Source organism: Peromyscus californicus, unplaced genomic scaffold (assembly GCF_007827085.1).
Source record: "Peromyscus californicus insignis strain IS unplaced genomic scaffold, ASM782708v3 Scaffold_11__1_contigs__length_118956290, whole genome shotgun sequence".
Lineage (NCBI taxonomy): Eukaryota > Metazoa > Chordata > Mammalia > Rodentia > Cricetidae > Peromyscus > Peromyscus californicus.
In genome coordinates this window covers 4,484,903-4,555,691 of record NW_026294402.1, presented here as the reverse complement: position 1 = coordinate 4,555,691, position 70,789 = coordinate 4,484,903, and the positions used below count along the sequence as shown (strand labels likewise).

The window sequence follows — 70,789 nt, the reverse complement described above, 5'->3', positions numbered from 1 at the left end:
ACTGGGAAAACTAAGGCTGACAGAACTTGTCCTCTCCTGGGGCAGAGCCACAGTGAAAGTGCACATCAGTGAGTCTGTCCCACAGTGGAGGCTACAGATGACAAGCAGTGCTAAGATTGCCCCTTTCTACCTTCTAGCAAGATGTCCATCTTTGCTGTGGTCTTGGCCTTCGCTTATCCCAATACTGTGCGATGGAACCCTGTGCTGATCACTCCATCAGTCTGTCAAAGGAGCAAGTGTGGGGCAATTCTCCTTGGCCTTAGAGCTAGAACCCAAGAAATAGCACAATACCTCCGGTTTCAAAAGATATCATGATATCTGCTTCCCCAGAGTTTATTCTGATGAAGTTCAGAGGGACTGCGGTACTCCAGGCACGCAGGGCCATCTCTATGGACTTGTCCACCTCAGCAGGACTCATGGAAGGTGTGTACTTAGAGACTCTGGAAAAGGAAAAGATGTGTGGGCTTTAGTGGCAGGGGAGGGAATACCCAGGCTGCTCACAGAACGCAGGCCCGGTCTTCATGGTAGTTCTTGCTCTGCTTTGGAACATCTCAAATTGTCTCATGTCAAACAGGACACTATGGAGAGACCCAGAAAGCAGAGACAACCTGGGCTTCTGAAAGTTTAGTTTTCGTTGTTATTTGTTTGAGGGTTTTCTACCTCAATTCTTTATCAAAGGCCAACGAGACTTCCCCAGAGTTGGGGGGAGTGGCTTATGAGTGTCAATGTGTGTGTGTGTGTGTGTGTGTGTGTGTGTGTGTGTGTGTGTGTGTGTGTGTGTCTATCTGTCTGTGTGCATGTGTGAGAGAGAGACAGAGGTAAAGAGAGAGAGGCAGAGGGATGCAGTTTCTTTTGAAAATTTTAAAATTTACTTTGAAAAATGCTTATTTTTATTTTATGTGTATTGGTGTTTGGCTTACACAAATTGTCTGTGCACAATGTATGCAGGGCTCATGAAAGCCAGAAGAGGACATCGATCCCTCTGGAACTGGAGTTACAGATGATTGTGAGCTGCCTTGTGGGTACTGAGAATTGAACCTGGATCTTCTGCAAAAGCAGTCAGGTTTTTAACCCGTGTGTGCTTTCCTTGGAGAGGATGTGCTAGCCTAGAACAGAATGCACACTGGGTGAGACAAGGGCTGAGCACTTCAGGAAGCCCCCGAGTGACAACACAGGAGAGCATGGTGGGTTTGGACACAGGTGTGTGGAAACAGAGCTGCCGGATCCCGGGGTTCCTTCTGCCCTGAAGCACATAGGTTGGGGTTCTGCCAGCAGGAAAAGAAGGTCTGGGAGAGAATTTCAGCGGGGACTCTGACTGGGCTGGAATAATGGCTACAGAAGCAGAAGGTAGATGTTCAGACTTTGGCGGCAGATCGAAAGCCTCTCCCTTTTCTAGCTTTGGTTCCAGCATCTTACACAGATTAGGTGCTCGGCAAGTGGAGGGACCAAGGCTAGATGTTTAAGGATGCTCTGGGACTCTCAAACTTTAGGATCCACAACAACTGTTTAGCAAGCTTGTTAAATGTACTGGTTTAGTCCTGAAACCTGTATTTTAGCAAGTATCTTAGGTTATTCTCATGCAGGTGATATGATTTGAACCAGCATGCAAGACCAAAATCCTAGGGTACTCAAAAGAAGGACCAAAAGAAAGGATGGAAGTTGCTCAGTTCTGGACTATTTAATGATTTCAAAATATGGCACACCCCTTTGTCATACAAACCTATGATTTAGGACCAGTTAGACTGCACCTCATCATTCCCTCTTGTTACGGGCAGAGCAATTGTATCCTTGAGCTGATGACAGACATTGAGACAGTCAAGATAAAGATGGAGAAAAGAAGAGAAGAGGAGGTGGAGAAAACCCTGACCCGGGGTCTACGGATTGAAAAAAACATGAACTGATGGTAATCCTAGGCAATGTTCTTTGAAGACATGCTCTGCACTAGACAGGGCTCTAAGCACTTTTTAAGGTGGTGTGTTGTCTAGGCCTCACAGTCCCGAAGCAGTCGTAATGATGGTGATCAAGGCCTGCACTGTGTGGTTAGTAGGAGCCTGGTCCTGCTCTGTCTGCCTTCAAAGCCTGTGCACAGGAGTGCTCTGCTGTGCTGTCCATTGTAATCATCTGGTGTTGTTACAAGATGTGATTCGGACACCCGGGAGCTGTAAAGCATCAAGACAGCCTCTAGGGTCTTGGAGAGGAGTGCTGGTGCCAGTGAGCTTGTCTGGAAGCAGGGATGCCTGGGTGTTGGGAGTTGTGTGGAGGAGTTTCAGGGCTGCATTATTTATCACAGAGTATTACACATCGCCAAGTGTCAGGCTATCTTGATTCATGTCACTGCTGTTAACTGTGCATAGTCACAGCCTAAAATTATAGGACACAGTTGAAGAAAATTATGAAAAGATGCCATGAATTTACTTTTTTTTTAAGGTCTTAAGTTGTTTCTCAGACTGTGGTTAGTCCCTCCAGATGGCCGTGTTGTTTAGATTTCTTTGTTTTAAGCGCCATCTTGTGGACGGAGAGTCCAGTAGCAGTTAACAAAAGTCTCCGCCAAGTTCTCCTTTCCTGTGTCCGTTCAGTTTGTCAGAATGGGTTAACAACCTACTTCCGCAGGGAACAACGCGTGGCCTGCATGGCTTGCTGGTTTCTGTATTGTAAATAGTGACCGACTGTCAGGGATGCCACATTGGCCACAGTCAAGAGGCCAGTTGTGGAGTGTGGAAACTAATCGGGTCAAACGGACGTGGATAAGCTTGTGAATCCAGATGATGGCAAAATGCAAAAGTAGGAAGTAGCGCGTTTTGGTTATCTTTGTTTTAAAATACAATTTAATTGTAAAGTTACATCATTTCTTAGCAACAAGGACATGAAGTTCTTGGAAACGTAAGAACAGACCCCAGAATCCCTGCCGTTGGAGCTGGTTCCTCCTATGGTAAGGAAGGTGCTCTGCTCCGACCTGGTGAAGTTTGCAGCAGCCCAGCCCTTCCTCATCTCCAAATTTCATCCAGGTGGGCTGGTTCTGGGAGTGTAAGCTGATCCAGATCCTGGCCTTCCCGATAGCTAGTTCTTACTGCTCAGACTGCGCCCCCCTCTCCCGCGCCTCCCCCCCCCCCACGCTCCCCCGCCCCAGCCTCGGTTCCCACCACTCCGTGCTGCACACTCTCTTGGGCATTGGGACTGAACTGTCACTCAGCCCATCTCACTCAGCTTGGTTGGTGGGTTTTCTGCTTGGAAATGGCCTAAGTTCTACAGAAATCTGTTGTTGAACCACCCAAAGCTACACCCCTGGGGCCTGTGTGAGGCCCAAGCGTGACAGCGTCACCTGCTTCCTTCAAGCCCACTGAGGCTGGGCACCTTGGGTGATGTACTTTGGTCTAACCTGTGAATGAGGTCTAACCTGGATTGGCTCAGGAAGCTGGAGTGGGGTATCTGCTCTCCATACCCAGAGCCAAAGGGGGAGGGACAAGCGCCTTGGGGCGGGTCTCAGTCTAAAGAGGAAGATGTGGAATGGGGCTTGGAGTTGCAACTACCTTCAGCTCAGGGTCAGGTGTCACTTCTGTATGACAGGCCAACTGCCCCCACTGCTGCCCCAGAGCCCACTGAGGCCTATGAGGACACCTCTTTCTCCCTGTTCATGTCTATCTCCCCTAAGACTAGAAAGGAGAAAGATGAGTAGTTCACCTTTACACTCCATAAACTGAGTGTCTACAGTAGCCAAAGTCATCAGGAAATAATCTGTGGAATCAAGGAATGAATTGTATTAACGAGTCGTTTGCAGTGTGTGTGTGTGGGGGGGCAGAGGCCAACCTTCAATGTTGTTTCTCAGGAGACATCCACCTTGTTCTTCTGAGGTGGTCTCTCATTTGACTAGTTCAGATTAAAAGGTTATCAATCCTACCATGGGTTACTTAACTCGAAACTAAGAGTTGTTCCCAGCTGACCAGGTCTGTAATGGGGGAGGTGGACAGTTATCCTGAGATTAGAATTTTCAAACAAACAGCTGTTGTGGATTCTGCCTTTCATACAGATCAAAAGGAAGAGAGCTTGGAAAGAGAAGAAGAGGGTGAAGTGTGTCTTTCTCTTTGAATTGGGAAAGACTCAATCTCATTACCTGTATGTCAAAATATTTTTTTTCCATTTGGGTTCACCTGGGAAGAGGCGGTAGTTAGCCACATCAGGAACTCCACAGCGAGGCCTCTTGATCACGTTCACTGTATTCTGGTCCAACTTCCCAGTGACTTGGAGGCCGAAGAAAGATTGTAGCTCCTTAATCTTCCTGACCATGGGCTTGCCTCCTCTTACCACCATCTCAGCAGCCTGAGGGCCTCCTCTCTGTGTGTAATACTTGTCAAGATATTCCTGAAATGGAGAGGCAGGCTGACACATCCATGGTGTGGTTGGAGAACACTCCTACTCAGCTAAGATAGGGGCAATATTCTGATGTAAAAGTAGGGTGTATTTAAAAAACTTAGACATATTTGCATAGATTAAACAGGTATATCCAAAGTTATTAATGATTACCTTTAAATACTAAGGCTTGTAGGCTGTTATCCCCAAACCCCTACAGCTTTTGGGTGTGTTTGTGGTATACATATGTGTGTGTGTGTGGGTTCACTTGCTTGTGTGGGCTCATGTGGAGACCACAGGTTGATGTTGGCACGTCATTCCTAATCACATGGTGTAGAACACATAACACATAATGTGAAATGAGTGTCTTTCCCCAAGAGGACTTACGCTTCAGCCTCTCATTAGACACAAAGAGGACAACTAGTTCTCGTGGGTTGTGGGTGACCTTTGTTTTCATAGGGTTGGTTTCCTGATCAGGTTCGCTATCCATTGAGGCAAAGAAAAGAAGCCATAAGGTACTAGGCTTCTTGCATATGAGGCTCAGGGAACATTCTGGAACAGGGGGTGGAAAGACTGGAAGAGACAGGGTCCTTTGGACACAACAGGACCACTACCTGGTACAGTTGTGACTACCCAAAATCGGTCCAGTCAATATTCCAGCATGGATACAGGAGCAGCACACGAGTCCTTCCCTAGCTTAGGTATAGACCAGTGACGGCTACCGAGGGAAGGAGGGCCGTTTTCTTTAGGGGTATGACTCCCTGTAGGTTGACCACCTTCCAGTGGGTGGCCCTGTGCCTCTGTGCATGTGAGTAGTGCCAATTAGATCCAGAGGGTTAAAAAAAAAAGGAGAGAGAAAAGAGGACATGAAGTTGGGAGTGAGACTTGGCAAGAATCCAGGAGGGGTCAGAGGGGAGCAGTGGGGGATGAATATGGTCAAAATATACTGCATACGTGTATGAAATCCTCAAAGAATTAAGAAAAAATATTAATCCCCTCCCTAAATGATCAAGTTTCACCCACACATACAGACTTCAAACCCGTTAGGATACCTTGTTCGCCCTGTTGTGGACGTTAGATTGGGATTAGGGTGCCCTGAACTGCACAGGGCTGTACATATGCAAGGTTGAGGCCCATGTTTGGTCCAGGAATTTCCCCTGTCCAATGCAGCTAGAGATTTAGAATCTTATATTTAGTTTAGTTGATTATTGATTGTATGTGTTGTATTATATTATAAAAAATTTATGAATAAATAAAATATTTATTTCCATCCTAACCATAGATTCAATTATCCATAAAAGCAAACTTCATGCTTTACAACAGGGGTGTACTTCTTTTAGTGCTGGGGAGTGAACCCAGAGACTTTGGCTTGCTGTGCAAGTGCTCTGCTGCTGTGTTGCGTCCCACCTACAACGTGTGACTTGTTAGGAAGATTATTATATATTTATGTGACACAAAACTAGGTCCATATTAAGATCATGTTTTTAGAAGGTAAATATTTAATGGCATAGAGAATGCTCTCAATGGAGCAGCGCACACAGAGTGAAACAGAAGAGCAATCTCAGAAGTAAAGTGCATGCCATGAACAGTGAAGGGAGGCGGGGATGTCTGAGTGCCAGTGTTGACTGACTGTGGGCGGGGCAGTTGCAGACTAGTACTTTCCCTTTCGTGCTCTCTATACCCACAGTTTTCTGTGGTGAAGTTGGCTGTTGATATGTTCATGCTCTATTTCCACATTCCCGTCCTGCCGGTAAGAGGAGGTGACTTTGCTGGTGATCCCCCATGAGGAAGTTTAGCTAAGGAGCTAGAGGGATGGTTCAACCGTTAAGAGTGCTTGATGTTCTTCCAGAGACCTGAGTTTGGTTCCCAGCACCCAGGTCAGTGGTTCACAGCCACCTGTAACTCCAGCTCCAGGAGATCTGACTCTGTCTTTGGGACTTTGTGAGCACACACATATGTGGCACACACTCATACAAACACATACACATAAATAAAAATAAATCTGAAACGAATTTTTTTTTAGTTTAGACCTTTCTATGGATGAGGAGCTCTGACACATGGGGTGATTCTGGTTCCACCCCATCTGTGGCAGGAGTTTTATGGGTTTTTTGTTGTTGTTGTTGCTATTGTTTGTTTTTTCTTTCTTTTTGAGGATGAAGCCACGTGGAGGCCTTCTGGTTGTGCGCAAACTGATGCTGTGGCAGCTTGAGTGATGTCTCAGTTACACTCCTTGGAGAACGGAGAACTGCATCTAAGACCAGATGCTCTATTTCTGAAAGGGTTTCAGTTTTGAGTATCCCCCCCCCCCATGTTTGAGAATGTGCTGTACTCGACATTCTGATGTCTGCTTTATGAGATGTGACCATAGAAGAGGAATATTTATGATAAATTAGGCAAAACCCACACTTACTGCTATTATTAAAGTGCCATAGTCACCAACAAGGACACAGGGAAGCCAGTGGGAAGTTTCCAAAGACTCAACAATCAAAAGAAATAACACATTTGTACAAACAAAAAACACATTTGTACACTGGGCACCCCCCTAAAATCAACGCAAAAAGCCCTAAAAAACCCTCAAAATTTTGAGTACTAGCAGGATCATATTGGGGAGGAGTAAATGACGACTGGAGACTCCCACCCCTGGCATGGGGGTTCAGTGTTCTTACGGGTGCGGTGCCTGGCAGGTTGGTCTTGCTTCTCGGGATGGCCCCACACCTGTGATGCATGGGGGGCACTGAGTGACTCAGAGGGCCATTTTAAAAAGACAAAGTGTGAGGTTGGGGTGAGGAATGTTGGCAGGATCTGGGAGAAGCTAGAGGGTGGTGTGAATATGGTTGAAATATATTGCTTGCATGTATAAAATTCTCAAAGAATAAATAGAAAGTTAAAAAAAACCCAAACCTCAAAACCAAAACCAAGTCCTTGCTTGCCTTGTCAAAGCCGTGCCCTGAGTAACGGGGAGTTATCTGAAAGCCACAGTGCTACATGCTGATTCTAGATCTTTGGCATTTCTCTTTCGATTATAGTTTTTATGTTTTCTGAAGTTATCTGAAAGCCACGGTGCTACATGCTGATTCTAGATCTTTGGCATTTCTCTTTCGATTATAGTTTTTATGTTTTCTCCTATGAATCTACACAATGTTTATAACATTTTCTTTTCCTTTAAAATATGCACAGGTTGCCAAACCTGTAGTGTCAAAAGTTTAAGGCTGAACTTAGTAGATGGAAGTAGATCAGCCAGTTTTAATGAAATAAACTCAAAGGTTATTCCTGCTTAACAAAAAGACAAAACTTTGTCACTGAAATGGCACCAAGGAGAAGGTGGTTTAGTGATTTCCTCGGCTATAGTATGAAACGCCGCTTCTGGGGACTGCCATATGTTCTAAGTCAGGGAGAGCCTAGCACTCTGGGGACTTTCTTGCCAGAGTTGTTGACAAGGCGTTGGCGTCCATTCTGGAGTCAAGATTTGGCAGAGGTACACTTAGAACTGTTCTGTTTTATAGGCCTCCACTTTCACGCTGTGACGTTGACAACTCCCACCCTCTGCCCCTCCCTGCAGTTAAAGTCACTAAGTCTTAGCATTCGCTTCAAGCAGTCCTCTACCCACGTCTTTTCTAGTGCTTGACAATGACAGAGGCCGGGAGGGCTTGCTTCTGCTGGCCAGTGGTCCGGGCTCCCTGAAGCATCTTAGGACATTTAGAAATATTCCTCCTGAGTGTCACCGGTCTGAGGAATGACCAGGGTGTGCTTTCTCCAACATTCCCTCTATCTCTTGGAGTCACCGAAAGAGATTCGTAAGGACTTTGGTGTTGTCTGAGTGCAGGCTATACACAAAGAGCCCAGGGGAATTCTTTGAATTTCTCTACTTTAGCTTTATTTTGCCAGCTCCAGCCTTCCCAACTGTCTTACCTACTGATCACACCAGTGTGAGGGTAACAATGTGTTTCTTTAACAAAAGAAATGGGTAAGGAAATGATAACGTACCTGTATTCAGAAATGATTGTGATTTTTTTGATAATTAAAGTATTTTAAATATATATATTTTTATTTTATGTGTATGTGTGTGTTCCTGAGTGAATGTATGTGCCATGTGCATGAGGGGCCTGTAGAGTCCAGAAGAGGGTATCAGATGTCCTCAAATTGGAGCTGCAAGGTAATTGTGAGTGGCCATGTGGATGTTGAGAACTGAACTCTGAGGCAACTCGTTAGCACCTATTTGTAACTCTTTAAAAATAAAGTTATGGAAATAGTTTAAAAGTCAAAATGTTTTTATGGTATAATATTCAGTGAGATAAGTAGAAGTCAAAATTTAAAGATAATAACAATTAAAAAATTCTTTATTACAGAAAAGGAAGTGGTATTAATGGTTACAGAATCTAGGAGTCTCTTTTGGATGGCTTAACTTTTCATAATCATGTGTAAATGAGAATTTATACTACTTTTAGAGACACTTTAGCAGCTTGTTTTCAATGTTATGTCAACACCACTAGGAAGTCCCCATGTTCCAATAGGGAGAGTTCATGAGTTTCGACTTCATGACCCTGTGAAAGTGATGCCTCCTCAGCACAAGCCACTCTTCAAAACTTCCCTCATAGTCTTCCTCGGCTGGCAGTGCGTGGGGAGCCTCTGCCTCTGGTTCCTGAGCCTCAGCCACGACCACAGCTCCCAGCCACACAGTGGCAAGCTGGACACCAGCTAGCTGTGTTGTCCAACAGCGGCTTTGATAAGCTGTTGGACTCGTGTATTGGGAAGGTTATGAAGATTCAACCCCACCATAAACCCGGAAACATCTGCACTATTTAAAAAAACAAACCTTAAAATAAATCCTCAATTGTAGGAAGAGGCAGGCATTTGGTCATTATTCCATTTCATAGTTTCTTCTTCTCTCTCTCTCTGAGTGTGTGTGTGTGTGTGTGTGTGTGTGTGTGTGTGTGTGTGGGTGTGTGGGTGTGTGGGTGTGTGGGTGTGTGTGTACTGCCGAGGACTGAATGAAGGACCTCGGGCATGTCAGGCAAGTGCACCACTATTGAGCTACATCCCCAGCTCAGTTCATAGTATATCTACAGTCCCGTTCTGTCATTTCAAAGCCCAAATGCAGATTAACAAACCAGAATTTAAGGATACAACTAGACATTAAATAAATTAAACAAGAGCTATTTAAGCTCTCAAATGCAGATGTTTATGTCTGTGGGTTTGGGGACCCAGGGGTCTGGAGTTATTTCTTAGCTAGCAATTTAGAAAGAAAAGAACAGTGTGGAAGATGCTTTCTAGTTGCCCATGATCTAGTGACCTCTCCCAAAGTCTCTTAGCTCTAGTCACACAGTGATTGCATCCCACACTCCTCTATGCTGGACTCCTGCACTTGAGGATGCTTTTGCCAGCCTGCTCTGTCTCCAGGATTTTCTAGCTCGTTCTGCAGTTGAGGTTCATCCCAGATGTGGCTCTCCCTGAGAGGCTTCCCCGGACAGCCCCAGTCAGTCAGCCTCTTTCCAGTATCGCTTCCCACTCTCTGAAACAAGCTCGTGCACCTGAGTGACGTGTTTGCCTTCTCTCCTCAGCCTCGCTCCTGTCGGTCAGTGCCGTGAGAGCAGAGACGGGCTCCTTCTTCTCACCCACGCTTTGCCGAGAGATGATCGGTAACAATATAAACTCCTTGTTTACATCTGTGATTCTATAAGCTCACAAGGCTGGTGGGTGTTTCTGTAAGCTACAAGATGGTACATAAGTTGTTTCTAGTTTAACATGAGAGATCTGTCTTCATCTTTGTGGCCGCCTAAAGAAAGTGCTCTTTCCAAAGCGGATGCCTGGGCTAGCTGCAACAGGAACCTCTGTGTGCCCGGTGACAAGGGATGGACAAGTTTCATGATCCCAAGGGCGTTACAGAGACTTGCTTAGAGAGAAGAATTAAGGATGTCTAGCAGCCCCAGCCTCAGTCGCACTGTTCCTTTGAAATGTGCCCCCATACCCCCAACCTGGTCAGACCAGCAAAGATGGCTTCACCAGAACTTTTTGACCTTAGTCCTGTTTACAGTGGGACCATCTATTCCTTCGGTAAAGGGCTGATTTTTGGTTCTGCAGACTGTAGTCAGCCATTATAGCACAACAGCCTGTAATCTAATGGTCTGGCCAAGATTGGCGGGTAGGATGACATTCACCCAAATCCTGGACTAGTGTTAGAACCTCCCACTGGCTCAGATCTGTTCTGGCTGAGCACCACCTGCTGCGTGTGCCAGGAAGTGGGTATCACAAAGCTTTATGGTTTCTGAACTAGAGCATTAATCTGGAGGGGGAACGACATTTGGAGGGAGAGGACCCACAGAGAGTGCCAGCACAACACAATTGACAGTTTGAGTACCTGGAGCTACTTTGAATTGAATTCATCTATACATGGGCATCTAGTGTTGATGTTGGCATCCACTGTTGAGCTGAACTTGCTTATTTAAATGCAGGCCTGTTTTTGCAAATGCTCCCTGAATTCTCTCATGTTGTAAGAGAAACTGATCGACTGGAATGGGCGAGAGGCAAAACAGCTGGTAGGAACAGTCCAGGGAGCCCAGGTGACAGATCTCCAGCCTCAGCTGACAGGACAGCAGCCCCAGGCGGAGATGGAATCACAGGCATGCTGCAGTTTCATGAGACTCCCACGAGAGGCCCGGGGGCACATCTACAACACCTTTCACTATAGCTAGCAATCTGTCATAGAAATTCGTTCCTACAGGTCAAGAATCACTATTCTCCTTTAACAGACTTTCCTGCATTTGGGATGATTTTCAGCCATGAAATATTTACAAAATTCTGATGTATAATTGATTGTTTCAGACCCCTCACACCACAGTAGGTTCCTTCATATCACAGTCAGGTGCAAGAGAGCACAGGGGGGAAGGGAAGTTGGGGTAAGGGTTGTGGAGAAACACAGCTTAGGGAGGAAAGACCCTCTGATGAGAAGGAAGCTTGGCCTACCTTAAATTCTGACCAAGGTTACCTTGAGCACAAAAGTCATGTTTCAGAGTGTGAACCTAAGACCCCCTTCCCTTGTGACTGCTGAGCACTGAGCATAAAATTCCCAGTCTTTTTATTTCCGATCTTATTTTTCCTTAAATACTTGCTTTTGAATTTTGTATGTTTTATAACCCCACTCCAGTTCTGCATTATGTGATACACCTACACAGACAATTATCCAATCATTAATGCATCCACGGAACACATGCACCCGATAAGCACCAGACATGAATCTTAGATGGTGTGGTTCATCAGGCTTCTGTGGAGATTAAAATGACTTTCAAAAAGAATAGATTTTTGTTGACTTTCTCGTTGTGCCCTGTTGGATGTTCTGGGTTAGGAGAAGGATGAGGGGATGGGGCAGAGGGTCACAAACCTGTGCGAGGTGGTAGCTGCTCCTGAAGGTCCTGGGGGTGGCTGCAAGTAGGGTGGGGGTTGCAGTGGCAAACTTTAGTGCTGTGACAAGGACAGCGAGGCCAGAGGCGGGTAAAACCTTCATCTCTCGGTCGCTTAGCAATCCTATCGGCCCTGGGGTTGGCAGGCATGCACATTTGCACCTGGACCGGAGTTCGTTTTATAGACTCACGCAGGTCTGGGCCCCGCAAGTGATGATTCATGTCTCAGATGGTAATTACACAGCTCGTTTCTCTCCCTGATGATGGGGTAACAGCCGTGCACAGGGATCAGGGAAAGCTTCATTCTTTGTGACTGACCAAGTCATAAAGGAGAGAAATGGTCACTTTTAATGGTGCTTGTTAACTATGCACACAAATTGGGTGATTTGAATCCCACCCAGCTGAAACATTTGGTTAGTCCTACTTTTGGACCCCTTTTGATTCTGATTATAGAAAAAGTAGGGGCCAGTGACTCTAGGCCTGATGACCTGGGTCCCCAGGACCCACCTGGTGGGAGGAGAGAAATGATTCTCCCAAGCTGTCCTCTTAGATCTCCATGTATGCTGTGGTAACTTCTGCGTGTACTCCATGAATACATAAGTAAATAAATGCAATTTTAAAAATGAGAAAAGTTAAATGGTTAAACCATAGTTGGATTATAATACGGTTGAGCTGTCTACACATTCATGCCAACCTCCAGCATCCCGTATCTGTATCTCCCACGATGTTTCTCAGGAAAGACTGTGGCGGCCACTGCTGCTGTTGGTGGTTCTGAGACACGCAAGGTCTTGAGTCATCAAGGTGACTTTCCATGATACCATGCCTAAAAGGGTGGAGAGTGAACCCACAAATACCAGAAGGCTTTTCAGTGAGATAACACCAGAGTTTTGTCTGTTAACCATAACACAAGACAAAACCTCCCATTTTCAATGCTTCCTGGTTAGTTAGGAGTCGTATGTGTGTGTGTATGTTCATGTGTGCAGGTTCAGATGTGTGTATGTTCATGTGTGCAGGTTCAGAAGTGTGTGTGCGTTCATGGGTACAGGTTTGGATGCCTGTGTATGAGGAGCCCAGAAGACGATGGTTTTTTTGAAACAAGGTTTCTCATTGTCATGGAGCTTATAAAAGAGCCAGGAGCTTATAAAAGATCCACCCTCAGCTCTGGGTTTACCAGTGCATGCCACCTTGCTTGGTTTTGCTGTTTGTTTGTTTAAGGAGGTTCGAAACCCTTCCTTCAGAGCCTGGCTCAGGGTTGCAGAGGCCCATGTGGTCTTTGAGGCCTCCCTGTTGCTAACCAGGCCTGGATTTTTCACATGGGTTCTGGGAGTGGAACTCAGGCTCTTGTGCTTCAGGCAAGTGCATCACTTAAGCATCGCTGGAGCCCCTGGGGTCATATTCTTTAATCTGACTCTGATTTTGAACTAAAGGTGGCATGGATAAAGGTTGGCAGGCCATAAAAGACTGGGATTAAATTGTAAGATGTTTCCTAGCAACGTGGGTTTGGACTAATGATTTAATCTCTGGGAGCATTAGTTGTGTGTTTTATATCTGCAAAGACCCACAACACTCTTCGAATGTGTAAAACTCTTCAGTGTTACAGGGCATCACTGGCTATAGAACGGTATCAGTTAGTGCCACCTGGATTCCAGTGCCCCAGATCTGAGAAATGGATGAAGTCACTCTTGTCGGATTCAGAGACAGTGAAAAGCCAGGAAAATATGAGGGGGAAAACTCACATTTTACTTGTGATCAGAACAGACTTGGGACAGTGGCCAACTCAAACATACAGGAGACAAACATGAACCTCACCAGCATGTCCTCCCCACTCTCCCTGAACTGACTCCTCCCCAGCATGTGCTCCACACTCTCCCTGAACTGACTCCTCCCCAGCATGTCCTCCACACTCTCCCTGAACTGACTCCTCCCCAGCATGTGCTCCACACTCTCCCTGAACTGACTCCTCCCAGCATGTCCTCCACACTCTCCCTGAACTGACTCCTCCCCAGCATGTCCTCCACACTCTCCCTGAACTGACTCCTCCCCAGCATGTCCTCCACACTCTACCTGAACTGACTCCTCCCTAGCATGTCCTCCACACTCTCCCTGAACTGACTCCTCCCCAGCATGTCCTCCACACTCTCCCTGAACTGACTCCTCCCCAGCATGTGCTCCACACTCTCCCTGAACTGACTCCTCCCCAGCATGTCCTCCACACTCTCCCTGAACTGACTCCTCCTCAGCATGTGCTCCACACTCTGCACTGATTTCCTTACTTTTAGCATGATTTTAAGTGTCAGCCATTCAGAAAAGAAGCTTTTCCTGAGTGATCCACCTCGGGGCTGACAGCTCTGGCCTCAGATCTCCCACACCAATGCATTTTGCAGCCAAGCAGCTCATGCATATTTCTCCTTTGGTTTTTTTTTTCCAACAAAAACTTCTTATCCCTCCCTCTGTGTGCAGCCCACTGCTATGGCTTGCCCTGGCGTGTACCCTGGACTGTAACTCTTTCCTCAACCTTGCATAAATTCTATTTCCTTGTAAGTACTTTTCACTCAGGGCTATTATTTATTCATTTTAAATTTTTTATCTATATTTTTTATTTTTTTAAGCTTTGCCAGTTCAGATCATAATTCTGACTCATATGCACATGATCTGTCAGATTGATTCATTGCTTTTGGTTGTGATATTTTCATATTTAAAATAGGAGAAAGATGCCAACTTAAAACGAATGGGGCAAATCATGTCTTTGTAGAGATTTTAGCACAGTGTGGGGAAAGTGTTCATGCATATGAAGTCGGTTCTGCTACTTTTCCTTTGTTGCCTGGAGCCTGGTTGGCTTTTAATAAATGTGTTGGTGAAGGAACACGAGCCTCTGCTTCTCACAGTGTGGTTCCAGCATCACCCTCACCCGAGAACTGTTCAACTTTTAACATACATTTTCTGATAACTTTACACATGAACACTATGTACTCAGATTAAATCCACCCTTTCCCAAATCAGCTCCTCTCAGATCACCACCACCCTCTCCCTCCCGATTTCATGTCCTCTACAGTCTTTTGTTTTATAATGCACTGAGCACAATAGGTGCTGTCTATTTTTTTTTATTTTTTAAAAATTACTGAAAAGTTTTTTGCACCCCAATAAGCCTCTCTACCAATGTAGCAATCCAAATTAGACCAAATCAGACTGAATTAGAAAATGTCCCCATTTAAAGGGTAAAGCGTTCCCAGGTGATTCTCCAGTCCCCCAGAGAGGAGACAGGGACAAGAGACCAAAAAACCACCTGTCTGTTTCTGGGGGGCAGTTTAAATACCCTGTGGGAGTGGTCTTGAGCATCTCTGGGGGAGGAGCTGTGTTTGGCGGGACTTTCTGAGGGGCAGGGTCTGGGCAGAGAGGTGGGGCTTCCACCAGAACAGTTAGATTTTAAGTCTATTATTTATTTATTTATTTTTTTGTATATGTGTGTGTGTCTGTGTCTGTGTGTCTATGTGTGTGTGTGTGCGCGTGTGTGTGTGCGCGTGTGTGTGTGCGCGTGTGTGTGTGCGCGTGTGTGTGTGTGTGTGTGTGTGCTATGTGTGTGTGTGTGTGTGTCTGTGTCTGTGTGTCTATGTGTGTGTGTGTGTATGTGTGTGTCTGTGTGTCTATGTGTGTGTGTGTGCGCATGTGTGTGTGTGTGTGTCTATGTGTGTGTGTGTGTGTGTCTGTGTCTGTGTGTCTGTGTATGTCTGTGTGTGTGTCTATGTGTGTGTGTGTCTGTGTGTGTGTGTCTGTGTGTGTGTGTGTGTGTGTGTCTGTGTGTCTATGTGTGTGTCTATGTGTGTGTGTGTGTATGTGTGTGTCTGTGTGTCTATGTGTGTGTGTGTGTGTGTGCGCGTGTGTGTGTGTGTGTGTCTATGTGTGTGTGTGTGTGTCTGTGTCTGTGTGTCTATGTGTGTGTGTGTGTATGTGTGTGTCTGTGTGTCTATGTGTGTGTGTGTGTGTGTGCGCATGTGTGTGTGTGTGTCTATGTGTGTGTGTGTGTCTGTGTCTGTGTGTCTGTGTGTGTCTGTGTGTGTGTCTATGTGTGTGTGTGTGTCTGTGTGTGTGTGTCTGTGTGTGTGTGTGTGTGTGTCTGTGTGTCTATGTGTGTGTCTATGTATGTGTATGTGTGCGCGCGTGTGTGTGTGTGTGTCTGTGTGTGTGTGTGTGTGTCTGTGTGTGTGTGTGTGTGTGTGTGTGTGTGTGTGTGTGTAGAGGTCATGGGTCACGTGCTTGTGTGATGGTCAGAGAACAGCGTGTAGGAATCAGTGTTCTCTCCTTCCATCATGTGGGTCCTAGGGATCAAACGCAGGTCGTCAGGTTTAGCTTAGCAACAAGCTCCCTTACCCACTGAACCATCTAGCCAACCTCACTGTAAGTCTTTACAAGCGCTTCAGGCAATTCTGATGCATGGTGACATTGGAGAACCATTGGATTGGCTGAGTGAGCAGAACCATGGTATCTGAGGTAAAATAAAAAGGTCACGAGCACGTCAGTCACAAGAAGCATTCAGTGCTGCCTTTGCGTCTGCAGCCATGCATTTTATTGTGACGTCTATCGTTTGAAAGTCATCTGTGAAATCTTCTGTAAACAGCTCATCACCAGTACCTCTTGGACCATGGGAGTGTGCAAAAGGCTTCCTTTCACGTTAGATGAATTCAAGGTTACACTCTCAGTGTCTTCCTCTCCTTGTTCACTCTGCTGTACTCTCCTGAATGGAAGAGGGAGCTGGAGCTACACCAGGCCATAGGCCTCAGGAACAACCGATTTGTTAGGTACTGACATTGTATTGATTGCATATCCTGGGTGAACAAGACACATCTCAAGAGAAAAAAGGGAGAAAACGTTGACTAGCCTCATTCAGCTGACGGAATCATAAGCGTCTTGATTGTTTCATAGTGAAAGCAATCCACTTATGTTTGTTTAATGAACGGATGAATGAACATACAGACTAATTATCACCTTTTGGTTTCAGGAAGGAAAAGCACACTACAACAATCATTTAAATTTGCAAGCCCATGTGCCTTCCACAGCCCTCCTGATGTGCCTTCACAGTAGCTGAAGCACAAGTCGAACAAGCAGACAGTCTTGACGCTTCCTCACTTCCTTCCTCAACCACACTCTAATAATTCATCCTGACGACCCCAACAGAGGGCACCAGAGGGAGGCCGGATGACTCAGTTTGTTTTTTGTTGCCATAAAAACTGCAGACCACAATCAGTTTAGGGGAGGGAAGGATTTGTTTGCCATACAGCTTACAGTCTGTCATCATCGCTAGGGCCAGAGCTCAGGCTGGAGCTCAGGCTGGGACTCAGGCAGGACAGGAGGCAGACCACAGAGTTGCGCTAAAGCGCTTGCTCTTCATGGCTTCTCAGTTTGCTTTCTAATATAGGCCCCAGGCCTACAGGCTCGACAGTCACCATTCACAGTGGCCCGACACATCAGTCGTTAATCAAGAAGAAAATTCTCCACAGACATGCCCGTAGGCCAGTATGACGGAGCACTGCTCAGAGGAGATCCTGTCGTCTCAGGTGACTCTAGCATTGTCAAGATGACAATAGTCAACCAGTATACCAGGGTTGCTGTGGAGGGGTGATGCTCTGAACTTCCAAGGACAAGAAATATTCTCATCTCTATCATGTGAAAAAGTGTGGTAAACTCTACTTTGGAAGGAAAAGTGGAGTAAATAAGTGATATAGATACTATTAGAAGGCTCTGATATCCACTGTTCTACCTCTTGGTATGTGTGATTCGTGTGTGTGTGTGTGTGTGTGTGTGTGTGTGTGTGTGTGTGTGTGTGTGTGTGTGTGGTATGTATCCTTCAACATTCAGGTGTCTGGGCATGCCTCTGCAGTGTGTGTGTTGGGTCCATGGAAAGGCATGGAGGTTATGGTTGCCTTCCTTAAGTGAAGGGCACAGGTTTGTTACTTAGATAAACCTAGAACTCAACAATGATCAACCACTGTCCAGATTTGATAACAGTGAGTGTTCTTAAACATCATGCTGTGTAAACCACATTTGGCTCATGTAAGAGAATCTGTGTTTTTGGGTGGATCAGAGAATTGCCAAAGAGTTGGAGCCCCAGTCTGGGAGAACCAGCAAGAATAAGGACAGTGGGGACCAGAGCTGAAGTGTGACTGGTGGGATCCTCATCTTTTATGGTGGACAGTGTTCCAGATGTACAGTGTGATCTGGTGGGATCCTCATCATTTACAGGTGGACAGTCCCAGATGTACAGTGTGATCAAATAGGGTGTTAGACATGTTGCATCCTTGAGAAACTGATCCCAACAGAGAGTGCTTTTGTTTACACTGTAATGGAGAGGACGCCAGGAGTTAAACCTCAGGGACAGCTCAGCTGGCTACTCCCCCGACTCTGAGCTTCCCTGTCTGCTCTGATGTGGGCTAGTAACCACAGCTGGACGCTGTGACCTCTGATTTCACGATGTCTTGTTATCTGCCTATTGTGTCTGTAGCTACTTGTTCTCTCTTTTACTTTTGCTTGCTACATGCTTAACAGACGCACCCATTCCAAACCCAAGTCCAGCTCTCCCAGGTCATGCCGACACCTCCCGCAGGCCGTGCATTCTCGATCAATGTCCTTGTTTCACCGCGGCAGTAAAACTCTCTAAACTCAGACTCGATACACTCTGTCCACAACAGCAGCTCTCTCCAGCCCACAAGTGGCCTCAAACCTCTTCCAGATCCTTTGGTTAATAACAACTACTGAATACCAGACTTAAGGAATGCTTAGGGGACGGGTGAGGTGGCTCAATGGATAACGCTCTTGACATGGAGCCCGATGAGCTGAGTTCCATTCCTGGAGACCACACAGCAGGAGAAAACCGGCATGTGCACATGCGTGAACACATGCACACAAGCTAAATAAATAAGTGTAAAATTCTGGGAAAAGAGGAGTGTTTAGATTTTTTGTTAAGAACATAGAGAAGATGGGTTAGTGGGTAAGAGTACTTGTTAAGCAAGCTAGAGACCTGAGTTCGAATTCCCAGCACCTACAGAAAACTGAGACAGCGGCGTTCCAGGAGCTCCCTCGCCAGCCAGGCTAACTGACCTGAGAATGCTTCTCCAGGGTTAGCGAGAGTCTTTCTGAAGAAAGGTGGAAAATGAGGTGCAGAGCGATACAGGAAGACACTCAGTGTCCTCCTCTGGCATCCACATGTAATGTACAGGGTATACATTCACCATACACATATGCATGCATACAACACACACAAGTGAGAGAGAGAGAGAGAGAGAGAGAGGGCTGGGCATGTAGCATGTAACAGAGTGCTTGCCTAACATTCATGAAATGCTGGCTTTGATCAGAACTGAACAAACCAGGTATGGTGGCACATATTTATAATGCCAGTTCTTTGGAGGTGGAGGCAGGAGGATCTGAAGTTCAAGGTCATCCTCAAAGCTACCTAGTGAGTTCAAAGCCAGTGTAGGATACATGACACCCTATCTTTAAAAATGCAGCCGGGCGGTGGTGGCACACGCCTTTAATCCCAGCACTTGGGAAGCAGAGTCAGGCAGATCTCTGTGAGTTCAAGGCCAGCCTGGTCTACAGAGTGAGTTCCAGGACAGCCAGGACTGTTTCACAGAGAAACCCTGTCTTGAAAAACAAGAACAAAAACAAAACAAAAAAAAGCAGAATAATGTCACCCAATAACCCAAATTCCTAGGTAAATACATGTTGTAGAATTAGAGGGATTAGAAATAAAAGTTTTAAACTGTATTGGAGACCCAAGACTAACATCAAAATCATACACGGAAAGTCAACAAATGACCTTACTTGCCCTGTGAGGATGAGACGCTCAGAGGTGGCTTGGCAAGGAATCTAGAAGCCAGTTCCTTTATCATGACTAGGAAGAGAAAGAGGAGGGGAGGCCGGAGAGCAGAAGGAATGCTCGGCACAGCAGGTGATGTTGTGTAGCCTTCTGACCCAGCTGTCGTAGCGCTGGAAGAAACTACTGGAGCAGGTGTGTTCAGGTGTCTCAGGCTGGGGACAGCTTAGTAGTAATGCACTTGCCTAGCGTGTGCGGGGCTGTGCCTAGCGTGTGCGGGCCAGGGTCTCGGAAGGAGGGAAAATGGGACAGAAAGCGGAGGGCAGAAAAGACTGGGCCAGGTGGGTTCTGCTATCAGCTGTCAGCACACCACCCAGCTCCCTTTCTGCCTGTCTGTCAGGCGTGGACTGTGTGAACAGACTCATATGGATTCCAAACTTTATTCATATGTATAATTGATAATTGATTTTTATAATTTATGTTATTTATTCATAATAATTATAATTTATATATTTTATTTACAATTTTGCCATGGGAAGCCACTGAGGTTTTCTTCTCTAGGAATGGCATGATAATAAAAATGCTTTTTTTTTTTTTTTTTTTTTTTTTTGAGAAAGAGGATCTCATTATGTAGCTCTGGTTGGCCTGGAACTCACAGAGATCCAACTGCCTCTGCCTCTTGAGTGCTGGAATTAGAGATGTGACCACCATACCTGGGAAAATATTTCTTCTTATTCACATATTCCAAGTATTTATTGAATGCCAATTATTTTTAGACATAACTATGAGATCTGTTTTTGTATCCCAGGAACTCAGTGTTTAGAACAACAGGAGATACAAGGCATGGAGAAAACCTTAGCTAAAAATGGAATTTTTGTGACAAAGCAGTACATTTGCATCCTTCCAATCAACCATGCTAAGAACTGTAGAGAAACTATATTTGGGCACTACATTCCACTCAAGAATTTTTGCTAAGACAACCTGGTAATGACCACAGGGGAGTGGACTCAGTGACCACAACTTTATGATGATGAACAGTCTGTCTTATAGTAAAAAAAGTGATTTTTAACCGAAAGGCAGAAGAGTATATAAGATGATTCTAGATCAGCTGAAAAGTGCAGGCAGAGAGTGTTTGAAAGGAACGGAACCATGTCAACTCCGGCTCGGGGTGCCAGGCTCTCATACCTAACACTTCTGCATTTTCCTTCAGCATAATCTACATATTTTAAAAAGACAGTAAGTGAGTTTTCACAAGATTGTGAGAGCGAATGCTCCACACTTGTATCTGAAAAAAAAAAAGAATAAATTTAAAGCGGACTCAGTGGCATAATCTAGCCATTGGTTGTTTGTTCATGCCTGACCGTTTACACTGTCTGAGACTCTCTTGTATTCTATCTGCCGGCACCAGGTGCTGTGTTGGGGACATAAGGTAAAGGTAATTGAATCTCCAGTGATCATAGATTGTCCAGGGAGAGGCAATGGGACATGAACTCGAGGTAGACTACAGTGTGGTTAGTGCAGCGTCATTTGAAGGGCTAAACGAAGGCAGAGGAGGGGAAGCCCATCTCTACCCAGGCAGCAGATGGCGGGGATGGGAAGGAGAAAAGAGGAGTCAGGGTGGGCCGTCCAAAAGATGGACAGGACAATGGGAGGTGGTGACAGGAAGTGAGGACGGAGGGGATTGTGGAGTGAGGCAATGTCCAAAATCATCTGTTCTGCAGGAACTGAAGTTATTTCTACACGCATGATTATGAGGGTGGAGCAGCAGCTGGAGACGAGGTTGGGAAGGAAGGCAGAGACCTGTTGGGGGCATTCGCTCACCCACAAATCCAGCGGCTGCAACTGTCAGGAAGAGCCCAGGAGTTATCTGCTGGGTGAGCTCTGACAAAGGCGAAAGCCAGGAGAGGAAGCCCTAGTCCTGGCTGCAGATCCTACGAGGCTCCACGGCACAGGGCTGGGATAGAGTTGGCAGGCAAAGAAGGCAGCATGTGGGCAACATAGTAGGGAGCAAGCCTGAGGCAGCCATGGCAGCAGTAAAGGTTCATCCAAAGGAATTGTGGGGAGAGGGTGGTGGTGGACTGAGCCTCGCGGCAGCTTTGTGTTCCTAGAAACTAAAGGCGTGTGATGAGAATCTGCTGGGAGTTCTGGGAATGATTTGATGGATGGAGTCTGTATTTACAGAAAGAATGCTGAAAGGAGCCTGCACCTGGATTGGGAGAGAGTCTGATGAAGGCCAGGGGCAACTGAGTGGCGGGACGATGGAAGGGAGGACCGGGGACGATGGGAGGGAGGACCGGTCAGATGGTGGAGGGACCCAAGCGGTTCGGTGTAATTAGCATTTTGTTTGTCCTGGTGGAAGCCTTGGACTGTGATGTAGCAGTACCTATATGAGTGCTTGATGTTGGGAAGGATACGTGCTGATAGCTGCCTGTGCAGAGCGTGGCATGTCAGAAGTCTGATTAGAGTGCACTCCCCGGTGCCCAAACATTTAGTGAGTCAGTTCAAATTATAGACCTATTTCGGTATGAGAATCAGCAATTTCTGGAAGTTGGTGGTTTGCTCTTCAGCTTCTTTGGAAAGTGTCCCCCGGCCCTGATCTAACCATTGTGAAGCACCTGATGTGTGTCCCTCCATAATTCCCATGTTCCAGGGTGACACTGTTAGGACATAGGAACTTTGGGAATTGATTTGGTCATGAGGGCAGAACCTTCGTGAGTGGCATTGGAGATCTTATAGAAGGCCCCAGAGAGAAGCTGTTCCTCCTCTACCATGTGAGGATATATTGGAAAGCTGCAGTCTAGGAATCAAGAAAGGCCTTTTGATCTTAGACGTACTGGGTCCAGGCTGTGAGAACTGGCTTTGTGCTGTTGATAAGCCCCCCAGATTATGGTATTTTGTTAGAGCATCCTGAATACACAGACCAACCCAAAAGATCTCATGATGCAAGGTAGGAAGGGGAGAGCTTAGAGAATGATGCAGGTATGTCTAAGGGATTCACACCAGCTCATCAGACCTCCCCCTGGCCCAATCTGGGACACTTTGGGCACCAACATATATGATAATACAGGGTTGCAGTTACTGAATAAAATATTAACTTAGGAATGTGCAGTTACGGACAGTCAAACAGCGGTGGAGAGAGGTAGCCTTGAAGACAGCAGAAAGCCAGTGAGTGAATATTGGCAGAAAATGGTTTTAGAAAATAAGAATTAAGACACCATCTTAGTAACAGTGGAGTTAGAGAAATGTTAAAACCAACAGGTAAAAATGGGAGATCTTTGACCCACTTGGACTTGAGTTTTGTGCATGGCGACAGATATGGATCTATTTGCAATCTTCTGCATGTTGACATCCAATTATGCCAGCACCATTTGCTGAAGATGCTTTCTTTTTCCCATGGGTAAAAATGGGAGAAAAGGGATTTACATAGTTATAAAGTATAATTCCACAGACACATGAATTACTAAGTGGATGTTACCTTAAGGAATAAATAGACGTGTGTGGCACCCAATGTGCTGGAAAGAGAAAGAAACAATTTTTTTTGTCATTTTTCTGTACAAAAGCACAAAGGCCATCCTTAATCCTGAGATTATGGCACACAAATCCAAATCAAGGAACATTCTACAGAGTGACTGGGCTATGGTTTTAAAATCATCAAGGCCAAGAATGGAGAATGGAGAGTTGTATGAGCTTGCAAATTCTCAGGAAAAATTACAATGGTCAGAAGCATAGTATTACTGTAGATGTCATCCAGGTCTAGGATGTTAAATAATGGATATGCTACTATGTTGATTATTGAATATCTACAAAATGTTAGCATTAGATAATAAAAACAAACAAGGGATCAGTATGTTTAAAAATTCAGTGTGTGGGTGCATGTTTGTCTGCAGACATGTATGTGTGTGTGTGTGTGTGTGTGTGTGTGTGTGTGTGTGTGTGTGTGTGTGTGTGTGTGTTGGGATAAATCCTCTAGTGTGAGGTAGCAGCACCTAGACATTATCCCGTAGTGTTGACTCCACCTACAAAGTCTATGATCTAGGTGCCTGGGACTCTATTAACACCGGATAAGAGTGAAGATTCGTTTCTCAAGACTCCTCCAGGCTCCTAAAGGTTGAAGGAAACACACAGGAAGGCAGGGACACGCATTCAACCTTCCACTGAGCTCCAGAGAAGCACAACAGTAATGGCAAAATCCTTCCCTGAGCAGCTAGCTGGGCAGAGCTCTCTTCTTCACCTTGAGGGCACCCTGAAGGCAGAGTACCAGGAACTACCCATGGACTTAAAATAAAATCCAGTTGGGCACGAACACTGGGACAGAAGGGAGCTGGGTCAAAAGATGGTATGTGTGAGGGACAACAGAACTCCAGGAAGTACACACTGTGAACAGAGCAAATTAAAGCACAAGGGGCTGAGAAGTAGTCTTGTTGGTGAAGTCCTTGGGTAGCATCCATGAAAGCACACGTTCCATCCCTAGCACTGAATAACCCAGGCATGGTGGAGCACTTGCTCTCTCAGCACTTATCAAGTGGAGATAGGAGGAACAGAAGCTCAAGTTCACTCTCCCAGCAAGGCTACCCCGGGCTCCACAAGCCTCTATCTCAACCAGCCAGCCAGCCAACCAAACAACCAACCAACTAACCAACCCACCAACCCACCAACCAACCAACCAACCAACCAACCAAACAAACAAACAACCAGCCAACCAACCAACCAACCAACCAAACAACCAAACAACTAACAAACAAAAATAAGAATTCCTGAGATAATTTGAGACTCACTTTTTAGTTTCATTAATTGTTCATTAATGCCCATGATTGCATTTTCTGTTTGTGCTCAGAAAAGTAAAAAACAGATTTTCAAAATTGAATTCTGGGAAAGCAATATTTCAAAATCTTAGAATTCAGATACTGGATTTCAATAAAAATGAGGAAGTCAACCAAGTATGGTGGCATATACTTTTAATTCCTGACCTTGGGAGATGGAGGCCAGAGGATCAAGACTTCAAAGCCAATGAGTTCAAGGACGTTCTGGACTACATGAGGCCCCATCTCAAAAAACCAGAAAGTCAGGCAACATAAACATTTGTATTTCTACATAAGTGTATTCTGATGATGAATGAAGTACAATGTGGGTAGTAATGGTTTAAGAGAAGTGTATTTAACCAAAACCTAGTTGTCCCAAACCATGTAGTCAGAGCCATTCATGAACACATGGTGAATTAACAACGGAAATTCCTATGCAGTGTTCCAAGCCAAAAAAAAAAATATGCTTGCCGTTTATCAAGCTTCTCACACAATTTTAATTTTTATGAGGGTAGAACCATATATCTTCCTAGTCTATAATCAGAAAGTAATCATGTCAATAAATCTCAAGATTCAAACAATGGGTAGCTAAAACTTCAGTCTTGCATTGTAACCTATTTTTTCTAATAATTTAGAACAAATTTAAAGAAATAAATTCACTAGAATCTAAACTACAGTAATATTCCATTTGGGATAGAAATTATCAGCGTGTCCTTAGGTGTGAGTGATGTTTTTGGTCTCAGCAAGCCCTTTCTAGAGTGTGTGTATCATGACTGAAGTAGCCCGAGTTACCAATCTTTTGGATTACTTATGTCTGCAAGAGAAAGAGACACCATAGCTGTGCAATCTCGGATAAGCTGTTTGGCCTTTCTAAACTTTAGTTTCCTTCTTTATGAAACAAGGATGCTAAAATCTACTCTACTGAGTCACGTGGATTGCACGAGAATGTACGTTGAATGCTTAGCATACAGTCTGGAACATAGAAAGTAATGGAGAGATTATTGTGATCATTGCATGAAATTAAGTTCATATAACATAAAATTATAGTTTAACACCATATTAATTATTACAACCACAAAGTGTGCGTCATCTACGAAGCTTTTCAATGCCTCTCCATCTTGACCTGAATTGCACCAACTAGGCTGAGATCCAGCAGAAGTGTGTAGAGTTCCTGGGTGCTTCTAACAGTGTACTCTGCCTTTTCCCTCAGACTCGTTCCTGATCTTTATGATTCTAAACTTATCTCCTCTCCCCAGCACCCAATTGTTCTCATTCCCAGGGCTTCCTGGGGTCTCCTTCCTTCCTCCTTCTGTTCCTTCCTTCTGTCTGTCTTTCCTTCTTCCTTTCTTCTTGGGTTACTTACATCCACAAGAGAAACAGACACCGTGCCCATGCAATCTCACATTCCACTCATTTCAGACTCCTCACACCCACAAGACTTAAACCGCAGAGAGCAATCGACAGATATTCATTCTGGCAAAGAAATGATCGTAGTAGTAGAAATATTGACCTGGAAGCAAAATCGTATTTTGCAATCATAAGTATTTGCTGCCCCACCCCCACCCCACCAAGAAACCCTAGGATTTTTTGGAAAATGCTAGTTTGCAGTTTCAAGCTGTTTAGATGAAAAATACAAGCAACATCAGCAAAAGAGACGAAGCAGGCACTTTTAGAGATGATAATTACACGTGAGGCTGCTTTATTATAGCTCTGCAGGTCTAATCATGCTCTCGATTTCACAAATGTCATAGAATCAGGACTGAAAAGGGCTCAGATGCCTTTCAGTCACGGTATCTAAGGAGGCAAGAATTGAAGCTTTTGCAAACACGGGCTTACCCTGTAGTTTTCTTTTAAAATACCCAAGAAAGGAAGTGTGTATGTGTCTGTTATTGTGTGAGTGTGTAGTGTGCGTGTGTGTAAGTATGTTTTTGTGCATGCACATGTGTGGGCATGGGCACATTTGCGTGGAGGTTACAACTTCAGGAATTATTCCCCAGGAACCATTCGCCTTGACTTTTTTTGTTTAAGAAAACAGTTTATTAAGTATATTGCAGCAGACTAAGAAGTCATTAGAGTAGTGTTTGCAGAACACCTTACTTTTTTTTGAGACAGGTACACACTGTGCAGTTTTAGCTGGCCTGGAACTTGCTGTGTAGACCAGGCTAGTCTCAAGCTCACAGTCAGTCACCTGCCTCTGTTTTTAGGGTGCTGAGATTAAAGGAGTGTGCCACCACATTCTGCTGGTCCACCTTGATATTCCTTTTTTTTTTTTTTTTTTTTTTGAAACATGACCTTTCTGGGGCACGCAGTTGGACTAGGCTGTCTGTCTACTGACCCCAGGAATCCTCCTGTCCTCGGCTCTCTCCATGTGGGATTACATGTTTATGCCATCACACCTAGCTTTTACATGGATGCTGGCATTCGAACCCACGGACTCATGCTGCTTATCTCTTCATTTGAGCATGCACTTGTAGGATGTGGGCGAGTCTCATTCTTGACTAGAATATTAACAAGTGTAATGCTTTTGTCTCTAGGCAGCTTGTCAGAGAGTGAGCTTTCTCATCATTACATTTTCATACACTCTTTCACTGTAGTATTTTCCAGACACACATCCCAAACTTGGTTTCTTTCTCTCTAGTCCTCTGTTCATCAGCACCTATCATTTAAAGTTAGACCCAGAACTGATTATAGGGTTCTAAAAAAGTAAGGCCAGTCCAAATTGTAGCATTCATGGGTTGTTGGTGGTGCTGGTGACTCAGTTTCTCAAGCTGCCAGGTGCCAGTTCGCTGTGCTCTGTCTTTGGCGTGAGCATTACCACCAGCATTGTGTTGAAATCCTTGTCTTCCCTTCATACTTTTAGATTCCTACCTCAGCCATTTTGTTCTGCTTCTGGCTCTTCTTTTGTGCTTGACTCTTTAGGGCTGAAGGATTCTGGGGCTCAGAATAGTGTATGTGGTGGCTGTCTCGCTGATTCTCATTGGTCAGGTCAAGATATATGAGTTTTGCTAATTCTGATAGTTTGACAGGGGCGGGGGGGGGGGGGGGGGGCGGGGCGGTTTCCACCTTTTGTCACCATAAGGATTTTTGATAATTGTGGCAGAAGAACCCTGTGAGGCTCAGGGAACAGTATGGGAGGGATCGTTAGATGACTCAGACAGGGCAGGAGATGAGGATGACAAGGGAGAGACTGGTTTCCAGAATAAAGTATACTGTGTGCGAAGACCTGGAGGTGGGGAGAAGGTGGCCATGTTCGGCTAAGCAAGGACTGGGTGAATGGAGGAGGAGGAAGCAGGGTGGAGATTGTGTATGTTACTTATTTTTCGCCCCTGTGTTGTAACGAAGTACCTGAAAAAGCAACTTAAGGGAAAGAAGGTTTGTTTGACTCTGGGTTTGCGGACACAGTCCGTGGGGCCTGGAAGGACTGGCAGCAGGACCTCGAGGTAGCTGGCCACACCCATCCAGTCAAGCAGCAGAAAGAATCACAGTCCACAGGGTGGTGCTGCACACAGAGTGGCCTTCCTTTCTGTTACACCTCTCTTGAAGCTCCTGCCCAGCCATGCCAGAGGCGCATCTTCTAGGTGTCTCCAAGTCCAGTCCAGTTGGCAGTGAAGAGTGACCATCACAGCCCCTAATCCTAAAAAAAATGCTTTGTTTTACTTTTTTTAAAAACTTAATTTATTCTTTGACAATTTCATACTTGTATATAATATATTCTGGTTCCACTCAACACCTGGTTCTCTCTTCCTCTCACTGACAAATGTCTTTTTAAGAAGTCTGATAATGAGGAGTTTTAGGAAAGTGTTTCACACTATTATTAATATTTTAGGAGAATTTGCTTTTGCCTGGTGTGAAAATTGGAGGACCTGGGATTCCAGGGCCTGGCTGTAGAGATAAGCCAGTAGAGATGCTGGTGCCCTGAACTAAAGAAGGGGAGAATGGGCGAATCTGAACAATATGGGCAAGGAGGACTGGATACATGAGGTGGGATAGCCTCTGCTCACTGTCAAGTGGAGCAAGGGGGACTGGATACATGAGGTAGGATGGCCTCTGCTCACTGTCAAGTGGAGCAAGGGGGACTGGATACATGAGGTGGGGTAGCCTCTGCTCACTGTCAAGTGGAACAAGGGGGACTGGATACATGAGGTGGGGTAGCCTCTACTCACTGTCAAGTGGAGCACGTGAGGGAAGCACTGAGGTGCAGGGCCCTCGGCTTTCTGACTCACGGTTTGCTTCAGAATAAGTTTCATCTAGAAGTGGAGATAACGGCCTTCCAGGTTTTGATAATCCTGTGCTGTGTGATATTTTGTTTGTGTCCTGACAAATAAAGCTTGCCTGGAGATCAGAGGGCAGAGCTAGCCACTAGTTAACCATAGAGGCCAAGCAGTGTTGGCACACACCTTTAATCCCAGTGTTTAGGAGGAGGAAGTAGGATGATCAGAGGTTCAAGGCCACCCTGGGCTAAATGAGACTGAACCAGTCTAAAAGAGAACCAGAGCCAGGCGGTGGTGGTGCACGCCTTTGATCCCAGCACTAGGCAGGTGGAGACAGGATCTCAGCCCTGCCCCCATTTGACCTGAGGATTTGTAGAGGTAAGAAGTTTCTAGTGGCTGCTGCTCTGTCTCTCTAATATTTCGGCTTTCACCCCAATATCTGACTCCAGGTTTTTATTGTTAAGACTAATAAGGACCACACTTCAGTCCTGCCTTCTGTGTTCTGGAATCCACCAGCTTTCCTGTCGATCAGGTGATTCCTCAGTCTCAGCGCAGACCAGACACACCCCCACATGACCCGCACTGACCTGCATGTGACCAGTGTGCGATCACTGTGTGCTTTGAATGGGTCATAACCTGTGTCTGTAGGAAGAAGAGGCGGAGTCTGAGCACTCAGTGTGAGACCAGCCTGGATTACATAGTGAGACCCATCCAAAACCCGACAAACAAAAAACCTAACATGCAACAAAACTGAGACCAAAGTGAAGCAACCAACAAACCATCTTGCAGCCAAGCAGTCAATCAAACAAAACAACACAAAACAATAAAGAGAGACACTGAAAATACATTACACAATGCTAATTCGGGGGGGAGACTGTTCAGGGCGAAAGGACTCGAGTTGGAGCTCACAACAGGTCCCTTGGTTGGTATCTGCAGGGACAGGTGTTGCTAGAGGCAGGGATCAGCAGCTGAGCTGCAAAAGCAAGGCACAGATCACCTCCACTCTGGACAAGTACACTTTGCAATGTACTTTCACAATCTTATTTTAGCAGCATAGCAAAAACTCTGACTAATCATTTCTTAAGTATGCCAGGCACTCAAAAAATGCATACCTTAACCTTTCAAGCTGAACATCACTCTCCATTTTACTGGTTGGCTTGGAGAAGTGATATGGCCTGCAGACCTCAGCTGCTGAGTGGCGGGACTTGAACTGGATTTGGGATTTCTTGGAGGTCAAGCTCTCAGTTCATTGCTGTTGTTCAAATACTGTGGTTTGGCTGGAATTTCTTTTTTATTTTCATTTTTGTGTATTTACTTCTCTTTTCTTAAACATAGATTCTTTTTCATACAATATAATTTGAATACAGTCTCCTCTTCTCCTCCTCCACTCCAGTTTTTTCCTACCTTGCCCACCATCTGGATCCACTCCCATTCTGTCTCTCATTAGAAAAGAACAGACTTATAGGAGATAACAACCAAACATTACAAAACAAAATACAAGGAAAAACAAAAACCAGCATATGGAAGTTGGACAAGCCATGCCAACAGAAAAAATAAACAAGCCCCAAGAGAAGGCACTAGAATCAGAGACCTACTCGTTCACACACTCAGGAGTCCTGTAAAAGTACTAAACTAAAAGCTGTAGTATACACGCAGAGGACCTGGTGGAGACCCCTGCAGGCCCTGCTCATGCTGCTTCAGTCTCTGGGAGTTCATAAGAGCTTTGCTCAGTTGTTTTAGAGGGCCTTGTTCTCCTGGTGTCCTCCATCCCTTCTGGCTCTTATATCCTCTTTCTGCCTCCTCTTCTGCGGTGTTCCTTGAGCTCCGAGGGGTGGGGTCTGATGGAGACATCCAATTTAGAGCTGTGTGTTTCAAGGTCTCTCCCCCTGTGTCATAATGTCTGGTTGTGGGTCTCTGTTTGTTCCCATCTGCCGGAGAGGAATCTTCTCTGATAATGGCTGAATAAGGCACTGATCTATGAGTATAGCAGAATGTCATTAGGAGTCATTTTGTTGTTACTTTTAACTGTTAGGACCAGCAGTATTTGGTTTCACCCTAGGTCCCTGGGCTGTCTAGCCTCTGGTTTGTGGTCATCCAAGCAGTGTCAGGTACAGGTTCCATCTCATGGAGTTGCCTTAAGTCAAATCAGACACAGGCTGGTTATCCCACAAGGTTTCTGTCACTCCTGTCCTAGCATATCATGCAGGCACAACATCACTGCAGATCAAAGGTTTTGTGCTTTTGTTGGTGTTTATGTTTTTTTTTGGTAGCCTTCATCAGGAATTTCTAGTCTCCACAGTTCTAACTCTCTTCATGGTGTGTGTATGTGTGTGTGTGTGTGTGTGTGTGTGTGTGTGTGTGTGTGTGTGTGTATGTTCATGTGTGTGTAGTATCTGTTTTTCTTCGTGTTTGTGTCTCTCTGTGTATGTGCATATGTGTATGTCTCTCTGTGTGTTTCTCTGTGTGTCTGTGTGTACATGTGTGTGTCTGGGTGTATATGTGTATGTGTGTGTTTATGTCTCTCTAGTGTGTGCAATATACACTTCTTTTTAGTTCATGATATCCATCTAAATCTTTTTTGGTAGAGTTTAGTAGTGATGGAAGCACAATTATTTTTCTTATGGACTGCTCTGTATTCTTAGAAAAACCTGTGTGTATGTGTAACTGGAACATAAATTCCCAGCACCTATTTTGCTGATACCCTTGGAATATAAGTAAAGGGTATATAGATTCCTAACCTTCTATTAACCAGGATTCAAGGTGAACAAACACGCAGACACCCTTTCTTCAGCCTCTGGACGGCATCTTTGCCGTGTTATCTCTACAGTACTTGAATCCTTGCTTGTAAGGTATATTTTAAAATGGAAACGTGGTTATTACATCTCATTTTCTGTCTCTCTCACTTCAGGCCCTCTAGCTAAAGTTAGGGTTCAGGTTCTTACTTCTATTGACACTGTAAATTCCAATTCTTTCCCCCCTTTCTTATTTTTCTGTAAATAGAATCTATTAAAGTATACTACAGTTGTCTTATTTTTTCTCAAAGTACCTGAATTATTAGAAGCAGCTATCTTTGAATGGGGTGCAGGGGTCCTTCATGAGCACTATAATTTTTCTTTGTGTTTTTCCATATTTTGTAATTATAATGATCCCTCTGAAGCCAGGCTTTTTGAGATGGAGATGGATGAAATGGAGCATGTGCGGAGTTATATGTCAATCTTTACTATTACATTGTACAAACAGATGTCTGACAAAATAGAAAACGGAAGCAAGTGTGTTCAGGGCTAGTGAGATGGCTCAGCATAAAAGTGTTTGCTGCAAAGCCTAATGAACTGATTTCCACCCCAGGGACCATATAGTGGTATGCACATGTATATCACACACATATAGATAAATGTGAGGTAATTTAAGAGATTAGAACACCATGGCTTTGAGAACAGCTAGATGGTGAGTCACTTCCAGCAGGAGTTACTACTCTTCTTCCCATGATTTAAAATCGTTTGCAGTGGCAATAAGAAGCTCAGTCAGAAATCCAATGGTTTCTACTTCCCGGCCGGTTTCTGCGGGTGTTTGAGTGTCTATCTGCCTCTTGTTCCTTTACTGAAGTCTCACCTGGAGGACACTCTGCTCTGCATCAACTCTCAGTTGGGATCTGCAGCTGGCTTCTGGGGTTGCCTGCCGGGTCCTGATTTGACGCTATTACTTTTTGTTTGCTCTCTCACTGGGGGCACTCCGGTCAGCTCTGCTGGCTTGACGCTCTGCTGTCTGCCGCTCACTGTTTATTCTTTCACCTGGTGCTTTTCTGTACTTAATAAACTCATTCACTCAGAACTGAAAACAGCTATTGTTGCAGCAAGGTGAAGGCACACAGGGCCAGCCCTCTGGAAGCAAGATCCAGGTATCCAGAGTTCCTGTCCTGCTGTGGTCACACAAGATGTCCGTCAAGCAGCCATGGGTTGAAATGACATGTATGAACTGATATCTAGGATTTGTTTTTTCCTTTTTGCTCAAGTCTGGTGAGATGCTCTGTGTGCCTGCCTCTGCCTGGCATGCACCCCCAGGGTTCCAGAAAGAGAGCAGGAGTTCCGAGTGAGCTGGTTGTTTACACAAACTGTTGGGGAACTGTGAGTCATTCTTAGCAGCTGGTGGTGGGAACCATCGAGTTCTGAGTTTTCTGGAGGTCAGCTAAAGTCCCATTTCATAAGCAGGGATTTCTTTATTTCAAAGAAGATTGGTTTTTATTTTAAATTTCGTGTGTGTGTTTGAGGAGGTGTATGTGCACACGTGAGTACAGATGCCCACAGAGTCCACAAGAGGAACTGGAATTACAGGTGGTTGTTAGCTTCCCAGCATGGGTCCTGAGAACTGAACCAGTCCTCTGCACACTCTTAGCCCTGAGCCATCTCTGCAGACTCTGTGAGCAGGCCCTTCTAAGGTGGCCCTTCCTGTCTGCTTGTCACTCCATCCCTGCGTGTGGTCCTTCAGACGTTTGTTGTAAAGGGGCATCCAGCATCTAGCCCATGCAGGAGGCCCCTGGTGCCCGTGGAGGAGGCCCCTGGTGCCCGTGAAGGAGGCCCCTGGTGCCCGTGAAGGAGGCCCCTGGTGCCCGTGGAGGAGGCCCCTGGTGCTCCTTTTGCTGCTTTTGGAGAGAGCCTGGCTGTCCTAGAAACCCAATTCCTTCTAACCCTGGAAGGACAAGAAGAGCCACAGAGGAAGAATCCATAGTTATAATAAATTAGAAGCAATTCTTCAAATGGGCCAAATGAGAATCTTGTCCACAGAGGCACCACAACTTGACCCAAGTAAACATGCATAAAAGATCCTTTGCCACAACCCTCCATCTGCCTCGACTGCATGTTGGAACAGGAAAATATTCTTGTGCAGGGCCTGGGTACACACTTAGAAGATCCTGCAGCTGCCGACCTGCCCAAGTGCTGACCTCAGGTTTAAGGCATAGTTATCACTCAAACAGTGTGTACTTGCCAGAATCTTAGTGTGTCTGGCTCCTTTTCCCGCTGTTTCCCGCCTCCTCACCCAGATGCCCTGTCCAGCGCACGGTCTGCCTGCTTTTGAGCTGTCCTGCTGATTGCTCTAACTTTAAGTGTGGGATCTCCAGAAAACCCTGCGAAAGCTAAACCAGCCTCTTTCTCCAGTAAGGAAAGTAAGACACAGAAAAGAAGGTAATTACGTAGGTATGAGGGAGATTGGGCGCAGGCATCTAGAACCTTCGATGCTTACACTGTCCTAATTTTTAAAGTCCAACCCGCAACTTTTACGAACTTGCGTAATGGGCAGGTGTGGTGCAGTTCCTGAGGTAGGCATGCAGGGTGAGTAGGAAATGTTGACCCAGCTTTCCCGAGGCTTACATCCTGAGGCAGGTAGCTAAATGCATAAAGGACTGAGCTGTGCGTCACTCAGAGGAAAAAGGTCCTGGAAGATGTGATCATGTCAAGTACAAAGGTTTAATGACAGCTGCAAACTTGGTTAAGTGAGCAACAGCCTTTGTGGAAGAAGTCATCGCTGATCTTCTGAACAATCGCGTACCCTCATGCCCTTGGACTGAATAAGCCCCGCCCCCCGAATTCCTGAGTTACTAAGTAACCAACCTTTCCAGGGCCCCCCAATGCTTGGGGAGCTCTGCCTTTAGCTCAAATGTCAGGGTGTGAATGCCATCTAGTGGCGGAGTGAGGGAACACACTTGAGAAACTGGAGGCCGGTGCTCACTGCTCCACCTTCCATTCCTCAGAGTATCTCACAGCATTCTCTCTGGCCTGTGGGGTTTTGGCTACAGTAAGAGAAACTGAGACACCTCTATGTATTGTTTGTGCTTTTAATGGCTTGATAATCTTATATCCAATCACTGAGAGCTTGATTATGAATGTCTTTGGATAGATTTTGTTAAATTAAATTTGTCTGGTGAACTTTGATCCTCTCCACGTAAACATCTGTAACTTTCCTGATGCTTGGGATGTTTTCTGCTATTGGAATTATCTTTCAACCTTTTTGACTTCCTCACCTTGGACCCTAATAATATAAATATTTGTTCTTTTTAAGAATTTGCTTTATTTTTAATTATGTGTACATGTGTGTCTGTGTGTTGGTCTGTGCACACGGGTGCCGGTTCTTGTGGGGGCCAGAAGAAGGCATCATATCTCCCTAGAGCTGTAGTGACAGGCAGCTTGAGACACTCCATGTGGGTGCTGGGAACTTAACTCAGGTCCTGTGCCAGAGTGTTACATGTTCTTAACTCTGAACGTCTCTCTGGCTCTGAACATTTGTTCTTTTCACACTGCTCCAAAGTTGCTGAAATCCTGTCCCTCCAGGTGGCCAGTGCTGGCCGGGGTTACAGGCTATAGGTTACGGGTGCCACCATGCCTGGCTCTGAATTCGCCAATGCTTTCTTCTGTTTAGCCTATCCCATTGTTGATATTCTCCATCAAGTTTTAAATTTAACTGAATATATTTTTCTTCCTTAATAATTTCTATTTTTATTATTTGATGACTTCATACATTTCTTCTAGTATTTAAGTCCCTGTGTTTAAAAAAAAACCATGCAAACCACTACTCCATGGTGTTTGTATTCTCCGCAGTTTCATTCTGTCTCCTATACCTGTGCATATATGCTATTTCCCTCAAGAAGAGACAGAGCCAAGGGGCTAAAAGGAATGGTATCCTAACTACTATCCCACAATAACACATACGGAGAGATTTCCACTCCCTTTCTCTCCCTCCCCTCTCTTCGCCCTTTCTCCTCTCCCTCTCTTCCTCTCCCTTTGCCTGGCCAGCAGTGGAACTGCCCCTTAATGGGAAGACAGAAAGGAGTCTATCTCAGGAGTTGACTTAGCACTCCTATCACAGCAGAGTCCAGGGGCCACTCGGCTGGTGCATTGGCTATCGGTCTGCTCAGAATTTTCTCATAATTAGATCTTCCCACAGCGGGACAGGATGCTTTAGTCAGGAGACACACATCTGCATGAGGAGGGGATGGAAGGACAGAGCTGTCCCAGGCCATGTCTTGTAAATATTTGCGTTTTGATGCTTACCCAATTATTCTTTCTCATTTTCTCCCCCTTCCCTCCATTATACAGTGCACCTTACCTTCCTGGACTTTAGGCAGGTCTGCCCTCTACCACAGAGTGAGTCTGTCTGCTTTACGATGTCTCTGCCACATGTTTCGTCACAAATTTGTTGAGCTAGTAACATGTTGAAATTATTTTATATTTTATGAGTTTTCAGTAGAAGGATAATGCAAATATCAGCCCACTGTTACCATAATCTACTTTTTCTGCACAAGGAGATAAAAATCTAAACAAGAGAAGGGCAGTTGCAATAACTGGCATCTATTGAGCATTAATTATCAGTGACATAAACTCTAGGTTGTCCCATTTGGTGACTTTGTTCACGTCCTTTTCTCTCTGCCGTTATTAGTTCTGACCTCTTTAATCTTTAGAAATGTCCTGTGCTCTAGGTTCCCCCAGCCTGTCCCCCAGGAACCACTTTGTCCCTTTTAGTCTGTCCCTTAATAATGTGGGTTAACAATGGCTGTCAACGGGGTGTCTGCTGAGCCAGGAGGCACATCTGTGAGAGGGAGTTTCTAGATTGGTCTAATTGAAGTGAGAGGACCCAGCCTCCACGTGTGCAGCACCCAACCTCCACGTGTGCAGCACCCTTGTGTGGGCTGGGGTCCCAGGCTGAACACAGCAGAGCAGGGAAAGCTCCTCATGTAGATCACCAGCACGCATCTAGTTCTGCCCGCTGGCTGCAGCTGTAATGTGATCAGCTGCCTCAAGCTCCTGTTCCCATTACAGGCAGAATCCTTGAACCGTGATCCTAAACAGACCTCCTTCCCTTCAGTTGTTCTGTCGTGCAGTGTGTGGGACCACCACAAAGCCTCAGCCTTGATTTTCCCTCCCCCATCCTCCTCTTCCTCCCGCCTGGGCACACTCTCCCTAACACCCCTCCTCACAGTGTGTCTTCTTGTCTGCTCTCTGGGTGCCTGCTTGCTGAACCTCCATGACAGACTCAAAGGGACATGGTTTTCTCTTTCTCTCCTCCCCCTCCCTCCTCCAGGAAGCTGTGAAATCTACAGCTTGTCTCCCCTGTGGGTTTTCTTTTAAACTCCAGCACAATTGTCCTCAATCTTTAAATGAAAGTTGTTATCACAGCTGATGAGAAGGCCAAGCTGGTAAAGCTGTAAGCCTGATGATTATCTACGGCAGCCAATTTGTGTGTATATGTTCAAGTATATCCTTAGTATAAATCTCCAGAACTGATATGAAGTGAATTAAAAGGCGTGTTTCTTTTAACTGTTTATCAGCTGCATTACCACACTTTGTGTCTGTGTCAGCAGGGCAGGGGCGTCTTTAATCTTTCTTATATTCTTATCTCCATTAAACTAAAGAGTTATTGAGGTATAGTTGTAGAGTGTACACTGCATATACTCAATGCCTTGTGTTCAATTTCCCATCACTAAAAACCAAAATTCAAAACCTCTAAACCCATCCAACTTTCATGTGAGATTAAAAAGTCAAGAAGCTTAGGGCTTTATATCATGTTTCTGGAACTCTGAATGAGGCTTAACCCTGTTATGTGACCTTGGATTTTATTGACTTGATGGCCATTTTCTTGTTGATATTAAAAGATATTTCAACATTAACAAAGGAAAAAAATCCCTTCACATAAGAAATTTCTTTAATATTTTGGTCTTTGGTGTATATATATTGCCTTGTAAAAAATTCAGTTTTATTTGGTCAGCTTCTTCTGCTTTTCCATGATAGTTTATGGGTTTGTGAATCAGGCAGAAAAGAAAAAATCAACAGTTTAAGAATCCCTCTGATGTTTTCTTTTGTCATTTTAACATTGTAACCTCTAGTCCCAGTTCAGATCTTTTTACTCCGTGTGGTCTGGAGGGTCTAAGTGTGAGCATAACTGTAGAGCCCTGGTCTCGCCTTAACCCTGGAGAAAGCCCGTCCTTGTGTCCTGCTTCTTGTCAGGGGTTGGGTCACAGCAACAAGAAACCAGCAATGTCTTCCTTTGCGAGAACTCAAACCTGAAACAGAGAAAGTGATCAATGGCAGCCCCTCTTGTGTAAGAAGCATAAACTGGAAATTGTCTCACCAAGTGGCACATCCTGTTTGCCTCCTGGCTAGCCAACCCCAGGCATCATGGTGGAAGGATGCTGCCTGCCCTTGTACTGTGGTAATAAACTCTCTTTCCAAGTTGTTTGTCAAAGTAATTTAACGAGGGTCCACAAACTTCAACCAGATCCAGAGCTCTTGGGGTGCAGGTAGGCACTGGCCCTTTCTGGAAAAGATGTTTCACAACTGGCTGCAATCACTCATGCTTGTAGAGTCTTGACACCAGCCAAGACCCCACCCCTAACAACTGGCCACTGTCTGTAGGGACTGCATGGCTGTTTGTGAAGGAGCCAAGGTGAATGCGAGGCTGGCTTCAACTTTACAAACATGTGGCATTTAAGCAGGACATTTGGATGGGAGACTGCTTGGGTGGAAGCTTGCAGCCTTCATCTAGAGCCTGAAGTGATATTGATGGTGAACCCCCAAAAGAATCAAAGGTCTGGGGGCACCACACTCAGAGTCGGCCCCAAGAACAGTCAGACATCTCCCCACCTGTTTCCTTGCTCCTCATCTTCTCAGAGCTTTACTACTGTGGCCACCATGGAGCTAGAGGGCTGAAAGGGGACAGTACTGATGGGCTGGAATGGCACCAACCATAGTGTCCACAAAGTCTGATCTCCAAAGGCGTGTTCCCAGTGATGAGGGTGGCTTCTGCTCGAAGCCATCTCTTAAAGGAGATATATACATATGTGTATCTGTATAGAGAGTTAAAGAAGCTTTGTACTGGTCTTACAGATACATCTGGCGTTGGGAGCAAGCCTTTACTTCCTGAGAGCTTTGTGGGAAATTCAGAATTCAAATAATCCTATTTGGAAACCTGTTAAAGATGCAGATTCTGGAATTCACTCAAGACTGACTGAATCAGAAAATCTAGCCACGGGGGATCAGTCGTGCTTGTCTTAAACGAGCCCTCTAGGTAATTTCGACGCACTAATATTTACAAATGGCCATTTCAGAAGTGAGTGCCACTGAAAGAAAGCGAGAGGAGAAAAAGCACTTTTGAGAACTTGCTAGAAACTTCTCGCCCTCCTCCCCCCAGATTCTGACTCATAACTGATCCTTCCTTTCTGTTGAGTCTCACTGCATCAGGGATTAAGAACCTCCGCTTTAAAAGAGTTAAATGCAAAGAGAAAGATGCACCCTGTTCACAGAGTACAGGCACGAAGGGTTTTCCTTTGTAGAGTCGCGGCGGTTTAGCTGGAATAGCTTGGCCAACACACTCTTGCGTAGAGGGGGTGGTCACTGTCAGCAGCTGAAGAAGACCAGGGGAAATCAAGCCAGATGTTGTAAGTGCAGCATTAAGTAAGCATACTTTCAGCTTCGCTCATACAGAGACATGAAGCAAAGCGTCAAGGTCACTGTCCTGAGGAGGAAGCCAGGAACAGCTGAGCTGTGGATTAAGAAAGGGCCCTGCAGCCCAGGCCAACTCCTGCACAGACTAGGGTCAACAGCTTCAGCCTAGGGGAGGCTGTGCTTGCCTCAGCTTGAAGGTGTTGGCCCAGGGCTGGGCTCCGCTGGAGGCGCGGGGACCAGCTCAGGTCAGGGCGCGAGAGTCTTGGTTCTGATCACGACCACTGGGTGGCAGCACTGGGCTCCAGCTTCTACCGCAAACTTCAGAAGCCTGTACATACGGCCAGCCTCTGCTGTCTAGTGCCAGCTCTGGGCTTTCAGTTTTCAAAATCCTTGGAAGGCCTTGCAAGGTAGTTATGCCTTTTGGTTTTAAAATTTACGTGTATGCAGTGTCTTCTTTTTGGACTACATAAGGCAGTCATTTGTTATTTTAAAATTTCCAATCACCATTGATACTGTGTAGGCGTTCGCCTACATGAAGACACAAGCAGGGCCGTGGAATTACCCATTTCACCCCAACATGTGCTCCTCTTATTCACACTCCTGAGGCCGTCTTGGTCTTGGCCAGTATCATGGTTTCATTTCTGTTGCTATGATGAAAGTTCTGACCAGAAGCTACTTGGGGAGAAGAGGGGTTATTTGTCTTACACTTACGGGTAAGTCATTGTCATTGAGGGAGTCCAGGAGAAAAATTCAAGCAGGAGATTGAACACTGTGTGCTGGCTTCCTCTCTGGCTGGCACACTCTCATGCTTAGCTAACTTTCTTCTCTACGGCCATCTAAGGATGGTGCCACCTACTGTGGCTGGGTCCTCCTGCATTAATTAATAATCAAGGCAATGCCTCCCAGACATGCCCACAGGCTAACTTGATCGACACACTTCTCAGCGGAGGCCTTCCTCTCTGCTGACTCCAGGCTGTGTCAAGCTGACATCGACAGCTAACTAGGACAGGCACTGTACTGAATATACAGAAGCCAAAGGCACACCCCTACATTCAAGCCTGGTGGGGGGTGTCACAGAGGCTGAAATAAACAATCCACAACAACAACAAAAGTACAAACTGGAAGGCAGACACTGCTTTATGGTCAAGAACTGAAGAAGAAGAAGAAGATGGCCGGCAGCCAAGGTGTGCAGACACAGATCTCATCTTTGCTGTTGGTGAAGCTAGTTTTCTCCTCTGCCACTGGGTGGAGGGACCACCCGCTGTGTTTTCTTCATTTCTCTGAAGGGTTGAGAACCAAACAAGATCATGGACATACAAAAAAAATTAGTAAAATGCAAACTTTAAATAACTTCTTGAATATCCCTACAATCCAGTTCTACACAAAACTTCCGCAAAACAGTGTTTTCAGACACTTGTACTGTGAGTAGAGGGTCGAGGTTCAGCAATGTTGTTACTTCTTCTGAGATGTGAACAAATGTCTGTCCACTGCAGATGGGGCCAATGACCAGAGCAGTGGTCCTCAACCTTCCTAATGCTGCGACCTTTTAATACAGTGCCTCATATTGTGGTGACCCCCAGCCATAAAATATTCTGTTTCTACTTCATAACTGTAATTTTGCTAGTTATGAATCATGATGTAAATATCTGACATGTAGGACATCTGATATGCAACCCCCAAAAGGGTTGTGACCCACAGGTGGAGCACTGCTGAATTAAAGAAACAATTCTTCTATTCATGTCCAGCATAGCGAGTCACTTGGTAAGACTTACCTACAAGAGCGTGGGTGAGGGGTTCCCTACAGGAGCAGGGGTGAGGGGTTCCCTACAGGAACAGGGGTGAGAGGTTCCCTACAGGAGTAAGGGTGAAGGGTTCCCTACAGGAACAGGGGTGAGAGGTTCCCTACAGGAGCAGGGGTGAAGGGTTCCCTACAGGAGCAGGGGTGAGAGGTTCCCTACAGGAGCAGGGGTGAGGGGTTCCATGCAGGAGCAGGGGTGAAGGGTTCCCTACAGGAACAGGAGTGAGGCGTTCCCTACAGAGCAGGGATGAGGTTACTTATAGGAATACGGACGACCCCAAACAGGGGCCTCACTGACAAGTTCTACCAGAGCCGATGGAGATCTCTTGAATGGTGTGTTAGTGGAGCCTGCCCCTGCCCACTTAGTTTTCCAGGACCTCCGGGAACCACATGCATCTAGGGCCAGATGGTATGCAGCTGCTGAAGGGGCTGGCATGGGAGGGACTGAGCAGCTGGGGTATCAGGTAAGGGTTGAGTGACCCTCCCCACCTATTTCTACAGGGCATGCTAATTCTGGGCTGGATCTTGTGAGGCTGTGGGTATGGGCAGACAGCTACACAGACTGCAAGGTAACAACGGCTTTGTCATGGCTGGAGAGCTGAGTTCTGCTTGAGTTCTCCAAAGCCGCTTTGGTGATTGCGTTCTGCAGGAACATCTTCACGAATGGACCTTGGAGTTGAGGTCTACCCTCAGTTGTCCTTTACAGTGTTGCAGGGTTGCTTAATGGGAAATGTAGTGTGCTTTTTTTTTTCTTTACACGTGTTGAGAAAAGAAACCACGGCAGTAATGCAATCAGGACACTGGTGAAATACATTGCAAAAGAACCAGGAAACTCATCGCAATGGAGCCTGCTGGGTTCTGCTGCAAGTTCAAGGGTGAACGGGAAAGTCAGCTTCTCATAGGAAGCAGATTCGTGAGTGGTGGGCTCCTGTTCTGCCTGTGGTGGTGGTGAGTGCCAGCTATGACTCTGGAGAGCCTTCATGTTCAGAAGACTGTAAACAACATGACACAAGATTCAGATTCTAACATGACATTTGGCTTTAAGTGAGAAAAATTGCCTCCCCAAGCACCATCTCTTCATTTGAAAATAGTAACTCACATGCTGGGGCCAATGTTAGACCAGAGCAGTGGTCCTCAACCTTCCTAATGCTGCGACCTTTTAATACAGTGCCTCATATTGTGGTGACCCCCAACCATAAAATTATTTCATTGCTGCTTCATAACTGTAATTTTGCTAGTTATGAATCATGATGTAAATATCTGACATGTAGGACATCTGATATGCAACCCCCAAAAGGGTTGTGACCCACAGGTGGAGCACTGCTGGATTAAAGAAATCATTCTATCCATGTCCAGCACAGCAAGCCAGTTGGCAGGACTTACCTACAGGAGCGTCAGGAGACGGCTTGCCTTGAGGCTTTGAGTTTAAGCATGCAAAGCCAGGTGTGGTGGCTGTGGTGGCCATGTGTATGTAGTTCTAGAACTGGGGAGTCAGAGACAGGCAGATCTTGGGCAGTTCCCAGGGATCCAGACCAGTGAGAGACCCGTGAGAGCGACGAGTGCTCTTACCCACTTAGCCTTCTTCTCCAGCCTCCGCCTGTAACTGTTTTAATTTGTATCGAAAATAGATTTTTTCCATACAATATAGTCTGATCATGGTTTCTCCTCCCCAAACTCCTTCCACAGCATCCACACTTCTCCAAATCTACGCTTCCTTTCTCTCTTTCATTAAAAAACAAACAGGCATCTAAAAAAAAATAAAATAAAAACAAACAAACAGGAATAGGGCAAAACAAGCAAACACTCAGAAACACATGCAGGTGCACACACACACTTGACTCTCCCGGAAATCCCGTAAAACACAAAACTGGAAACTACAGTATATGAACAAAAGGCCCACTGGTTTAAAGTAAGCCCAAACAAAGCAATATCAGACAAAATCCTCCAAAAGTATCACTGAGCTCATTGTAGCTCAGGTGTCAGGATAACTGTGGGCTCTTGAAAGGCGATGTTCCTTCTGTTTCTTTTGCAGAATGTTTTGAGGAATATTGGCATGAATTTTTTGAATTCTTTCATCTGGTAGAATTCTGTGCTGAATCCACCTGGCTCTGATTTTTTTTTCCAGTTGGGAGACATTTAATGACTGCTTCCAGTCCACTGGCGGCTATTGGTCTGTTTAAATTGCGTATATTATCTGGATTTAACTTGGGTAGGTGGAATACCTCAAGGAATGTATTCATTTATTTTAGGTTTTCCAGTTTGGCGGAGCACAGGTTTTCAAAGTGTGTCCTTGGGATCTGGACTCCCTTGGTGTCTGTTGTTCTGCCCCCTTTCATCTCTAATTTTGTTAGTTTGGATCTTCTCTCTCCACCTCGTAGTTAATTCGGCTAAGGGTTTGTCCTTCTTACTGTTTGTCTCAAGGAATCAGCTCTTTGTTCCATCGATTCTTTGTGTTGTTTTTGTTTGTTGTTTCTATTGTGTTGATTTCAGCCCTGAGTTTGATTATTTCTTGTTATCCACTCTTTTTGAGTATGATTTCTTCTTTTTGTTCTAGATCTTTCAGATGTGATATTAAGTTACTAGTATGAAATATCTTCTCTTTTTGTGTATCTCTCTCTCTCTCTCTCTCTCTCTCTCTCTCTCTCTCTCTCTCTCTCTCTCTCTGTGTGTGTGTGTGTGTGTGTGTGTGTGTGTGTGTGTGTGTGTGTGTGTGTTGCTATGAACTTTCCTCTTAGAACTGCCTTAGATTTGGGTGTGCCATAGATTTGAGTATGTTGCGTTTTCAGTTTCACTCAATTCTAAAACATTTTCAATTTCTTTCTTAATTTCTGTATTGATTCATCCAGTAGAGAGTTGTTCAGTTCCCATGAGTTTGTAGGCTCTCTGCTGTTTCTGCTGTTCACATCCAGCTTTAATCATGGTGGTCAGATCTGACACAGGATGTTACTTCAATTTTCTTGTATCTGTAGAGACTTGCTTTGTGTCCAAATATGTGGTCAATTTTGCATAAGGTTCCATGAGCTGCTAAGAAGAGGGTGTATTCTTTTATGTTTGGGTGATATACTCTAAATATCGGTTAGATCCATTTTATTTATGACGTCAGTTAACGCCAGCATTTTTCTGTTTAGTTTTTATCTGGATGACCTGTCCATTGGTGAGAGTGGGGTACTGAAGCCTCCCACTGTCAGTGTGTGAGGGTCACTCTGTGATTTAAACTGTAGCGGTGTTTCTTTTATGAATGTGGGTGTCCTTGTGTTTGGAGCATAGAATTGCACCTGGTGGACTTTTCCTTTGAGGAGTAGGTAGCATTCTTCCTCATCTCTTCTGATCAGTTTGGTTTGAAGTCTATTTTGTCAGATATTAAAATGACTATACCAGTTTGCTTCTTGGGTCCATTTACTTGGGTAGTTTTTCATCCTTTTACCCTGAGATGATGCCTGGCCTCCATGGTAAGGTGTGTTTCTTAGATGCAGCAGAAAGATGGATTGTGTTTTTAAATCCAGTCAGTTAGTGTGTGTCTTTTTATTGGGAAATTGAGACCATCGATGTTGAAAGTTATCAATGAGCAGTGTTTGATTTCTTTTATTTTCTTTTTCTTTTTCTTTTTTTTTTTTTTTTTTTTTTTTTTTGGTTTTTCGAGACAGGGTTTCTCTGTGTAGCTTTGCGCCTTTCCTGGGACTCACTTGGTAGCCCAGGCTGGCCTCGAACTCACAGAGATCCGCCTGGCTCTGCCTCCCGAGTGCTGGGATTAAAGGCGTGGGCCACCACCGCCCGGCTTCTTTTTCTTTTTTGACAGGGGCAAAAGAACTTCTTTTAAAATTAGGAACTCAGTCCATTTGGTGTGTTTCAAAAGGTGCAATACTTTTTTTCATTTATCAATGAAAGAAGTTAGAAATTATCCTTCTCCCCAAATCAGCAAATGGCAAACACACACCCTTGAAAGTCACAGTCACACACAGAGTGCATCCTAGAAAGTGGGGCCAGACAGCTTCCATCCACCTTCATGAGTTCCATCAAAGACTGGATCCACTCAAGGGTGGAGAGAAAAGGCATCTTCCGAGAAGGAGTATGCTATTAAACGAGGCATTTCTGCACTCCTTCCTAAGAGCACCAGGTGGGGACACATTTGCTAAACTACACCTGGGGAGTGGAATGTGGAAATAATCTGTCCTTCTCCCTAAGGGCTGTCCACTGGTTAACAAATTTTAAAAAACAAGACTAAGAAACACACACCCCAAAAGGAGAGAAGAGCTTGGGTTCGGGGGACCTAAGATGCCCCAGATTACTCTCCAAAATGGAACCAGGGAGCAGCTTTGACAATTCAAATTAGTTTGTTACAAAGTCATCACAAGCTTGTCTTGCTTTTAAACAAAACAAAACAAAACAAAACAAAGCATTGGTGGGTTTTTTTTTTAAACAAGGAAACAAAAACTAATACTCATCACTTTTCAGACAATACACAATTATTCAAAATTAACTATTACTGGGAGGGGGGCATACCATTGGGCCTTGTCTCACATGAGTGCATGTGGGTAGGTGCAGGGCGTTTGTCATTATTGCAGAAACGAATTTTAATTTTTAATCTTTAGTTTGATTTAAACATCGCTTTTAGTATGAGGACAACACCAGCTGTGCAGAATGGGCTCTGGAGAGGCGTTCATAGCAGCGCATACCTGTGGCTCTTCTTCGGTTCTGGAGGCTCCAGGGCAACCAATATTGCTTCATCAAATACATTCTTTAGGCCTTTCTGTGTGAGGGCAGAGCACTCCACATATTTGACCACCTTCAGATCCCGGGCCAGCTTTTCAGCAGTCTCTGCAGTGATAGGCTTCTGTTTGCTCTTGGCAAGTTTCTCTATAGTAGAGGGGTCATCTCTGAGATCAATTTGGGTCCCAACAAGCAAGAAAGGAGTCTTTGGACAGTGGTGAGTTATCTTAGGCACCCACTTTTCTTTCACATTTTCAAATGAGGATGGAGAAACCACTGAAAAACATACCAGAAAAACATCTGTTTGTGGGTAACTCAGTGGTCGTAGTCTGTTATAATCCTCCTGCCCTGCAGTATCAAAAAGTCCAAGAGTACATGGCTCTCTACCAATCATAACTGTGACTGCATAGTTGTCGAAAACAGTTGGTACATATTCTGATGGAAATTTGTTTGTTGTATAGGATATCAGGAGACATGTTTTACCAACAGCCCTATCGCCAACAACAACACACTTAATTGTCTGCATTTCGGAAATAGTTTTGTATCCCCTTTTAATATTTCAAATTAGATGTTGACCTCAGCTTCTTCACCGGGGCATTGGCAGCACTGCGCGGGGCCTCCTCCCCTTTTATTTTCTTGTAATGGTATGAGTTCCCCCGCCTCTCATTTGATTTGATTTAACTTATTTCTTTTGTTTACTAGGATGTGGTTAACCTGATCAGATTGAAGTTTTTCTCTTGGCTCCTTCTGCAGAGCTGGAGTTGTAGATAGATACTGATTAAACTTAATTTTGTTTTGAAATATTTTTCTTTCTTCATCTACTGTGATTCAAAATTTTGCTGGGTATAGTAGGCTGGACTGGTATCTGTGGTCTCTTAAGAGTCTGCAGCACGTCTGTCCAGGTCTTTGTGGCTGTTAGTTTCCAGTGAGAAGTCAGGTGTTACTCTAACAGGTCTACCTTTATATGTTGCTTGGTCTTTGTCTCTTGCAGCTTTTAATATTCTTTCTTTGTTCTGTACATTTAGTGCTTTGATTATTATGTACTGAGGATAGTTTCTTTTCTGACCTAGTTTATTTGGTGTTCTGTAAGCTTCTTGTATCTTGATAGGCATCTCCTACTTCAAGTTAGGGAAATTTTCCTCTATGGTGTAGTTGAAAATATCTTCTGTGCCTGAGTTTCTTCTCCTTCCTCTATTGCTATTCATAGATTTGGTCTTTTGTTAGTGTTCTAGATAACCTGGATGTTTTGTGCTTGGGTTTTGTTTTTCAGATTTAATATTTCCTTTGACTGAGCTATCCATTTCTTCTATCCTGTTTTCAGTGCCTGAGATTCTCTCTTCCATGTCTTATATTCTGAGACTAGCCAGGTTTTTGTTTGACTCCCCAAATTTTTCATGTCCAGTTTTGTCTCAGTTTGGGTTTTCTTAAGTGATTTATTTCTACTTTCATGTCATTGATCATTTTTATTATTTTATTCCACTACATGCTTGTCTTTTCACAGACTTCATTAAGGATTTATTCACAACCTTTTTAAGGTCCTTGAACATACTCATGTTAGCTATTTTGAACAGCTATTTTGTTAGCTATTTTGTTTCTGCTTTGACTATATTGTATTTCTTGGGGTCTATAGTAGTGGGTTTGCTGGGTTTTTAGTAGAGACATTTTGTCTTGGGTGTTGATGATTGTGTTTTTGCACTGGTGTCTAGGCATCTGGGTTTAGAGTGATTGTGATTCTGAATGTTGATACCTGGTCTTGCCTTTGTTGGTTGGGTGTTTCTGGTTTTTTGTTGCCCTCTCTGCCTCTTAGGAAAGTGTGGTTGCTGTGAGCTGTCTGGTAGGGAGTGCTTCTGAGTTACTGTTAGGTGTGGCCACTGGGGGTTCTGGGCAGTACTATTTCTAGGTGTTGGGGGCTGACAGGAAGGAATGGGAATGGGCTTGAAGAGGGGACTGAGAAGATCCTCAGGAAATAGGAAAGCTGGGTCAACCACAAGGTTTGGCAGAGTCCGCAGGGATTGGAGGTAGGGTGGGAGGACAGATCCCTGCCGGTGGTCTGCTGCAGAGTCGGGGATGAGACGGAAGAGACTGTGCTGGAGGACAGGAAGGAGAGTGGGAATCGCCTACCTGAGTCCTTGTCTGGTGTGGCTACTGGGGATCCCAGGTAGAGAGTCTTTCTAGCTATTGGCGGTTGACACAGAGGAGCTGAAATGGGCTAGAAGGGGGAGGTGCTGAGAGGGTCCCCAGGAAAGTGGACAGCTGGGTCTGCTGTGAAGTCCGGTCAAGTCCCCAAGGAGTGGGGTCAGTGAGGGAGGGCAGGCTGCTGCAAGTGATCTGCTGTAGCGACGAGATCTGCCCCTAAGTTTTTAAAAGTAACTCAGAAAACATGAACGCCTGGACTCAACTGAAAAACAAAAACAGGGCTGGAGAGAGGCCCGGCAGTTAAGAGCACTGGCTGCTCTTGCAGAGATCCCGGTTCAGTTTCTAGAACCCCACAGAGGCTCCCATTCATCTTTAACTCCAGTTCCAGAGAAGCCGACGCCCTCTTCCGGCCCTTGCAGGCACTGCATTCACGTGCTGCCATTAAGTACCTACAGGCACAAGTTCAAACACGATCAAATAAACATGAAAATGAAAAAGGAAACGAAGAACACGAGGCAGCCTTGGAAATAAACGCATTTCCTACTTTTACTGATCAAATTTAATTCTGTAAGCAAAAAAAGAAAAAAAAAAGTGGGCCCCAAATGTGCAGACCTCAAGTTTAGTATTAAACCTGTATTTCTGGTTAAGGAAGCAATGAACCCCCACAGAAGCCATAACAGGGTTGGAGGGAAGACTTTTCTGCTCTGGAAACCGTCCTAAAGGAGCACTAAAGTACATTGTTGTATCTTGTTTGGGGCCTTCCTTCCTCCCTCCCTTCCTCCCTCCCTGTCTTTCTTTCTCATCCTTTTTAGATCAGATTCAAAGTGATTTAGGTCAGTAGCAAGTGCATTCTTATTTCTCTGTGACTTCGGATAGATTAATGTTTAATAAGTAAATAAAGAATTAAAGTTTAAGATGTTTTGACCAGCATGGTAACGATAGTTTTTTAGCAATTCCCCAGCCTTTTCTGTCCACAGCCAATGTCTGAAGAGTCTACTCATGAACAGTGAAAAGCTTATGATAAATTTCTCTTTTTTTCTCAGGCAAGAGGAAATTCAAACATATATTTAATGTTTTTATTGTTTCACTTGCTCAGATCTGCAGAGAAAGCTGTCAACACAGCCTTCTTCATGCTTGCTTCAAAGATGGTTTCTTTCCATACCTGGTTGCGGGCCCTCGAGGAAACCACACAGGACAAAGAAAGTGCGAGACTCTCTGTACTTATTTTTTCTCATTTGATACTGTTAATCCCACTGATCGAGAAGAAGACCACTACCACAGTTTAAAGCCAAATTTGAAGCAAGTTTGAATTAAATACTGGCCCGGTGGATGGGCTCTGGCCAGGTCCATACCCAGGTTCCTGGGAAATGGCCCAGAATCAAGTATGGCAAGGGCTTAAGAAGGAAAACCCACAATTCATTGCATTTCCCATCAGGTCCAGTCAGGGGCAAGCATACATCCTAGTGTATTTCCTGCCTACGTCCCTCCTACCCACAAGAGATCAAACACATCCCGTGCAGATGGGTCAAACAAACCTGTTTAGGGGAGTGAAAAACATGTGTCCTGTCATCTCCCATAAACAACAGCCTCCAGCATTTCAAGAACTATCTGCCCTTGGGCAAGGGGCTTACAGATCAGAGGCATTTTTATTTCATGGATTCATAGGCATACTTAGTAATTAAAACTTAAAATGTAACTCTCACAGATATGTTCTCCATATATCAGCCTATCAGAATCAACTTCAACTGATAATCTTCCAACTTCTGGATGAGAAAATTTATAAAGAACTTTGCTAAATATCTTACATCAAGGACATAAAAATAAAGCCCAATGGTAGAGTCTACTAACTCAGCAAATGCTTGGTGGAAGCAAGAGGAGAGCTTTTTGTCTGCAGGTTCAGGAGATGCCTACATGTGGGACACAGGGATGATCTACATTTTCTATACATGAGATTAATGTGCACAGAGCTCCATTTCGTAGTATGTAAGGAATGGTTAAATGCATCAAGCAGTGTGTGGAAGTCGGGGGGGGGGGGGGCATTTCTTTCCTACTCTATCTAGTTCCTTAATTGTCAAGGACTTGCCTCAAGTGTAACATGCCCTTCATCTTACCCAGGCACTCACCCTACTTCTGAGAGGTAAAAATGGCTTATTTGCTGGGTGGTTCAGAGCGCTGCTAGAGATGAGCGATGCAGTTTACTGGACTTTTGAGCTGGGCCCCTGAGGACTAAACAAAACGGAATGCTAAAGACTGGGTTAAGAATCATCTTTAGTGTTAGTTTTAAGACATGTTTTACTTTTCCAAGTCTGTAAAGCTTGAAGTATGCTTAAAATAAGTCAGATATTTTGTTCATATTTAAAACTACTCTGCCAGAAGAACCAGATGCTCCAACTGGTTACTGAGTCTTTACCCAGCTGTTTAATAGGATTAACAACTTGCTGTTTAATAGGATTAACAACTTGCAGTTAAAGAAGTGGTTCAATTTTCTTACTTTTTTCTTTGTATTTCACGTGTATAGGTGTTTTGTCTGAATGGATATCTGTGCACCATGTGTGTGCAGTGCCCTCAGAGGCCAGAGAGGGTAAGAGATTCCCACGGGCCTGGAGTCACACAGTTGTGGACTGCCATGTGGATGCTGAGAATCAGACCTGGATCCTCTGAAAGAGCAGCACATGCTCTTAACCATTGAATCATCTTTTCCACTCTTGAGTCTTTTTGAGGCAGAGTTCAGGTTAAAAGATTTCTTTGTGGCATTTATTATTAACTGTATGTTTTTGTCAGCACATGAACAATACTGAAAATGAACAAGCTTATACTTTTATGATGCAATATCACTGTTCCGATTGAGTGTGCTTTTTCTTTGATGTCAACATTGAATGATGAGTTCAATGGTTCTTTACACCGGAACCAAGTATTGGTTCTCATCACTCGGGTGACATTCTTTGTCTTAATATCATACTCAAATTGCCTTGATCCACGGAAGAAATAGAAGAAGCCTAGAAGAAGAGAGGCATGGTTAGTTATCTTGCATAGTCAAATTGCTCCTCTGTATTTTAATTTCATAAATGTAGAATCCAATAGCATTGTAAAGGAAAAAAGTCACTGTGGAATTATAGAGATGTATTTTGCTTTCACCCCACTCCATGCAAATCACCAAGAAGAAAGCCTACCACAAGTTTCAAAGGATTTCTGAGTGTAGTAGCCAGACTGCAGGTGTCAAGCTACATTTTAACAAAGCATCTCACTGAGGGGAGAAGAAGGCCCCTCTGAGTTTTTCCTTCAACTCTCTACCCTCATTCCTATAGATCTGCAACACTTTTGATCTATTTCAGGCTTTGAGGTTCTGGTTAGATATCATGGAGATAATCAATTGAGGCATCAAATGTTTTTAAAATATTATTGTTAGCATTATAAGTGTGTGTGAGTACATGTGCATTCCATAGCATATGTGTGGAGGTTAGAGGACAACTTTGTGGATGGAGTTTCTCCATCCTCCTTTACATGAGACCCAGCCATTACATGTGGGTTATCAGTCAGGTACTGTTAGCACCTCTACCCACTGAACCATCTCATTTGTCCTCAAACAATTTTTTCCCTCAAACTCTAAGTTATTTCATAGCCCAAGCTATTGTCTTTGAAAATCCAGTATGTGGACTTTGTGCACTAAGTTTTCTAAGATTCTGGGCTGAGTATGTAGCTCAGTGGCAGAGCATTTACCTGGTATAAATGGGGCTCTCAGTTCAATCTCCAGTACAGTGAAGGAGTGCAAGCTCAACAAAACCCCAACCAACCAACCAAACAAACAAACAACAAATCAAACAACCAACCAACTAACAAACCACCAACCCACCCACCCACCCACCCAAACAAACAAACAAACAAACAACTAACAAAACCAATTGCTAAATAGTCTTTTAAAATCTTCTGGGTCTCACTCATAATCCTACTGCCTCAGATAACTGAAACATATAGTTTTCTCATACATGAATTCCAACCTCTATATCTTAAACTATGTATGTGTATATCATGTATACATATGTTTGAGAATCATTGTTCACCTTGTGGGTTTAGTCATCTTTCACACAGTAGGGACTCTTTTAGGGAGTATCTTAGGTCAATGGGGACTAAGATTAATTTTGGTTCTCTTTACATAAATGTGAAGTAGCATCTCAGAGTGCAGTTCAGCACCTCCTGGTTCAGTTGGATGGTGTCTACAGGGTGTATGCACTGGTGTATGCACTTGAGAATGGTAAAATTATACTAAAATAAAATGTTTGTTGCTTTCTTCTTTCATAGTCTCCCAAGCATCCACACAGTAGAAGCGTTGACACTCACCTTTGTGCTGGAAGACAGCGTCCACACGGAGACCAATTCCTGGGAAGTGCTTCACGATCCTCTGTGGGAACCCCTTGTCCATGGCCTGTGCTGTCTCATCATACCTGCATAAAGAGAGCTCTGCTTGATGTCTGTTTGGTGAGCTTACTTATTCTACTGCCCACTTTAGAGTCAAGAAGGGTTATGGGAACTGAGAAGGCCTAGCTGAGGGAATCATCTAATAGGACCAATGATTAAAAATATGTCAAAGATTGTATTTGATTGGATCATGTGTGTGTGTGTGTGTGTGTGTGTGTGTGTGTGTGTGTGTGTGTGTGCGTGCGTGCGCGCGCGCGCACACATGATTGCAAGTGTGTTTGCACATACGCTACTGTACCCAACTTTTGACGTAAATTCTGGGATTGAACTTAGGTTCTCACATTGTGAGGTAAGTGCTTTGTAGACTGAGTCATCTTCCCAGCCTCCACTTACCATCTCTTAAAAACAGTGACAACAACACTAGTGAGCTGAAATACAGCTTGTGGACAAGGCTGGTAAGCAGCCACCACCATCACCACCAACAAGGTAGTCTAGGGAGAGGACTATGCCACCTGTCAGAGCAGCTCTCCCCGAGGAACTGTTAAAGCAAGTGAAGGCTCACTTTGTACTTCTTCTAGATTCTGACTGTCTATGCTTCTGCCACTGAGGATTTGCTTGGCATGGAGAGATTTATATTTTTTATTTTTATTTAAATTGGACAGAGATTATCATCCAAACATCTTAGGTTCATAAATGCCATACACCTGAGATTGCCCTCAACACAATCCACCGGGAGACTACAGGTTCATTTTGCTTTTGTCTGTGTTGGGATGACGCCGTGGCAGATGGCTTCCTTACTAATCCTATAAAAAGGGTTAATTGTCAGAGTTACCTCCAGCACCAGATGCCCACAAAAAAGAAGGTTTTCCTCGTGGTGTGGTCACAGACAGCTGCATCTATTTTCTTCACACGTCTTGGAAACCCGAGTGTGTGGATGGATTTGGGGTAATCAGGCAAGACGGCATACCCCCTTATCACCCAGAAATTCTCATCTAGACAGAGAAGGGGTATCTTCAGATGTCTTCTGCTCTGTGTCTCACAGGGAGAAAGAGATGACTTGGGAAGTCTGAGGAAAACTGGGTACCCAGTTCCTCAGCTCCAAGCCCAGGTAGCTCTTGCCTCTACTGTTCTTCCTTTTTTCCTGTTCTATTTATTTTTATTTGCTAAATATGACAATCCTATACAAGGGAACATAGAAGTGAGGTAAACTGTCTTCTTTACTTGGAAGTAAAAGAATGGACTTCAGTGGTTTTTAAAAAATATTTATTTTTCTGTATGGGGTGTTTTGTCTGCATGTGTCTCGATACAGTGTGTGTGCCTGGTGCCCATTGTCTTAGTTACGGCTTCTATTGCTGTGAAGAGACACCACGACCATGGCAACTCTTATAAGGAAAACATTTAATTGGGTGGTTTACAGTTTCAGAGATTTAGTCCATTATCATCATGGTGAGACATGGTGGCCTGCAGCCAGACACTGTGTTGGAGAAGGGGCTGAGAGCTCTACATCTTGATCCGCAGGCAACAGGACATGAACTGTCTGCCACACTGAGAGTAGCTTGAGCAAAAGAGACCTCAAGGCCCACCCCCACAGTGACACACTTTCTCCAACAAAACCACACGTACAATAAAGTCACACCTCTCAATAGTGCTACTCCCTCTGGGGGCCATTTTCTTTCAAACCACCACACCCATGGAGGCCAAAATAGCTCACTGGCTCCCCTAGGACTGCTATGAGCTGCCGTGTCGATACTGGAAATCAAGCCCAGGACCTCTGGAAGAGCGGCCGGCACTCTTAACTGCTGACCTGCTCTTGACTTTTGTAGTTTTTAATCATATATATTTCTTCTAGTGAATTTGGGGTGATGGAGATCATCACAGCCATAGAGAGAAACCTAGCTCATTGTTACTTACAACAGGAATGTAAATTAGGGGAGAAGCTCTATCATTCAACTCATGACTAAGATTGTATTTGACTGAACTGTCCTAGTTAGGAGAGAGGAGGGAGAGCCAGGCACGTTTACCTTTGAAAACAAGGATCTGATCTCTGGGGCTTTCATAGGCAGCTTGAAGGTCAGCTGGCAGAGACGGCCAGAAGGAAGCAATGAATATAAATTCAACATCAGCGATATCGAAGTAGGTCCTCCATAAGTGCCTGGGTGAAACACAAAACACTTCATGGATATTGAACAGGTTGCAGTCTTCAGTTTGTCTTTTTTGTGGCACGTGTATATATATATGTGTGGTCTGCATGCATGTGTATATGCATCTTATATATGTGGGGCACACATGTGAATACACGTGTGTGTGCCTGTGTGTGGAGGCTGCAGGTTGCCTCTTGGTGTCTTCTTCAATCATCCTCCACTTCATTTATTGAGGAAATATCTCTTGCTGAGGAAATATCAGCAGCTGACTCTCCAGGTGGGTGGAAGACATTAATGTTAGTAGATGCAGATTGCCAGGGTCTAAGTACTCCCAACATATCCAGTTTCAAGCAGATGTGAACTGATATGCAAAGTTCCCCAAAGTTTGACAACAGGCTCTTGAAGTCAGATGTCCATTGTCTTTGAGACACTCTTTAGATTAATGTTCATTTTGGCCAAGAAGTCATTGAACATAGACTTTATATTATAATCTTTAGTAAGTTAATTTGCTTTAAATATTTCAGATTAATTTACCAAACAAGTATGTGACATGTGCATATAATAACACATTTAAATGGTACGTGCATTGTAAAAACATGTGAAGCACACATGTTCTTACAGTGACCAGAACTTCTGGTTTACCCTCAGTTCCTTTGAAAAGTCTTCATAGGAAGGTGGGGTATCAAGGGAATAGGTTTACCTGCCTTTAAAGAACATGGCTTCCCTGCGGAAGGTGGTGATAGCATCCATAGGCAGGCCAGGGTCTGTACAGGCGTGGGGCTCAGGGGCTCCCTTTGGCTTGGTGGGTGCCTTGGGTGGACTTCCTTCAGGGATAAGAGAAAGACTATGGTGGGTTCAGAAGGCACAGGAACTGTGTCCACACCAGGATCTTACCTAAGCAGGTATTTACTTCATGATAATATTTCAGGAAGCATCTCAATTTCCTCTCCGAAAAGCTTTTCTGTTTAGTTACCATACATTCAGTTGCACAATTCTGCTCACCATAGATAGACTGGATTCCGTCAATATCATCCTGAGAAAGTGGGTATTTGCTAGGATCCAGGGAGACATAATTGGGGAACATCAAAGCTGTTTGATCATTGGAGTGAGAGAGACCCAGGGAGTGGCCAAATTCATGAGCAGCCACGAGAAACAAGTTGAATCCTTGACAAAAACAGAGAACATGTCTGTGTGAATTCATGAAGAAATCTAACTCAGTAGGCAGATGGCTTGAGACTACTTACTCAGAAATGGATAGTATTACTTAGCAGGCAGTGTAGTATACACTTTTATTTCCAGGATCCAGGAGGCAGAGGCAGGCAGATCTCTTTGAGTTCAAGGCCAGCTAAGTTTACATGGTGAGACCCTGTCTCAGAAACAAAAGAAAAGAAAAGAAAAGAAGTGGATAGTATTATTTTAAGAAATGGAGCAACCAGCTTTGACTTTATAGGATCATCCTATGCTCTGTGGTCCTCCGCCAACTGACTGAGAAAGCCCCCAACAATCTAGCCCTTGCCTTTTTCCAACCACACACACCTTTGCACAGCTCTCTGGCCTTATTCCCAGTCTCTCTTGCATTTCTCATCTCTACTAAGTTCTTTTTTTTTTTTTTTTTTGAGATGGAGTCTCATGTATGCCTGGCTGGCCTTGAACTCACTGTATAGCTGAGGATGATCTTCAACTCCTGACCCTCCAGCCAGTACCTCCTAGGTGGCAGGATTACAGACATGCACTACCACATCGAGTTTATTCAGTGCTGGGGGTTGAACTCAGAGTCTTCTGCACACCTAGGAAAAACTCTTGCAGCAGAGCCACATCCCCAGCCCTGTGCGTTCACTTCTTCTGCTCCATTAACACATACTCACTCCACTCTTTTCTGCTCCAAAAGACTGCAGTACAACCGGCCACGACAATGCCATCTGAGCTGCCGCCCATGCAGAGCTCAGCTGAGGGTTATATTCATCCCCTTTCTTGGAAAAGCCAGCCTTTCTAAACTTGGACCACAACTCTGGCCTTTTTAATAGGTCACCCCACATGTCCTCTTCGGCAGAGGGCTTGAAGCAATGTGCAACATAGCCATTAACACTAATTACTGGTTAAGGATAGTCAGATGGTGAAGTCTTCCACCTCTGCCTCTGGCGAGTGAAGCCTCCTGGAGAAAGCTTGCCAATCCTGAGTCCGTCAAATGCTTCGGCCATTTCTTATAACTGATTGAACACATGTGTGCTGGCTTCAGACCAAGATGAACACCAAAGAAGCAGTGGTTGTTCCTTGTAGAAAACACGGCAGACACGTTCACTCCAGCTCTCAGTGTTGAGTCTGATGTTCCTCCTCTGTCCCCTTGTCTGTGATGCTAACTCATGTGGCAGTGGCCATAACTCACCCAATACTTCTCCTGTTGCCTGCGGCTCAGCTAGTGCTGCCCTCTCGACCTGTCTCAGCAGCACTGGGAGGAACTAGCTTCATGTGTCCAGTGGAGAGAGCAGTCAGGTTTGTTTATAGAAAACAAAACTGACACAAGCAAAGTTTGGACTCACAGTGTCAGGGATGATCTGCAGTCATGTGTGCTGCCCATCAGGAAGGCCATGCCTCTTACTTCCCTGGGACCTTGGAGGCCAGACCCCAGACCCTAAATTGTTGAGTCACTGATAGGGATAAAAGGATGGTGACAGCTGGAAGTTCTACTGAGCCTACTCCTTCGCTTAATAAACATAGTATTGCCACAGTGAAGTTTGGGTGTTTTGTTTAAAAAAAAATGACAGTACACTGTGGCTGGAGAGATTGGTTGGCAGTTAAGAGCACTGGTTGCTCTTCCAGAGGACCTGGGTTCAATTCCTAGAACCCACAAACTCCTGTTCCAGGTGATCTGATGTCCTTTGAAAGAATCATGCACACATGTGGTACATAAGCATATGTGTAAGCAAAATACTCACACACACAAAACAAGAAATGTCTGGTGCTAGTGAGGCCCATCAAAGAAATAAAATCAACTTACGTGCCTTAAAGGAATGCATCAAATGCAAGAACTAGGGTTTACTGCTTTTCCAGATGGGGGAGGACGTTAGCAGAGAAGGACTACACTTTCAAATTGATTCTTTGGGGGCCATATACCCACAAAGTGTTCTTTAGCCTCTGGCTTAAAGCACCAGCCCTCTTAAGTTTCGTTGCTGTCTTCAAGCTACAGGTGACTACAGCCACTGGTTCAGTGTGCAGCCTGGTGGCTAGTGGGGGGTGGAGAGTAAAGCTTTATACATCACAAAGGAGCAGGAATAGCTGCAAGGCTGAAACTTTGTAACACACCTCTGGGGTTCGTACAACACACCTTGCATAGCTTTGTGTACCCAGTGGAGTGGCAGGCACTCTGGACATTCACGGTGTTATGTTAACGAGTGCATGGGTAAACTGTGTATGCTGTTCTCACACCAGGTCTAGTAACTCTGTGAGAGCTCTGTTTGGACAAGACTACTACAAGAGCACAACTACTGTTAATGGTTGTTAATCACTTTACTAATGTAATCTGAGAATATAGGAAATTATGAGAGACGTTAGATTTGGATTCAAGAGGCAGCTAACTGTACAGAGATTCTTTAGATTAAATCAATTTTCTCATAATGAAAATTAAACTCACCATCCCCATCCTTGGCTGTCCAGTTTTCATCTTCGTCAAAGTGAGTGTCACCACCTAGACCCAGACCAGGAGGAAAGGCATGGCCAAGGACTCCCAAGGGACCATCAAAATAACGAGGACACCAGCCATGGACTGAGATAGTTAATGGGGAGAAAGGTCAGCTTCCTGAGATCTTCAGAATCGCCACACCCCCTCCATTGCAAGCCTTACCTCCAGTCCTAAAGGCTATCATGATGTCTGCAACCCCCTTGGAAATCTTGGTGAACATCAGTGGAGTGACCTTGCTCCAAACATCTAGAGCTTTCTGAATAGCCTCATCCACATCAGCTCGTGTCATATCGGGAGTGTAGTTCATTATTCTGAAAAATAGGCAAAATTACAGCAACTGCAGATATGTATAATCTCAAGTGATCTATCATCTATATATCTACATATCAAGTGATCTATCTGTGATCTATATCTATCTATCTATCTATCATCTATCTATCTATCATCTATCTATCTATCTATCTATCTATCTATCTATCTATCTATCTATCTATCTATCTATCTATCAGCTATCTATCTATCATCTATCTATCATCTATCTATCTATCTATCTATCTATCTATCTATCTATCTATCTATCTATCTATCATCTATCACTTGCAGTTCACTAGTCACAGGATATAGTAACTTACATCATTGTTTTGTTACTAACATTTGCTGTCACTTTATTTAAATGAAGTAGTTTTACATAACCTAACTCAAAGTTTCTCTTGCTATAATAAAACACTTTGACCAAATACAGCTTACAGGAGGAAAGGGTTTGTTTGGCTTACACTTCCAGGTCATAGTTCATTACTGAGGGACTCAGACAGAAACCCAAAGCACCATGAAGAGCAGTGCTTGTTGTCTCACTCCCGAGCTCATGTTTGGTTAGCTTTCTTCTTCTTCATCTTCTATTCATTATTTCTTTATCTATTTATTTATTTATTTATTTATTTGTATGCATGTGAGGGGTGTGTGTGTGTGTGTGTGTGTGTGTGTGTGTGTGTGTGTGTGCAAAGGCCTGCAGAAATCAGAAGAGGGCATCGGATCCCTTTGAACTGGAGTCACATACAGTTGTGAGCTGTCATGTGGATACTGGGAGTCAAACCTGGGTCTTCAGCTAGAGCGTAAAAGCTCTTAATTGATTGTAGTAGATTCTACCTGTGACCTGGAAACATTGCCCCTAGAGATGTAGCAGGTAACTGTGCTACCTACCTATGACCTTGAAGTACTTGCCCCGGGGCCTGGCTTGGGGCTGCCCTTAAGACCTGAGGCACACTTATGCCCACCTTCTCTGCCTTGTGGGCTTGGATGCTGAGACGGACTCAGGCGGCAGAAGAGCGTGGGACTTCCAGGACCTGCGATAAAGCTCCTGCTCTGTGTGGTCTTCCCTAATAAACTCCTTTAACATTTAAGCAGACTGTGGATTTCTCATAGTAACTGATTAGTCATTTCTCTAGCCCCATAGCTAACTTTCTTTTTTCATTCAATCTCTTGTAGCCCCTTATCCTTAGATAGCTGAGGGCAAATGACTCTTTATACTGGGAACCACCCAAGATTTGAGATTTGACAGCTGTAAAACACACACACACACACACACACACACACACACACACACACACACACACACCACATGTGCACGCACATGTGTACACACACGCAGCCTCCTCGTCTTCCCGTACACCTCATCACGCCTCCATCTCATTGGAGCAGACAGCAGTGCTTCCTGTCTTGAGCTCACACTGGGGAGGACAGGTAGAGATTAGAACCTAGCTGCCCAAGCTGGTGTCCTCTGCAACACTGGCTACAGGCAACAGCCCTTGGATTTAGTTCCTCTGTGGTTAGGGCTGCAGTAGCCACACTGCCACAGCACAGGTCTAAAGTGGAGACAGGATCCGTGGAACCCATCAAGTGCAGTGTGTTTGCTGGGGTCAGATAAGCCATATTATGGTTGCTTCTTGGAGATTAACTGTCTGGGTTAGTTCATGAAAGTTGGTAGAAACATTACCTGTATGTAAGGTTGTGTTTTCTCCACCCAGGAAGGGTGTAGCCATACTGCCCCACATCGGGCACCCCACACCTGGGCACCTTCATGATCTCAAGGGTGTCTGAGTCCAGCTTTCCAGTCACTGTCAACCCAAAAAATGCCTGCATTTCCCGAAGTTTGTTGTCCAGGAGACTCCTGTTCTTGCTTTGGACAAGATGACTCCCTTCTATTTCAAGCGAGTAGAACTGGTTGAGATACGCCTGACAAAAGACAGAGAGAGGACAGAGGCTGCAGGAGGTAAACATTTTCCTCAAATGAAACAAAGTGGCCTGAGGTCTCCTTTGGCAGCGGGAAGGATAAAAAGGAAATACACAACAAGGGGAAGAGCAGGGCAGGAGGCGAAGGGAAAGGAGGAGTCACTGTTGTCTTCCAGCTCCAGGAATCAGTGATTTACGAGGGACTAGAGTTAGTCAAACCATATGGTCCGTGCAGCACGCATCCTCCACGACCGTCGCGGACACACCTGATGCGTCCTTGCTGTTCCTTTTATCTTGTAAACTTCAGGAGATATCAGGGGTGATCACCTATTTTCCAAACTTACATGATTTAATCAAAATATGATAAATTAACTGACTTTCAGAAGGAATTGCTAAAGCCCATACTTTCCATATCTATAAACATGCATACATACACATCTATACATGCAAGTATACATTTGTGTATCTCTCTGTGTATACATACATACGCAAACACATAAAGTATATGTGCCTGAGGGGTTCTAGATTGTGGATTTCTGTGGGTGGTTGTCTTGAAACATATTTATACAGATTTCTATCCTTGTTCATCCTTGTTAGCTGTTTCTTTCTTCTCTCATGTTGGTCCCTTAGTGACCACTGTGTAAAAGGTTAGGAAATCCAGTCTCCTCTCCACTGCCCCTTCCCTTCACCTCTTTAGAGTTAGACACATGAATGGGACCTCATTCTTCTGAGGACCTCTGGGACTCTGCAGAAATTTGCTATCTTGGAAGGTCCCGGGAGAAGCTGTACAAGGCACACTTCATTGCCAGTTGTTAATAGCATGCATTGAGATCCTACCTGGGCCAGTGGATCATTCCCCCCATTTCTGTCCTTCCGGTCTGGTGGAAATGCAGAAGAAAGTGTTACGAAATTAAACAGCAGCTGCAGAAGGCACTTCATTCCTGCCTCTTCAGCTAAAGCTTACTCCTGTGTGCATGGGGTTTAGAAAGTTCACAGTGAGACGTGGCACCAAGTGTTCCTTTAATTAATAACAGCAAAGGACACTTGCCACGAAGTGTCCCATGACTCCCCCCGCCCTAGACAGAATGAAATTTCGCAATCAAAATCTGTGATTGTTTATCCAGTATATTGCTCACTTTTGAATTGAGTATATTACATAATAAGGCCTCAAGTTAGCTTTCTCTTCTCAAAATTGGCAGTTTTCAACATGACTTTTGAAATAATTTTCTGCCAGGAAATGCTAGCATTCTTGGTATGTGATGTGAAAAGACAATTGAGTCAGGAGTTAGTTTAAGTAAAATACAGCATCATGCTATGGTGCCTGGCTTCTCCCTGAGTTCTGGAGATCCCAGCTCAGCTCTTCTGCTTGTACAGCAAACGCTCTACCCACTGAGCATCTCCCTGGCTCTAAGTCTGTAATTGTAAGGAGTACTATGTAGTAATCTAAGTAACTGTTTGTTTATTATTATGTACTATAATTTTGTATTTGAATTTTTTTATGGTATGTCTTTTCTATGTTGACAATGTTAAACATTATTTTCACTTTTTTAAAAAATGAGGATTGTTTCTGATTTCTCAGACTTTTTTGTTTGGTCTCTGTTTTTCACATTGCAAACTTTCTTCAAATGTTTGGTGACTCTGTGATGTGCAATCTGTTTGGACTCTGGGGAAAGAAAGGTCCCTGGAAGCTCTTATATCTGAGGGTGGACTGGGGACTTGGGAACCTTCTTTGCAGGAGGTGGCTGTGTCTCAGGCCTTCCATGGATTAGTCAGTCAGATGTAATTGAATACAACAGAAAAATTCACAGTAGCAGATGGTTAATAATACTAAAATTTATGTTTTCCTAGTGTAAGAACAGACTAGGTTTGATAGTCTGTGGCTTCTAGGATGACTCTATGCCACCAGGGTCTAGGTTTCTCAAGATCGAGCCACTGTGCCTGCAGGTAGCACATGAGGATGGAAGAAAGGCAATTCTTAACATCCTTTGAGAAACGCCACGCAATGTTTAGCCTGCACATTTTGAGTGGGAATTTGGGTCACGCCACACCTACCTGCAGGGAAGGCTACAAAGTCCAGGGTGTGTGCAATGGGAACACGGAAGCTGGGTTGCAAAGGAAGTGGAGAACGTCGGGCAGCCACCTGTAGATCTGCTTTCCTCAGACTGCTGCTTTTTTCCCGAGTTTCCGGCCATTGCTGTCTCCCAACAGAAACCCGCAGAAGGCATCTTTGATACTCTCCCTGCATCACCTCCCCCAGCACACCTCTGATTTGTGCAACTCACCCTCTTGTGACAAACTATGTCTTTCTGCCCTTGGGATGACATGGACTTGCCAGATCAGTTTGAAATACAGCTCAGAAGTGTAGGAATTAAACACCCCCAGAAACAATCCTCTCCACATCGGGGCTGGAAATGGCAAAGACTTCTCCTGCCTCCAGTATTCTGTGGGATTCTCAGGAGGTCCTGGTGGAAGCAAGGGCCGGACGCTCACAGAAGAAATCTTCGTGACCTGTACTGTACTGGCATCTCCTACTTTCACACCTCACTGCACAGGCTGTCTCCTCTTACTCCTGGAATAACTGCACCAAGGTCTTCACTTAGGGGTTGCTTTTAAATAAACACAAAATAAATGCAGAGGAATCTCATAATGTAAAGTCTAAGCTCAGCTTCTTTCATCTCTTGTGCTCACACAAATGTGACAGCTAGAAAATGCCTGTGACTCTGAAATACAGCTAACAAAACAGCAGGAAATGAGTTCTCATCTCAAAATGTAAAAATGATGTTTGAGTCAGCAATATGTCAAGACCAGCTCACAGAAGTAGCAGATGTCAGGCAAAAGTGTACCTCTTGCTTTTATGTCTTCAAAAACTGTCGTATCAAGATGTTTTAGAAATAGGGCACCTGACATTGACTGTTTTGACAGTGGAAGAGGTAGCTTATGTGTTTTCTGCACTTACTGGTTTGGCTTCTCAAAGGAGAGAGCAGGGAGAAGCGGGAGAGGAAGTGGGCCTCTCCTTCTGTGGCTGCACTGGGAAGCTACCTCAGAGTCCTCAGCAGGTAGCTTCTGTGTTGGTTTCTTTTCTTTTCTTTTTTTTTTTCCTTTTTGATTTTTAACATTTTAGCATTTTTCCTCCCCATTCTTTTTTTTTCTTTTTTTTTTTTTTTTTTAATTTATTTTGCAATACAATTGCATGAGTTGGCTGTTTGAAACCTGGGGCCTATGCAGGATTGTTTGGCTCGGCCTGGGAGGAGGGGACTAGACCTACCTGGACTGAGGCTACCAGGTTGACCTCAGTCTGTGGGGAAGGCTTTGCCCTGGAGGAGATGGGAATGGGGGGGGGGGGGTTGGGGGGAAGGTGAGGGGGACGGGAGGGGGGAGAACAAGGGAAACCGTGGTTTCTTTTCTTAAGCACAGATGTCAACGCACCTGAACTTGATGGTGGCTTTTTTGTCTTTGTTATTGCTATGCATTGTTTTGTTTTTAATCCTGCTACCAGGAATTGAACCTAGGACCTCATGTGTGCCAGTTAAGAACTACTACTCAGCAACATGCCTCAGTGGTTCCAAGTGCTGATGCCCTGTGTTGGCTTTCTAGGGCTTCTCAAACAAAGGAACACATATTCTGCAGAGTAGAAAAACAAATTTATTTTTTCACAAAAGCCAGAAACCCCAAGTCAGCAAGTGCCTTGGTACCAGGATCTGCTTGCTGAAAAGAGTGGTCCCTTCCTGGCCCCTTCCTACCTGCCACTGGCTGGGGAAGTATTGGCAAGCAGCCTTACAAATGCATCCTTCAGTCTCTGGTTCTCTTTGCTTGGTCTCTTCCAATGTGTGGCTTTGCCTCTGGTGATTTTTTCCCAACCCCCTCAGAATCATACATGTTAGGTAAACGCTTTACCTCTGCATTATATGTACATCCCTGTGCTGTGGGATGGTCTGTATGTCAAATGTGTTGCTGATTGGTGAATAAATAAATCACTGATGGGCCCGTGGCCAGGCAGGAAGTATAGGCAGGACAAGGAGGAGAATAGAGCTGGGAAGTGGAAGGCTGAGTCAGAGAGACACTGCCAGCCGCCATCAGGACAAGGAAGATGTAAAGTACCGGTAAGCCACAAGCCATGTGGCAAGGTATAGATTAATAGAAATGGATTAATTTAAGCTGTAAGAACAGTTAGCAAGAAGCCTGCCATGGCCATACAGTTTGAAACCAATATAAGTCTCTGTGTTTACTTGGTTAGGTCTGAGCGGTTGTGGGACTGGCAGGTGAGAGAGATTTGTCCTGACTGTGGGCCAGGCAGGAAAACTCAACCTACAAATGGCGTCCAACGTGGTGGCAAGAGTTTCTACCTAAAACCTGAGAAAAAAGATTCTAAAACGGAGCTAAAAACAGTTCCTAGTTGTCTCTTTCAAGTTAGCGGCAGCCTGCCGGTTTGAGCTACTTGTGGGTTCCTAGCGTGCTTGACCTGCAGTATGGCGGGAATGAGGCCTCTGCAAGTGGCACATTAAGTTACATGGTGGATTTAGCCTTTGCTAGTACAAAACAAAAAAAAAAAAAGAGATTTCTGGGCTACACGCTGCTTTGATAGAAGCATAGACCCACTATTTCTGAGAGTTGATGGCTCCCAGAGCTGGCAGAAAACGTATCACCGCCATGTTGGGAAGCTGAAATGGGCGGAGCCAGCAGCGCCAGTGCCGTTTCAGGCTTAGAAGGCTACAGTTCAAAGCAATAGGCTCAAGTTAATATAAAAAAATAAGCCACGTAAAGATGGCTACCACACAGAGAATCTGGATTATGTTCTCTTTGATATTCGTAACTGAAAAAAAAACATTTGATTACAAAAACTGTTGAGTTATGCCAAAATGTATATTTTAAAGGTACCTTGACTTCAAAATTTGGATGTAAGGATATGTTGCTTTGGAAAGGAGGCTCTGCTTTTGTTTCCACAGAAAGCCAGAGGCCATGGATTTGTTCCAGATTAAGATACATCAGGTTTGACCAGCCAAGACCCCCTGAAAGGTCTCCGATGACACCATGGCCCAGATGATCCAACATCCAGAACTGTTTCAAGGCAACTGGCTCAGACGATACACCCTCACAGACTACTCCATAGTTCTAAAATTTTCTTTGTGTCCCCATAAGATACAGCGCCCCCCTCCAGCAGGAAGTAGTAAGAGAAGCTACGCCCAAATTCCCAAATATACCAAGCTGACTTTGGAAATATGTAAAGGTTAAAACCTTCCTTTTTAAGAAAAGAAAAGGGGAAGTGCTGTGGGATGGTCTGTATGTCAAATGTGTTGCTGATTGGTGAATAAATAAATCACTGATTGGCCCGTGGCCAGGCAGGAAGTATGGGCAGGACAAGGAGAAGAATAGAGCTGGGAAGTGGAAGGCTGAGTCAGAGAGACACTGCCAGCCACCATCAGGACAAGGAAGATGTAAAGTACCGGTAAGCCACAAGCCACGTGGCAAGGTATAGATTAATAGAAATGGATTAATTTAAGCTGTAAGAACAGTTAGCAAGAAGCCTGCCATGGCCATACAGTTTGAAACCAATATAAGTCTCTGTGTTTACTTGGTCGGGTCTGAGCGGTTGTGGGACTGGCAGGTGAGAGAGATTTGTCCTGACTGTGGGCCAGGCAGGAAAACTCAACCTACATCCCTGCCCCCTTTCTATAAGGACACACGTGGGTTTAGGGCTCACCCGAATCCGCTGTAAAGCCATCTTGTCCCTTACACACAATTAATTCTATCTGCAAAGACTCCAATTCCAGATAAACATCTGGGGTTAAGATTTTAATGTGTTTTTTTTCTTTCTTAGCATGACGAAGGACATGATTCAAGCCACAAAATGTATTCTCTCAGAGGAGGAAATAATAGCATGTTTTCTGTAAAGAAGAGGGGTAATCTCTATGCCGTTTATAATCCTATGTGCAATCAAAATCCATTACTAGATTCTACATTTGAAGAGCTTTAGGAATACTAGGAGTCAGATATCCAAGTGGTAAAACACAAGGTTTAGGAGGCGGAAGGGCAGATAATGAAAGAGTGTGGATAAAGCTGATGAGTGGTTTGCTGTCTCTTTGTTGTGTGTTAACTAGCCAGGCCTGGGATGTGCAGAAGGAATCCGCCTCTGTGGAGAACAGGAGGTTACAAACACTCATTCTTTCAGGACGGCTGCAGCGTTGGTCGCAGTTGAGGGAAGTGAGCAGGACACAGGATGAATACACAGGCTGAGCTTCCCTCTTGTATCCGTAGATCAGGTGCAAGGACATTTGATTTTGTCTCAACTGATTGGACAGTTAAGCCATAAATTGCTTCTTGCAACTCTAGTGACACTGTGAGTGACAAGATTAAATGCAAAATATTGTGGTCCACTGAAGAAGAGGAGGAAGGCTGTAAGAAAGAGAAAACCCAAGTTAGCTTGGAGATCTCCGACATGTGAGCGAGTGTCCTGCCAAAGAGACCAAGTGGAATATACAAGCACAACTGTGTTATTTTACAAACTTAAACAATTTCGTTAACTTTTTTTTCTACTTACAGCCCTGTAGGAAAACTGCATCAACTCTGCAGTTTATTCCTGGGAATGCACTTGATATGCTTCTGGGGTAGCCTGGGTCCATAGATCCTCTGTTATTGTCATATCTAATGAGCAAAGCATCACACGATTAAAATGCAATACACATTCTTTTAATTTGTGTGTGTTACAAAGCATTCTCTATACATTTTCACACTAAATCTTCACTGTGCCCCACTCACTCTCTTACACATTTTCACACTAAGTCTTCACTGTGCCCCACTCACTCTCTTACACATTTTCACACTAAGTCTTCATTCTGCCCCACTCACTGAGATTAAGAATGCTTAACTTCTCTACCTAACGGTGTTTTGTTTTAAAACACATGGGAATCACTGATTCTTAAAACAGCATTCTGATTGCCAATTAGGGTTATTTCCCAAAACTAGAGGTTACATTTTCTAAATATTTTACTTGCTTGATAAATTAAGAATAATCATGTGTATGTGTGTACATGTGTATATAATATAAATAAATGCATTGTTTTATTAATATTTTTAGTATGCAAAATAATAGTCCCAATTATGACCCTTTCACACATATACACCACTGTTCATTCCTATTCACATCTCCATTGCCCTCCCTTAGCCCCTCCCCTGTCCACTCCTTCCTGCAGAGAATCCCTCTTCTGTTTTCTTGTTATAATATCTTCCTCTTGTGCACCAAATTCTGCCAATGATTTGGAAAACATTCATTTGAGAACATCGGAACTCAACTCACAGTAAGAATCAACCCTCTTCTTTCTCTATATCCCTTCCTAGAGCTGTACGAGGGTGTAAACTTTTCATGATACAGTATCCTCAATACATTTGTGTAGGCATCTTAATGTGATAAAAATGAAAAATCCATGTTAAGACCACATCCTCACTAAGTCCATGTAGATTAACACATCTCCAGATGTTCATGTTGATGGTTTGTACACAGGGCAGAGAAACACAGATTTCAACATTAATGGAAAAACTCGCACATCTCACCTCCAGCATTGGTTGCTTATGAAGAAATACGTCTTCCCTCTGTAGGAGACAGCGGCATCAATGGCTCGGATGCTGCTTGGAAATCCGTAGTTGGATATGTCCCTGGGGTAACCTTGCTGAATGTCGTAGCCACTTAGCGCCCAGTACTGTCTGCCTGCCAACAATTCAAGAAACACCTTTAACAAAGCTCTTTCTTTCTACAATATAGTATCTTTGTGATAATAACTTTGTGATCCCCACAGTAGTGAAAATGGAACAGATAGTCTGAACAGCGAGAGCACAATGGCGGCTCTCATGGTTCCTCTCTGGAGCTGTAAAACATCAAACATTTCAACCTGTCGTTCAAGACCCCCAAACCAGATGTCTTGCCTGGTGTGACTTACGTATAGAGACTAAATCACAGCCTGGACTCATCTTAGAAAATAATGTCTAGCATGAGGGCAGAGAAATCCTGAAGATGGTCACATGAGTTGTATTTGCTGAGGACAGTACTAAGACCTAATGAGGGTCCAGCCTGTGCAAATTCACTCAGTCGTTTGTGACCATGGTGGGACCTAAGCCTGGACTCCTGACAAGAGTCTTCCTGGCTTGTACTTTCTGAAAGTGCGGGGCAGCGAGAAGTCCTGCCTTGCCCTTCAGGAAGACAAAAAGGAGAACATTACCTTTAAATAGGAAAACTAGGTCTCTATCGAAATCCTCATAAGCAGCCTGAAGGCCATTGGGCAGGAAAGGCCAGAATAGAGAGATGAAATTGAGGTCAACTTCTCTCAGCTGAGGATGCCGCCTCCAGAAGTACCTAAAGGAATAGAAGGACAAGGGATGGGGGAGGCAGGGGGAGGGAAAGAGTGTTACTTTCTGGGATGCTTAGCTACAAATGAGCCTTGCATGGTTTCCACAGTATTTATGTGTATAACATATGCATGATTTATGGTAGTGATGTTCATCTGGTGAGCCCTTGACAGATTCTGGAGGTCACAGGTGTGATCTTATTTGACCCCAGTTGGCATCATACCCTCTTCTTACTCTGACAAGCCTAACATAGGTAGGGCCTCTCAGTGTTTAATAGGCCCAATACTGAAAGAACCCAACCACGTCAGAAACGCTTGTGGATGTTTGATGCTTTGGTTTCCCCACCCTCTGGATGTCTTCTGACACCCAGAGAACACTAAGAATTTCAAGGATATGCCTATGTGTTGGGTCAAAAGGAAAGCCAAGTGACAAGTTAGCTTTAAGGTCTGAGAGACATATGCAAAGAAGGAACAGCTCAATTTTATACTTGTCTTTAAAGAAGTAAATCTCCCCACGGAGTGTGGTGACAGCATCAAATCTCAGGTGGGGATCACAGGCTGTGGGAGTGCTGGGTCCAGTAGGTTGGACAGGGCTGTTTGAAGGTCCTGGGAAATAAAGACATTTAATAAGTGTGAGTCAGTGCTGCTTTCGTGTGTGTTTCAAATATTTAGGAAGGTAAAGTGTTTTTTCATGAGGAAAAAGCCACTAGCCAATTCCACAAGACACAAGACTCTGTACCTGTGACCTTTTTAAAGGCTTGGTCTGTTATCTAGAGTAACATGGCTCCTACTTAAGCCGGAAAGTCGTTGGCGTTCTATGCTTCCTTCTGACTCTGAACCACCTTCCTCCGTCCTGCTTCCTCTTCCTGCCTTTTGCCATTGAGAATCCACTTCCTTGTTCCCCACAAGAACCCAAACACATGATAGGTCTCATATTAGTCCTTTCCCTAAAGCATAAATCAAGCTTAGTTTGTTTTTTATAAAAATTTGCATCTTGGCTGGACATGGTAGCTGGGGTGGATTGAAAGAAAATGGCCTCCAAAGAGAGTGGCACTGTTAGGAGGTGTGGTCTTGTTGGAGGAAGTGTGTCACTGTAAACATAGGCTCTTAGGTCTCATATATGCTCAGTGAGACAGTAAACTTCCTGTTGCCTGTAAGTTAAGGTGTAGGACACTTGGTTACTTCTCCAGCACCATGTCTGCCTGCACGCCACCATGTTGCACCATGATGATATTGGATTAAACCTCTGAACTGTAAGCGAGCCACCACAATTAAATATTTTTCCTTGATAAGAGTCACCATGGTCATGGTGTCTCTTCACAGCAGTAGAAACCCTAACTAAGACAGTAACACAGGCTTTGTCATTCTAGCACTGTGGATACTGAGGCAGGAGGATTGTAGGTTTGAGACTAGTCTGGACACAGAGTGAGTTAGACAATGTCTCAAAATATTAAATAAATACACAATAATTTACATCTTACTGAGTTTTCTCATTGTGGAATTAAGGACTGTACTTTTCACTAAGAAATACCAGGGTGCCAAGAGAATTTAAAATATTGCCAAGCAAAGGAAGTGACTGTTGGCATGTGGCTGGGGAATTGGGGGTTGAGTGAAATTTCTTATTCATAGAAATTCCGCCATGATGAGAAAATTCCCTGATATGATACCCATACTCTTGATTTATAGGGCAACCCCAAGAGGAGAGAGCATCCCTCCCCATCTCACTGCCTTTCACACTTTCAGGGAGCAGGAGGGCAAGAGGGAGGGGATGGCTCTCTCTCTGGTCCTCCCCCGCAAATCATACTTCACTGAACATTCTTGACAGGCCTTACACATGTCTGCTTAGGGATCTATGGGAGGGTTTCTTTAACAGTGGATTCTGGGAGGAGAGTTGCTGAATGAAAAGGGGTAATCATGTCTTTTCAGAATATATAAAATTGGAAAGCATAAAAATGGAGGAAGAAAATGTCCCTGCTATTTAGAGATAATTATGAGGAAGTACTTCTATATATTTCTCCAAGTTTTCCCTCCCACTCTCCCTTCCCTTCCTTTCTCTGCCTTCTTCCCTTTCTCCCTCCTTCCTCCCTCCCTCCTTCCTTCTTTTTTCCCTTCCTTCCTTCCACCCTCCCTCCTGCCTTCCTTCCTCCTTCCTTCCTTCCCTTTCTCTCCCCCCTCTTCCCTTTCTCACGACCATGTCCAAGACCATGTAGTCCAAGCTTGCTTCAAATTCCTGCTTCTCCTGCCTCAGACTCCTGAGTGCTGCTACTACAGATATGGGCCAACAGACTGTCCCCCACTCTTTCCTTTAAGGTAGTAACAGACATCTAATAACTAAAAACCAAGATGCAGGGAAATCACACCACAGGCTCAGTTCCACAGG

The 70,789-nt window shown here is 44.5% G+C and overlaps 4 protein-coding genes across 4 annotated transcripts in view; all 4 read right to left on the bottom strand.

The window, feature by feature from the left end:
* Positions 1-11,842, bottom strand: part of Mmp20 (matrix metallopeptidase 20) — a 46,521-nt gene extending 34,679 nt beyond the window's left edge. The window contains exons 1-3 of the mRNA XM_052726778.1: positions 11,720-11,842; positions 4,109-4,356; positions 292-440 (exon numbers count right to left, since the gene is read on the bottom strand). Of these exons, the coding sequence (XP_052582738.1) occupies positions 292-440; positions 4,109-4,356; positions 11,720-11,842 (520 nt within the window). The remainder of the gene's footprint in view (positions 1-291; positions 441-4,108; positions 4,357-11,719) is intronic.
* A 33,346-nt stretch (positions 11,843-45,188) lies between these two features.
* On the bottom strand, positions 45,189-46,083 carry LOC128102874 (cell division control protein 42 homolog). The gene has a single exon (XM_052726771.1). The coding sequence runs from the start codon at positions 46,008-46,010 to the stop codon at positions 45,435-45,437; it is 576 nt and encodes a 191-aa protein (XP_052582731.1). The 5' UTR covers positions 46,011-46,083; the 3' UTR covers positions 45,189-45,434.
* A 4,297-nt stretch (positions 46,084-50,380) lies between these two features.
* On the bottom strand, positions 50,381-61,039 carry Mmp27 (matrix metallopeptidase 27). Its single transcript, XM_052726760.1, has 10 exons — positions 60,914-61,039; positions 59,841-60,079; positions 58,013-58,161; positions 57,803-57,934; positions 55,177-55,338; positions 54,875-54,998; positions 54,055-54,185; positions 52,866-53,025; positions 51,956-52,059; positions 50,381-50,616 (listed from the first exon to the last, which is right to left on the bottom strand). The coding sequence occupies exons 1-10, from the start codon at positions 61,013-61,015 to the stop codon at positions 50,381-50,383; spliced, it is 1,539 nt and encodes a 512-aa protein (XP_052582720.1). The 5' UTR covers positions 61,016-61,039.
* A 4,945-nt stretch (positions 61,040-65,984) lies between these two features.
* The window catches only part of Mmp8 (matrix metallopeptidase 8), a 9,894-nt gene continuing 5,089 nt past the window's right edge, over positions 65,985-70,789 (bottom strand). The window contains exons 6-10 of the mRNA XM_052726748.1: positions 68,898-69,015; positions 68,284-68,417; positions 67,622-67,775; positions 66,612-66,715; positions 65,985-66,466 (exon numbers count right to left, since the gene is read on the bottom strand). Of these exons, the coding sequence (XP_052582708.1) occupies positions 66,357-66,466; positions 66,612-66,715; positions 67,622-67,775; positions 68,284-68,417; positions 68,898-69,015 (620 nt within the window). The 3' untranslated portion in view covers positions 65,985-66,356. The remainder of the gene's footprint in view (positions 66,467-66,611; positions 66,716-67,621; positions 67,776-68,283; positions 68,418-68,897; positions 69,016-70,789) is intronic.

Excerpts from the sequence above, each read along its gene's own strand:
- LOC128102874 (XM_052726771.1), bottom strand. The coding sequence starts at position 46,010 with ATGCAGACAATTAAGTGTGTTGTTGTTGGCGATAGGGCTGTTGGTAAA.
- Mmp27 (XM_052726760.1), bottom strand. The coding sequence starts at position 61,015 with ATGAAGTGCCTTCTGCAGCTGCTGTTTAATTTCGTAACACTTTCTTCT. Across the intron at positions 58,162-59,840 it reads AAACACAACCTTACATACAG|AATAATGAACTACACTCCCG; the intron begins GTAATGTTTCTA and ends CCTATTTTTCAG. Across the intron at positions 54,186-54,874 it reads GCCATGTTCTTTAAAGGCAG|GCACTTATGGAGGACCTACT; the intron begins GTAAACCTATTC and ends TGTTTCACCCAG.